The sequence below is a fragment of the Hibiscus syriacus genome, unplaced genomic scaffold (assembly GCF_006381635.1).
Source record: "Hibiscus syriacus cultivar Baekdansim isolate YM2019G1 unplaced genomic scaffold, ASM638163v2 tig00110548_pilon, whole genome shotgun sequence".
In the NCBI taxonomy this organism is placed as follows: Eukaryota; Viridiplantae; Streptophyta; class Magnoliopsida; order Malvales; family Malvaceae; genus Hibiscus; species Hibiscus syriacus.
In genome coordinates, this window is record NW_024062775.1 from 5,605,540 (window position 1) to 5,666,487 (window position 60,948).

The 60,948-nt window shown below is 34.2% G+C and overlaps 3 protein-coding genes and 6 pseudogenes across 3 annotated transcripts; 4 read left to right on the forward strand and 5 right to left on the reverse strand.

Moving 5' to 3' along the window:
* The first annotated feature begins 9,597 nt into the window (after nt 1–9,597).
* Nucleotides 9,598–10,161, forward strand: LOC120130670. The gene has a single exon (XM_039147862.1). It carries the CDS (start codon nt 9,598–9,600, stop codon nt 10,159–10,161), a length of 564 nt encoding a protein of 187 aa, XP_039003793.1.
* Nucleotides 10,162–17,822: 7,661 nt separating this feature from the next.
* On the reverse strand, nt 17,823–19,500 carry LOC120130503 (annotated as a pseudogene).
* A 475-nt stretch (nt 19,501–19,975) lies between these two features.
* On the forward strand, nt 19,976–20,786 carry LOC120130509. Its single transcript, XM_039147738.1, has 3 exons — nt 19,976–20,182; nt 20,302–20,371; nt 20,475–20,786. Exons 1-3 carry the CDS (start codon nt 20,038–20,040, stop codon nt 20,617–20,619), a joined length of 360 nt encoding a protein of 119 aa, XP_039003669.1. The 5' UTR covers nt 19,976–20,037; the 3' UTR covers nt 20,620–20,786.
* Nucleotides 20,787–20,797: 11 nt separating this feature from the next.
* LOC120130505 lies at nt 20,798–21,821 on the reverse strand (annotated as a pseudogene).
* Nucleotides 21,822–39,221: 17,400 nt separating this feature from the next.
* On the forward strand, nt 39,222–40,560 carry LOC120130504 (fasciclin-like arabinogalactan protein 2). The gene is made up of 2 exons (XM_039147737.1): nt 39,222–39,773; nt 39,858–40,560. The coding sequence occupies exons 1-2, from the start codon at nt 39,273–39,275 to the stop codon at nt 40,503–40,505; spliced, it is 1,149 nt and encodes a 382-aa protein (XP_039003668.1). The 5' UTR covers nt 39,222–39,272; the 3' UTR covers nt 40,506–40,560.
* A 537-nt stretch (nt 40,561–41,097) lies between these two features.
* Nucleotides 41,098–42,531, reverse strand: LOC120130507 (annotated as a pseudogene).
* A 215-nt stretch (nt 42,532–42,746) lies between these two features.
* LOC120130672 lies at nt 42,747–44,877 on the forward strand (annotated as a pseudogene).
* A 14-nt stretch (nt 44,878–44,891) lies between these two features.
* On the reverse strand, nt 44,892–46,368 carry LOC120130508 (annotated as a pseudogene).
* A 2,283-nt stretch (nt 46,369–48,651) lies between these two features.
* On the reverse strand, nt 48,652–51,205 carry LOC120130510 (annotated as a pseudogene).
* Nucleotides 51,206–60,948: the final 9,743 nt, after the last annotated feature.

Sequence of the window (60,948 nt, forward strand, 5' to 3'; positions counted from 1 at the left end):
TGATTACCTGAGACATTAAAAAATCCAAGGAAATTTAGTTGCGTTAACTCTTGGGGGATCTCTCCTGAGAGATGGTTCTGAGAAAGGTCCAAAGCTTCCGGTCGTGTCAGATTCGCCAATGACAATGGAATCGGACATGAAAGCAAATTGTTGGAAAGATTGAGGAATTGAACTCCCTTTAGAACCTGAATGTCTTCTGGAATGCCACCTTCAAATCTATTGCTTGAGAGATCAATGGCTACCAATATGTCTTGAATCTTGTTGTATGTTGTTTCCACGCCTGCCTTCGTCATTGTCATTATGGAAAGATATAATTCCAGCTTATTATTGGTTTTTGAAAAGAGAAACTTGTTTGCAAGTAATTTAACTTGCCAAGATCAACAACTTTCATGGCCTTCCATCTTTGGAAATGATGAGATGGCAAATCACCTCCAAATTTATTGAAGGAGAGATCAAGGATTCGCAACTTGGGGAACCCATTGGATTTTGGTTTTCCAATTTGACCATGAAATCCATTATGCCTTAGGATGCGAACTTTCAGCTGTTGAAGGATTCCCAACCAAGAGGGAAACGTATCCTCAAATTGGTTATATCCCAAATTAAGAAGCTCTAGCATGTTGCAGTTGACAAGTGATGTCGGGATATGTCCATTTAGTTGATTTCCGCTAAGGTCAATCTCCCTCAATTAGCTTCCTTTTTCACATGCTTGAGGTATAGATCCACGAAAGTAGTTGTTTTGGAGATTTAGTACGGAGAGCGATTTGCTTAGAATGCCCAAACATGGCGGGAGCGTGCCATCGAAGCTGTTATTTGATATGTCAAGTACACTTACTGAAGACAGACTGCAAATCATCGATGAGATTTCGCCCGTCAGTAAGTTGTCTGAGACAGAGAAATGGTAAATGGAAGCAGGCGGAACTGGAAGAAATCCTTGTAACTTGTTATAACTTAGGTCCAACAATCTTAGATTGGTTCATGGAGGGACAACAGCTGGTTGATGGAAATCTGTCAGCAAGTTTCCACTTAAAGATAAAACTTCAAGAGTTTGAGCTGATAAGCCCCATATCCATTTTGGGATTAACCCATGGATTTTGTTATCAGAAAGATCCAGAAACTCTAATTCGTCTTGACCCAAAAGAAAATCTGGGAACTCAATTAAGTTGCATGAACTCAATGCTAAAACTGCTACCTTGGGAACAGTCGCATTCATAACAGGTGTGGTGACCAATGAGAACTTATTGCGAGACCGTAGGAAATACTTGAGATATCGATTCTGGTACCGAACCCCAGAAGTTGTTATAAGCAAGATCCAAATAGGCCAGCCGAGTAAGTTTTCCCAACCAAGATGGGATTTGACTGGAAAATTGATTTCCATGAAGTCGCAGAGCGGTAAGACTAGTAAGGTTTTTGAGAGAAGGTAAGATGTCTCCATATGAGTTTGTGGAATGTACATCCAAAATTGAGTTTGGATAGCTTACCAAGCCAAGACAAACTTGCAGGGGTAAACTCATAGAAAGATAGTGCGAGGATTGTGAGCTGGGTAAAGTTAGACAAGGACTTGGGGATTTGTCCGGAAAAGGAACAATTTCTAACATCTAAGAGTGATAACGACTTAAGATTCCCAATTGATTCTGGTAGCTGACCAGAGAAACCTGTAGAGTCGAGATTCAATCCTTGAAGAGAGCCATTTTTACGAAATTCTGGTAACCGTCCCGTGAGACACGTATTGTATGATGCACGGAGAAATCGAAGATTGGGCGGTTGAAAACCGCATCAGGAAATGCACCACGCAACTCACAGGACCTGAGCGAGAGATATGTCAAAGAAGACAAATTTGCCAAGCATTCAGGTACCACTGAAGATGCGTTTACTTCTTCAATATCAAGATGCTCCATATTGACCAACCTCTCGGCTAAGCTTTTCAGGTTTGGGTTTCGGAGCTCTAGATTATGATTCCTGGAGAGATCAAGTATCACCAACTTCGACAACTGTAGAATAAGCCAAAGCTGATTGATTGACAACCAAGCTTTTCTTTAGCTGCAATAAGGCAGAGCGTTCAGAATACAAACAAGGTCGCTGCAGAGAGGAACCGCGTTGAGTGAAAATAGGGAAGGAACAAGAAGAGCAAGCATTTTAGCGCAGTGTGTTGTAATAACACCCCCATATTAGCTGAACAAATATATTTTGCACTATTTAAATATTGCAGATGGCAACAGGTTTTATAGGCAATTATGATCGCTCCATGCACCGAAATCAAGTTGCGTTTTAAGTCCAAATAAGTTTGGTGAACCAAGGGTTACTGGAATCTTTCAGTAGAGTCGTCTCAAATTTCCAGTCCTATAGCTTCAGGCACATGACAAGAACACATGTAAGCCCTTAATGCTAGAAAGTCAAGTCAGTTTCGTAAATGAAGGTCTTTGAAATATTTAGTCGAGTGGTCCTACGTCGCATGACCGATCCTGGAACTTATTAATTTACTTGGTTTTCTTTTTACTACTCATTGATACATGTTTCTGTCATGATCCCCAAACTGTAAATACATGGATGTAGAACACTGCTGTAATTCTTGTTCTCAAGAACATTGCTGTACTGTTGCCAATTCTGGAAGTTTTAATCCAGATTCATTAGCAGTACTTCAGCAGTTCACTTGTTTGGAAGGTTAATCACTCGACGTTGCCGAAGCAGATCACTGATGAATGCACTGACATTGATCAGTATATGATGTAATATTTTATGTAAGGGATTGTTAACAACCTACTAATTTTTTGTATTTCCTTTTCTTTTAATGATGATATTTTCAAATCAAATAAATTTTTATTAATTAATAGTTTAACTGGTTCAAACTTTATTTTTTATCAATTGATATTTCAAATTCATATCTTTTTAGGTTTTCTTTTTCCTAACTTAAAATTAATTTAGTTGTTCATTTAGTTTAACTCGATTATTAATGTTGTTGATATATTACATAGAATGATGTAAATTCAAACATATCTAAATCCCAATATAGTTAAGTTCTAAATTGGTCCCTGAATTTATAAATGTTTCAATTTTATCTGTAAACTATTGCTATCATTTTAAATTAGTCTTCAAACTTTTGAACATTTTAATTTCATCCCCAAACTGTACCCTTCATTCTTGTCACACCCCGAAGTTTTCGGTTTAATTTTTTTAATTATTAATTATCAATTATCAATTGAGGGACTTAATTACTAGATTTTGGAAGTTGAAATCCTTTTTGTTGAGTCTTTGATTAGTTCAGGGGTTAAAAATATAATTTGTCCATCACCTTTTGGCTATTAAAATTAAAACAATAGTTGGTGGTTAGAAGGAATTGAACCAACGTCTTCTAGAACCATCCACCCCGAGTTGCTACTACCCTATTATTCACCAGCCTCCGGTTAGCGGTGATTGTCACCGTCGCTGCCAACATCCTCACCGTCACCTTACGATGTCAACCTTGTCAACCAGCCACCCAAACTTGCCATTGTTCATCGTAAAATAGGAAAAAAAATTGTCTTTTGCAATCTTCAACTCTGATCTCGGTCATCGCCTAGCGGTGTCGTGCACCGTCTGCACCAGTGTATTTGCCAGCACCTCCTGACCAAAACCCCATAAGCCACTCGTCGTTTGCTGCCGTCGTTCACCGCATGGAAGCCTTTGAAGGTTCTTCGGAGTTAGTAGCGTCGCCTCTATTTTTTTTACGATTAGGGGCGATTTCGACGACCGTTGGTCTCACCGCTATCGTTTTTGAACTCTCTGCGTCGTTCCGATCAAAACCCAACTAGGTTCATCGCCTCATCGTCGTTCTTTCGTTGGCCGTCGTGGTAAGCCCTCGGGTTTCTTTCACCGTTAATTTTGTGTTGTTTTTGGCTGGATATAAGGTTTGTTTTGGGTTGATAATTGCGAGATGAGATTGTTGGAGTAATCAGACCGTTGAACCCAACTCCGTTGTCGCCACACGCACCACCTTGGCGCGTGGGTTTCTCCATCGACCAAATTTTCTGAAAATCGAGTCAACTCAGCCGACTCAACCCGTTGATTATTAACCAGTGCCGTTAACTTTGACTTTGAACTGTTAATCGTTGACCTTGACCAAAAAGTTAAAATTTTCGAAAAGTCATATTTTATATTTTTCAAAGTCCTAAGTCCGAATCTGAAGCCCATTTCGCAAAATTCTAACCCAAAAGTTTCCAAATTGTTCTTCGAACCCAAACTTGCATAGTTACCTTATTTAAATTGGTTAAGAAAAAATAAGGAAAGGACAAAGACTGATTTGTGACTATGGTTATAGTAGGTACTCCCATTCTCCCGACCCGTCGACTGCTCAGCCCAGCTCCTCACGTTCCGTCCGGCCGCGTGAACCGTGATTACTTGTGTAATTCAGTAACCCTGTTAAATACTTTGTTCAATATATTATTCCGATAATAACACTATTCTGATCTGGTTTAGGACTGTGTACTATTTTTGTTCGTAGTGAGACCAGTGTTCAGTAGATTTCTCAGATCGGCCCGTTTTGCGAGGTGCGTTCTTGTGTGCTACATATATGTTTTTAAATATCTGTTTGAATTACTATGTGCAAATAAATGTTTTATTTGATTTGAAACAAAACTAATTTAAATGATTGAAAAACTTGATTATAGTTTACTGATTTATTGGATTCCATGGTATCTGTTTTACCAGTTTTAAATTCATATTTGACTTATACATGTTCTCTGGTTACTGTTTACTGAAAAATGGATGTCATATGATCTTCTTGATTTACTCGTACTGTCTAAGACTATTTTCACTAAGGAAATTATGGGATATACTCTGGAAGCTCTAGTGGTTCAGCCCCGATCAAGCTGATAATTATTTATGGACCTAAGAAGATAATTGGGTGGGCTTATAGACCCAATGTGCCTAGTGGTAAGACCTTATGAACCTAATGGCACTCCCATAGGGTGGTTTCTTTGCTTTGTGCATTGTGGTAAGTCCTTATGGACCTAAGGGCACTCCCCTCAGGTGGCTCCTACACTTCGGCTAGGGTAAGTCCTTATTGTTAGAGTATGCCTAAAGATCATTCATATGATGATTGTATGGACACATTTTATTTACCAATTTTATTAAATAAAGGCATTGCCACTATTATTTTCAGTTATATATTTGTGTCTAACATAAACTGAAAGATAATAAAGTCCATATAATAATATGATTATTATTAAATATCCTTAGTCGAATATTATTATGGGTATGGACAATAATAATATGTTTACAACTAATGTGTTATTGATTGAAGACAATGAATTGTCATTGACATAGAGATGTCAGAATCGATGCATGAATATGTTGTTAGAGAATGGCATATTGGATTAACCCACTATGAACATATGTCTTGGATTATTATGTGATGGTCACAACATTGCTCACGATGATGACAATATGTATGATTCTCAAACTTGAGATCATTACTATCTTAACATATATTGTTATACGTTTTGATATAGTTAAACATGCTTCGTAACTGGTTACATTATAAAGACTAATATTGAACATATCTCGATATATGGAGTGGGATGTGAATGATTAAGAAAAGATTTGTCCTTCATACATAATAGAAAATATATCATAGGCCACTTGATTGAGTGAGACTAGAAATGCATGGTCATGCTCAAATAAGTTGATATGAGATATCACAATTTATTTGTTAATTATAGTATACTCTAGATATCAAGAAATAATAAATAGGCCACATAAGTGTGACTATTCCAAGACTTATGCCTATAATATATATAAAGGACAAAAGGATGTAACACATAAAAGAGTCAATCACCACGAAGATGATATGTCGAATCATGATTTCTTGTAACTTAGATGACAATGATATATTGCTAGATGTCACTCATTGTTTGTAATATTAGAATGATTATAATAATTACTACTAATGTTATAATAACGTACAGGGTCACACCCTAAGGTTAAAATGAGCAAATATTAAATGGATTTTATTGTACAATATAATCAGAGTTAATATATGCATATTTGATATGCATATAATTTCATTGTCCCGAATAAAATAAATGGACATTAAAAGAATGTAATTCTGATTAAAACTCTTTTAATGAATATTTAATTCAGAATAATCAAATAAGATGTTATTTAATTTGGAATAATTAAATTAGATTTTAATTAATTCATAATTACAAACCAAAATGTTAGGGTAACTCGTGTATATAAAGATAAACAAGGGTCTAGCAACTTTTTGATCTTTTTAGCTGTTTTTCTCAAAAATGTTTTGGGAAAAAAGTGAAAAATATTTGCTCTCAACCGGGTGAACTAAGTAGAGGTCGATAAGTTTTTGTGGAGTCTGGCGATTCAAATCGTTCGTACACTATAACCATTTATGCAATCTTGCTATTTTTCGAGGAACCCAATGTAAGTAATCTTATCCCTTTCATTCCGTTTTTGATTTTTTCGTACATGGATCACTGATGAGACCGTCGAGTTTATTTTCGCTGCATCATGGGGTTCGTCGATGGTCCAAACAATGGTATCAAAGCCACTTGTACGATCCAAATTCGGGTTAAAATTCTTGGTCGATGTGATATGTATAAGATGCATGTTTGTTTTATCTTTTTCGGTTAGTATATATGATATAATTGTTCAATTCGATAAAAGGCACGATTAATCTGTTTAATGAACTTTACAATCAATGGTTAAGAGTTAATCATGTATTTGTTGTTACAAGGGTTTATAATATTCATATGACATGATGTTCGATGAATACGTGATAGTTGATCGCGTTTGGCCGATGAGCAATGGTCGTTTCGATGCGGAAAACATTTGGGATTGAAAAATCCAAAAACACAATTATGTTGATAAATGTTATCAAATTACCCCTTGACCCCTTCATAGGCAACTTAAATTGTAGGCCTATATTGGTAATTTTAACAAATGTGTAGCGACATATATATAATATGTTTGATTTGTATGGTGTTTGACATGAATGGTTATAACCTTTTAATATGCAATTGTTGTAATTTTATAAATACGACCTCTGTGTCGTGTCTTTCTATAATTCAATTATATTTCTCTTCTCACCTTACTCCCTCGTATGTAAAACGAGTTTATGAAATTGTAATCCTATGAAGATTCAAAGGATAAGAAGAATGGGCAGACCTGAAAGCGAGAAGATGCTTGAGAAACAGTCTTAGGTTTTAGGATTCTTGGTTCTTCCATTGGCTTGGGATGAGCCACTTTAGTTATTTTTATTTTGGGCTATAACCATTGCATCTTATTCACTGCTTATGTTTATCTTGTATTCGATGTAAAGTATGATATATTAGCATGCTAATATAAGTATGAACATTAACGAGATCAATAAGGAACTAATATTAACATAAAAAATAATGAGATAATTACACAAAACCTTCTAAATAATCTAAATTAATTTTAACAGTCCAATATTTACACTCGTTAAGGCTTCGATTGACATTATGTGGTTTTGCCAAAGTAATGGTACATGAGTTTATCTTAGTTAAACGCGAAGAATAGGCAAATGATATTCACCGGTTGAAATATTAGTAATAACTTAGTTAGATTATTTTAATATGATTAGAAACCTAAAGGTTAATAATTTGGACGAATCGTGAGATGGTTTGAACAAGAGTTGTTCACCAAATGGAAGAGTTACATGGGATGTAATTAATAGGGTGTTACTTACTTAAATAACCATTCTCCAAAAAGAAAAGCAAAACTGATTTAGGAAGAAGGTAAAATATGAATTCTCACTCACTAGAAAAACTCTCGATATGTTTTTCCAAAATTAAAATGATAGGATGTCATGCTTATGTCTTTTCAACCATTCTCCATGGAATAATAATTACTCTGCAACTGAACCTAAAACAAACCCATAAATTTAATTAAAAATGTAATTATTTTAATATTTTAATTAAAATTCATTTACTTTCCTACTGTTATCGTTAATAACTAAGAGCATTTTATTGGATAGGATGGGCTTTGCTCAAAAAGTTTATCCGGAAAAAACAACCAAATGCATAAGTGTAAGAACGGATTGTCTAATTTTAAATCTAGAATTTCATTTTAGCTGAAACGAAGGGATTGTCTAATATCATTAATAAATTAATGTTAAATTTTTATGTACTAAAATGAAAAAAAATAAAATTTAGGTATTAAAATAAATCAAAATCGATAGTTTAGATATTAAACGCGTAATTTATTCTTTATTTTATAAGTTTAGGGTAATTATAAGTTAGTATATGTTTTAAATACTTTCAACTATTTGACAATGAACATTCAAACATTTTTACAGATGTCATGCTCGAACTCAAAACTTTTAAGATAATAACATCCTTTAGCTATTGTGGTTGCTTGATTCATGATTTTTTTTAAATGTAATTTTCGTATAAAAATAAAAATAGCTAAAATATTTCATATTCTTTTTAAGTTGGTATCGGTTGACAACCGTGAAAATTAATTTTGTTAACCAACCATATTAAAGAATGGTGGTTAAAGTAATTTAAGCTTTGCAAGTAGTTCTATAGTAGAAGACATTAAAATCATGAAGTCCTTGGAGCTAATGGCGTTACATAGAGACCTACCCCCAGGAAGGCCAAATTTAAAGACCTACCCTCCATAGAAAATGTCGTTTTAGCTAAAACAATTGCCAATTAAATGAACTACTCTTTCTGGCTATTAATATCATCGCTGATCATAACTTGTATGCAACTCAACATCTTTTATTTTCTTATTAAATACCCTATATGTACTTATTATATATGTATGAACTAGTTGATATTATCAAGCTTGGAGTTTAATATAAGTTGTATTTAGATAGGTCCTTTATCATTTTTTTAACTAATCACGGGTATCCGATCCATTGATCGACTAATCCAGATCGGGTACTGTAGAGCCGAGGGTGACCCTATTAACCCATTTTGCTCCATTCGTAAATGCCGGGATTCGAACCCCTGACCTTGCTTAAGGGACCTAGTGCCTCATCCCACTAGACCAACTATTTTAAGTTTTTATTGATGGCATTGGTTTAAATGGTAAACAATTTGATATTTTTTAAGTAAAGTATTGAGTTTAATTCTTTGTATATGTAGAAAATCATTATTGAGAAACTCGACCATCAAAATTAGGTGTGCGACACAAAATGATTCGACTTAATCAGAATGAAGTCTTGAAACCCTAAGGGCAACCATAAAAAAACACAAATCTTTATGGATTATTATTATTATTTTCTCTCTTAAACTTCACAGGTAAAGTTAGGATTCCACCACATGTACTTGTACTAAATTAAAATAACACTAACTAAAAAGGACATGTATTTTTAAAACATATGCTAATATTTAAAAAAAAAACATTTTGGTTAGTATTGAGTTGATATAAAGTTTGGAACACAACACTTTCGAGGGTAAAAAAGTCAACAAAATTTATTTTATTTTTAAAGACCCTATTTTTATATAAAGCAATTGCATCATCTCCCTCGAGCCATGTCATAGTCTAATATCCGAAAGCTACCTCTCAGTCTCTCACTACTTTTTATATAAAGCTCTTCAAATCCTTTCTCATAGCTGAATTGATAAGAAGGAAGCCATGGTGGTTATGAACAAAAGCCAAAGAATTCAAACACCAATTCAATCGATCAGCCTGAAGCTTGTCACCAAAATTCTGCTCCCTTTTTCACTTCTTTCTGCAATATTATCATGCCCTTTGTTATGCAACTTCCAAGCTTTGGCATATAGTTTACAGCTCTTCAGTTTCAGTGTCGGCAAGACTTACATGTTTGTGCTTTGCAATGGACTTATTTTTTTCATTGCCACTGGCTCTGGTTTGATCGGTAGTTTTGGGGTGGAGTCAGATGTTAAAGCCGACAGGACGGCGAGGATCAAATTAGAGGTTGAATCATCAGAGCCAAAAGGGTCCATTTTGAAATCAGAAGTTGATCATAGAGAAGAACTGCCACCCTCGGTTGTAGAAGATGAAGGCGAAGAAGAAAGATGGAATGAGCTTGTTTCAGTCGATGAAGATGAAGATGAAGATGAAGCACTTGGGTTGATGAGTAATGAAGAGTTAAACAAGAAGTGTGAAGATTTTATTAGGAGAATGAAAGAAGGGATTCAATTTGAAGCTCGCAACCGATTATGTTTCAAAAAGTAAAATCTGACACAACATAGAAGGCATCAACTCTGCTTATAGTTATAGATTTCTTGTAACTTGTTTTTCTTTCTTTTTGCTCGTCTCCCCTAACTGGGACTATAATTCGGCTCCCCTGTTTTCTTTGTTCTTCAGAAAATTTGATTTCTGGGTTTTAGTTTGAAACTGTTGGTTTCTGTAAATTAAATCCTGTTTTGAAGTGATTTCTGATGCAAATAATAATAATGTGATGCCATTTGATGATAATCATATAATTTAGTTTTTGTAAATTAAATGTTAAACTTTAAAATCGAAGGAAGCGACCAAGCAATTGCTCCATTGACTTCAAGTCATCCAAAAGAGGACAATATAAAGTTGATCAACTGTAAAACACTGTCCAAGATTTTGTCAGCAATCACTTCCATGAAAGTTCAAAGTTTGATTTTTTCCCCTGTTATAATCACTATCGAAGAGATTATTCCACAAACAAGGACAAGCTCCAGGTAGATTAGAAGATTCATGATACCTTGAGAGATTATTTGAACCTATCTCCACCATAATAAGTATTTGTCTTCTTGCTCATATTTCTGATATTCCTCCATATCTCATAGAGGATTAATGCTTTATTTCACAGTTCGCAATGAGCTGTCCAGCATTGTTGCATCTGAAAATGGAACAAAAAGAAAAAGACCATTCAACTTTACCCCCTCTCAAACAGCTTTTCTCCTTCATAATATCTACTTGCAAGGATGGATAGAGGGGTTGGCGGTACGATCGATACATCAAAATTTTAAATTCTTATATAATTTATTTATTTTTTATACTTTTTAATAATAATTTATTTATACCCCTAAATATTTATCAATTCGTCTCCTAAAATTCTATAGATTTCACTAGTATAAAATTTTGTGTTAATCCATAGTTTCAAAGGGTCCCACTGAGAGCTGCAGATAACACGGCATCTATTTGTCAATAAAGAAAAAGTCAATCCTTTTTTGCCTTCTGCACATGCACACACACTAATTAGAAGAATAAATGTGAACAATGAAACCAGTACTGATTCTCAATTGGCTTGGGTTCCCTTGAACCCCAACAGTTACGAATATGGTAAATTAACAGTAAGGAGAGTGGCAGACAGGAGCTTCGCCGGGCTTGACCTGTTCCATTCTTAAGACCCCACGACTAGATTTGGTCCTCACGATGTGAAATCAAATGGTTTATTTGACTACTCACTTCAGACAAGTCCATGTTGACCTATGTTACCATGAACCAAAGTGCACGTCAGATAAACGTATGCATCCAACACCAGCATGCTATAGAGGATCATACTCTTTTTCTTATGTTTTAATATGTGTCGGATAGGCATACTGTAGTCTGTAGACAGTGTTAACAACTTTTATGACAGCATTTAGCATGCTCATGACGAAATGGAAACTCCTTATCTATATGTTCAAAGTGGATTACTGTTTCTTTCTTCTGTAGAGATAAATAAAAACAAACTATATTAAATTTGTTTTTTGTATGTATCTTTTTTAATGTTAATACTGGCTATTAGTTCTTACTCTTTCAAATTCCTTAACATTTAAGATCATACAAGGTTGGATCTATATGAACCAAGTGACTTCGTTGGTTAAATAATTTTTGTTATTCCTTGAGGTCTGAGTTCATGCACCAGAAATGTCAGGGTGGGAGCGTTCAATGTCAAATGACTGAGAGTTATCTTTGAACATGTATTACCTTGTACTTGCTTTAGATTAATTAAAAAAAAGGTTGGATTGGTTTTTAAATGCTGTGTTTTTTCATGGACATGAGGCCTCTAATGTTGATGCTTTTATCCACGAAATGAGTGTGTTGTTCCAGCGAAGCAACTTTCAATAAAATAACTAGCAGCAAAACAACTTTGTTAAATATTCAGGATTACTTTTGATATGCATGCTGCAGCATTCAAGGCAGCGGCTTCAGAAATACTTTGAAGAGAGAAACATTGGTCCAACATTAAGAAGATGACAACATATTTAACGAATAACTGGTAAGCATTTGGCTCAATCCATTGGTCCACAATCTCCTCCTCATATACCACCATCCCAAATCAAGTAAAAAAGAACTACCAGTTCAATTATTTCCTTATTTTTCTTCCACTTTTAGTTTCAGAAATCTATACGGGGATGGAACAAAAATATAGACATTACCTCCTCTTGCTTTCCTTCTCATATTCTACTTTCTGTAACCAGTTTCTTGTTCTTTATAATCCAACACCATCCAATTCTCACCAGAACCGACAAAAAATCTGCAAAATTCAGGCAAAAACGACACCAGGAACTGTTTTTGCAGACTGATTCCCAGGTAAATCTGGAGTAAGAAAAAAATGATATTCAACCCGAGCAAGTTATTTCCTCCACTGTGAATTCAAATACAGCGAAGAAAAGAGCTACCATATCTAAATTCAGCAGGACTTGCTGATACTTTTAAGATATCAATCATGCAGAAGAAAGAAGAGACAAGAAAAGAAGGGAAACATACCCTGTTGCCCTAGGAAAAAGGTGTTTTAGTTCGGCTTTCCAAACTAAAACAGTGCATTCATCTCTGGAACATAAATGAATGAAACAGACATATTGTACTAGGTTTTCTTCAATCCTCTCGTCAAATACAACGTTCTCAGTCTGCAACCATTCCAACTCCTAACTAAATAGTCCATAGTAAGTGGATAACCATTATTCATTCTAACAAGTCATTTCTTTCTCATCCACTGAAAAAAAGTTCAGTAGCCTATTCAGAGGTCAGAGATGCGAAAAAAAGTGCACGACACAGAAACTAAAACAGCTTGAACATTAAAATGCAGGCAATCATCAACATTATATGGGATTAATATCATGCCCTAGTTCCTCTTTCGGCTTGTAATTGTGAAGCCTCTCAACAAAATTCTAAGCACCTTGCACAGCAGAAGCTGTTGCAATTCCTAATGGGTCTTAATGATACATACTCTGCTATTCGCAGTCAAGTCCTCCTTATGCAGCCCCTGCTGAGCGTGAATCAAGCGTACTCCATGATCGTGCAAGAAGAGGCACAACGAGCTCAGTTGTCTGTTGCCTCGGGAGTTACTGCTATGTACTCCAATACGTCTGGAAATTCTGATCGACGACGGTTTAACGGTGTCTGTGATTTCTGCAAAATTAAAGGCCACAAGCGTGACAATTGTTATCGGTTAGTCGGATTTCCTACTGATTTTAAGTTCACAAAAAAGAAGAATTCACAAGCTGCTCTTGCCACCAATCCCTCGCTGCCTGAGTCTGTTCTTGACTCACAATCTGGTGATCTCAGTGCAGTTAAGTCTGCTCCAGTTTTCACAACAGCTCAGTATCACCAAATCCTTGAGCTTTTGAACAAGACTCCATCTATTGATGCAACAACTAACCTAGCAGGTACTGCTTTCAAATGCTCACCTACTTCTGCTGATTCTTTTTCTTGGATACTTGATACAGGGGCTACTGACCATATGGTGAGTGACATCCACTGTTTACAATCTCTTCATTCATGTGAGCCTAATTCTGTCCATTTGCCTAATGGTAAAACAGCTCCTATTACACACATTGGTAGTTTTCGTTTTAACTCTACTGATATTCTTCCAAATGTACTGTGTGTTCCTGATTTCCGTCATAATCTGCTGTCCGTATCAAAAATCACAAAAGATCTCAACTGCAGTGTCATTTTTTACCCTCATTTTTGTATTTTGCAGGATCTCTTCACTGGGAAGATGAGGGGGATTGGTAGGCAGGTTCGTGGTCTCTATGTGTTCAATTCCAAGGATCTTGTTTCTGGTTTGTCATCTCAAAATTTTAATTCTGATTTGTCTTCATCAGAATGCAAAACTGATTCTGGTTGTATGTCTGTTTCTTCTCATAATAATACAATGCTTTGGCATGCACGTTTAGGGCATGATACTACTGTTAAAATGCAGAAGACTCCTTTTTTGAGTTCTTTTTCTTTAAATGATAACTCTGTTAAACAGTGTTCTGTTTGTCCTCTTGCAAAACAGTCAAGACTACCTTTTCCTATTATCTCATCTAGGTCACTTAAACCATTTGATCTAATTCACATTGACTTGTGGGGTCCCTATAGAATCTCAACACATAGTGGTCATAGATCTTTTTTGACTATTGTAGATGATCATACTAGACTATCTTGGGTTTACTTGTTGAGGCTTAAGAGTGATGCTCTTCTATTTCTTAAACAATTCTTTACTCTTGTCAAAAATCATCATTCCACTTCAGTTAAGTACGTTCGTAGTGACAATGGTGGTGAGTTTTTTAGTGATAATTGTTCTGAACTTTTCTCGTCTCTTGGTATTACTCACCAAAGCTCCTGTGTTCATACACCCCAACAAAATGGAGTTGCTGAGCGCAAACACAAACATTTTTTAGAGGTAGCTCGTGCTCTTCGATTTCATTCTCATGCGCCTATCAAATTTTGGGGTGAGTGCGTTTTAACTGTCTGTTATATCATTAACAGGCTTCCTACTCCTGTTCTTGACTGGAAAAGTCCTTTTGAAATCTTCTATCACAAGCCACCTACTCTTTCTCATATGAAAGTATTTGGATGTCTTTGTTATGCGACCAAAGTTAACTATAAGGACAAATTTTCCCCAAAGGCTTCTCCTTCTGTTTTCATGGGTTACTCATTAACTCAAAAGGGCTATATCCTTTTTGATCTTCAAACAAGATCTTTCTTTGTCAATCGTGATGTGGTTTTTCATGAAACTATATTTCCTTTCTCGTTTCCATCAAACAAGCCTTCTCCTTTTTTTCCTGCTCAGCCCTTTATTGATGATTCTGATTTTCTCAATATTGAAATTTCTGCACCATCTTTTCCAATAAATTCTGTTTCACCTACTATTTCAACTTCCGTTCCTCTTGCATCACCTCAAGTCTCAACTAGTTCACCAATTTGTTCTCCAAGTCCATGTTTTAGTTCACTTGATCCACCTGAAAATCAGTGTCTGCCTCAGAGAAGGTCTACTAGGACTGTTAAACCTCCTAATTGGCTACATGATTATGTTCAATCCTACCAGTCCTCATCTCTTCCAAGTAAGTATCCTATCTCTAGTTTCATTTCTTATTCTCACTTACCTTCTAAAACTCAAAGTTTCTTATCTTCTACTTCTCGTTTGAGTGAACCAAAAACTTATTCTGAAGCCATTACCAACCCTCTTTGGATCCAAGCCATGAAGGAAGAGATTGAAGCTTTGGAGTCAAACAATACTTGGTCTATAGTTACCTTGCCTTCAGGGAAAGTTCCAATAGGCTGCAAGTGGGTTTATAGAATCAAGTACAAGGCTAATGGAGATGTTGAGCGTTTCAAAGCTCGCCTTGTTGCTAAAGGATTTAATCAAAGAGAAGGAGTTGACTTTGTGGATACCTTCTCTCCAGTTGCTAAAATGGTCACTGTTCGAACTGTACTTGCTATTGCGTCAATCTTTTCTTGGACTCTTTATCAAATGGATGTCTACAATGCATTCTTGCAAGGTGACCTAGTTGAGGAAGTCTATATGTCACTACCTGATGGTTTTTGCAGCCAGGGGGAGTCTAAGGTTTGTAGGCTGCATAAATCACTTTATGGACTAAAACAAGCCTCTAGGCAATGGAATCTGAAGCTAACTGAGGCTTTACTTACAGCTGGTTACATGCAGAGCAAGTATGATTATTCAATGTTCACAAAACAACAAGGTATTGATATAGTTGTTTTGTTGGTGTATGTTGATGATCTCTTAATCACTGGCAGTAGTGAAGTACTGATAGCAGAACTAAAGCATATCTTGAATAAGAACTTCAAAATGAAGGATCTTGGAGAGTTGAAATACTTTCTAGGATTAGAGGTTCTAAGGTCAAAAGCTGGGATTGTATTGAATCAAAGAAAGTATGCTTTAGAGCTGATTGAAGAAACTGGAGCAGGGGGAGCTAAACCAGCTATTACTCCTCTATAGCAAAATAAAAAACTTACAACAGCAGAGTATGATGAAGCTGTGTGTAGTAATGAACAGCTCCTGCAAGATAAATCTGTTTTTCAGAGACTTATAGGCAGATTAATATATCAGACTCATACAAGGCCGGACATTGTTTATGCAGTACATTTCTTGAGTCAATTTATGCACAAACCAAAACAATCGCACCTTGAGGCTGCATTGAGAGTGGTTAAATACATCAAGAAAAATCCAGGGTAGGGGATTTTACTAAGTGCAGCAAGTGACTGCAAGATATTTGCCTATTGTGATTCCGATTGGGCTGCTTGTCCTATGACCAGAAGGTCTGTTACTGGTTTTTGTCTTAAGCTTGGAATGTCTCTGATTTCTTGGAAGTCTAAGAAACAGAATACTGTTGCGCGCTCTTCTGCAGAAGCAGAGTACAGAAGCATGGCTGGAACGGCTGCAGAAATAATATGGTTGAGGGGTTTATTGGCGGAGCTGGGATTGAATAACATGGCACCAACAAAGCTGATGTGTGACAGTAAAGCGGCTTTACAAATAGCAGCTAACCCAGTGTTTCATGAGAGAACTAAACACATTGAGATAGACTGCCACTTCGTCAGAGAAAATATTCAAGAAGACTTGATACAGACCGAACATATCAAGACAGGGGAGCAACAAGCTGATCTAATGACCAAGGCCATCAACATGAATACCTAGTTTCCAAGTTGGGGTTTAAAGATGTCTTTGCAACCACCAACTTGAGGGGGAGTGTAGAAACTGTTAGCTAATTTTACTTCAGTTATTTAGTTTGTTAAGTTTGTTATAATTCTGTTATTAAGTTGGTTATAGGAGTCATTTGTATATAAGTAGGACTGGTTTGATGTATCTTGAATATAGATGGAATAAAAGCATTATTCAACCAAAAATATTTTTACAAAGACATCATCTGAAGTTCTTTGAAGCGAGTAATTTTTCCAGTCAATTCCATTGATCACACTAGATTGAGTCAATTCCACTTACCTCATTTCATCATTGTAATATCATATCTACATGGAAGTCATATATCCTGTCAACCACCAATATGTACCTTAGGTGACTAAATCATCGACGAAAAGATCGGCTTATGGAAAACACATGTTAAACATCAATTATGTTTTATTAAGAATTTGGTTTATATAGGTCTGTATGACTGTATCTTAACAGGTGCAGGAAGGACAACTTAACATACGGACCAATAATCTTGAAAAGATATCGATTGATTAATATCATAGGGCAATGCAACAATTTACAGTCCATGGGAAAACGTAAATAAGACGGTTTATTTTCTTTGAGCATCACAAAAGCAGGTGCCATGCAGACTCATCCAGACAAAGGTATCAACAAAATAACATAGAAGTAGCCAGAAAATTCTGCATGTCGACTTACAATTTACAAAGCAATCTAAGCTCAAAAGGGATTCACTACTGTCAGCATAAAATATTGCTCAAAAGTAGCCAGAAAGCTATCTACCAACTCCCAGCATAAAAATATGGTTTCTTTACAGCAAAATTGGAGAAATAATAAAAAATGTTATCAATGGTACAAAATTATAGCAACTTCTTATACATGTATTTCCCCTAAACATTGAAGAAAAAAAAATAATCCACCTCTCACCTGTTACAACAGTGGGAAAAATGAGATGCTGAAGTCTCAACTCGTGACAGCTGAATGAGAAGTGTTACACTAGCTAGTGGTACATTTGAGCAAAATTCAAGCACAATTGATGATCTCTATTATCTCCCCAGCCGCCCCAACCCTTAAACCCAGCTTTGTACCCCTGCTGGTTCTCATATACTTCTACATCCCTTTCTGATCTGATATTAGCAACCTTATCAATGTCTTCTACTTGAATGTTCACTGATCCATTATCAATGCAGGCATTACTGTTCCCTTGGCCCTGATGCAAACCACACTTCCCAAAGTGAACTGCACTAGTCCTTGGACCTCGTAAGGTGTACACTGGACTGCCGAACGAAGGATAGACGGTTGCCTACATTGTTTTATCCCAATTGTAATCGTCAAAGAAGCAGAATTCTTTAGCTTTCATATGGATTTTTCTCCAAACAGCCCGGTTGAAGGCATAGCCCACATTTCCCATTCTCTCTGCAATCAAACTATCCCATCCTTCTCCTCTTAAATTCACAATCACAAGGTGCCAGATTAGCAGCATAGCAATCTGGGCATTTGTCAGGCTTCAGTGATACAAGAAACTGCAAGTTGCGATATGCATTGGGGAAAATAAAGTGGTCCTCCTCAATGAAAAGAATATGCCCATGACGCCCTCTGGTCTCCTTCAATCTATCCCACACGGTGTTCATCATCCACCACCAGTGATGCTTCAAAGAAACTACTTTGGAGACCGGTGGTTTCCATACTGATCTGGATTCCCAATACAATGTTTTCCCCCTGCACCATCTTTTTCTTTGCAGTCATTCGGTGATACACCGGGAAAACTGCCGGTAAATACATGGGGCGAATAAGGAGAAAAGATTTGCTTCACTTGTCAAAATTTGATCCCTTCCACAATCTTATTCATTTCTTCAAAGTATCCATCATGACTGACTATTAATAAAGTTTCACTTATCCCCACAACCTTGGACAAGCTCTTAACAACTACTTTAAGATATTGAGGCCGGCTATGAACGTATAAAACAATAGTAATATGATCTTTGGCTAACTTTGGATTTCGATCTATATTCCTAGGGGGCAACCGGTTTCGTTCCTCCAATCGAATTGAAAATGCATTCCGTTTGGGAAGGTTGAGTTTTTCAACAAACCTCTGGATATCAACACTTCCACTTAAACCAGGCGTTGTATCGGTCCTAGGAGAGACTATCAAAAGTGAAACAACTATTAAAGTAACTAAAACTACAGACGGGAAACGTTTGAAAGCTGCATTTTTGAGACGAGGATTCTTGTAATTGGCCATAGAAAAAAAAAACACAGCCAACATCAACCAACTTGCAAGTCAAAAGTTTGCTCTCCCCAGAAACAAGTACCAGAAATGCGAAAATAAAAATTCACATTCATAGACAATCGAAGAGAAAAGAGTAACAGCAACCCATTTTAGAAGAAGCTGGACAAGTAAAAGGGTAAGTGCCAAAAAGCTCCCCCCTTGCCGCCACTGGAATCAATGGTTTTAGCGGTTAAAAAGAAACCGCAAAACCCATAAAAATGGAGATCAAAGTATGGATATGAGGGAAGTGAAGGGATCAATAAATATAAAACGAGAGAAAATTAAATAAAGTAGGAGATGGGTAGCAGCCAAAATCAGAGAGATGAACGTCGTGTATTGCTTTATTGACGGGTTTAAATAAAGGAAAATATTTTTGGAAGAGGGAAATTGACTTGGTTAAGAAGGGAAGTTGTTAGAAGAAGTTACAATTGTGGCTTTATGGTCAAATGATGCTTTCAGTCCCTCTTCTATATTAGTACTTTAATATATAAACTTTAATTTGTTGTGACAAACAAAAAAGTAAAATATCATTTTAAAATTTATTTATTTGCATAAATTCTTTTTTGGAAAATCATTAATTAATCTTAACTTAGGCTTATTATTTTAGGAAGTTTATCTTCTCACTGCTCTATTAATAAATTGAATTGATTTACGTTATTTGTTAAAAACAATTGATATACGTTATTTAAACCCTATAGTTGGATGGTCATTCAAATAGTTTACCCTTATTTTTTAGAATAATGAGATACTGTCCAAATTTACAACAGAAAATTATTCGAAATTGCATATAACATTGGGCCACGTTTGCACGAGTCATAGCTCGAGGAAGATAAGGTTAGTATCCGAGCTTAGCAAATCCAAATAACAGCTGCCACCACATCCATATCCAAAACCATTGAGATATAGGTGATACTCGAGCACAGATAGCTGAAATTTGTTCACAAAAATGGCAGCCAAAGTGTCAATCTCTTCTTCTCTTACTACTCAGATTCCTCTCTTACCCAAGTCTTCATCATCCCCATCAGCTTTCCCTTGTGCTCTCACTTCTAATACCACCAGGCTCCATCGATTCAAAATTCATGCAAATTCAGGTCATTTACATTTTCCATTGAATCTTCTTTTGTTTGGATGATTTATATGTTGAACAGTTTTTAGAGCTTGGGTTTCTTCTTTTAACTTCGACAATGAAGAAAGTGGTTTGATTTGTTAGGGGAAGGAGAAGGAGAACTCAAGCCAAAAGGAAAGAAGAAATTTATCACTAGAGATGAAGAACCAGAGCAGTGAGTAGTGTTCTTCACCCATTTTATGAACTTAGTTTTACATGATTTGGCAATTCAAGTTCCAAGTGATTGAATAACAGAGGTGGTTTAAAAATGAGTGCAGGTATTGGCAAACTGCAGGAGAAAGGGAAGGAGAGAATCCCATGATGACCCCTCTTCCTTACATTATCATATTTGGAATGTCAACACCCTTTGTAATCTTAGCCATTGCCTTTGCCAATGGCTGGATTAAGGTACCTGTTCGGTGATCTTCAGGCTCGGATCTTTGTCGTTGAAATGCATCTTAAATTCAGCCTTGTAAGCACTTGTTCATGTTACCACTCTCTTCTTTTGAGTATTTATGTTGTAAATTTCTCATGCTAAAGAGTTGAAAAACCAAATCTTTTCCGAGGAATAAAGGTTTTGTTATCAGTTTGTGGCAAATTACCCAACTTTTTCCAAGGCTAAATCTTTTCCTTCTCATTATGTCAACAATATCAAACAGAGATGATAAGCAGTAATGAAATTTCATAATAGATACAACAGGTTCATTTACCTATGCACAGACTTGTATAGTACTACAGTTACATATTTTTGAAGAAATCTTGTGTTGAGCAAACTGCCAAAGACTAACCATCATCACCATCTTTCTTGTAAAGATGGTTCATCAATGTATGAGAAGGCCTTTGTGAGGACTTTGGCTTCCTACTTACAAATGATCGTTCATCTAATATCTTTGTCGGCAACAGCGGAGGCAGTTCAGGAGGAGGCTTGTTGAAATCGCCATCGTTTAGTGGTCGACTATCATAGCTCGATATCGGGGAAGGAGGAGGTTCGAACTCTGAGAGGCTTTCGGGAGTTTCCGGAACAAACTCCTGTTATAACACATTAAGAGACTCTCTTTTTTAATGTTGGTACTCAAGCAATGAATAAAGTACTGCATCATTAGGTCCCATAGCTACTTAAACATGTGAATAGCTTTATATGAATCTGCAATTTAAAAGTAAAAAGAAGCTTGAAAATACCTGCAAATCCAAAATGTTATAAGCATTCCCGGACGCATTGAATTCAGTCGGTAAGTTAGGGGCATATCTCCTTAGCTCATCAACAACAATGTGGTAGTGGTAAACACCACATGGGAGAACCATCATGATAATGAAATCTTTATGGAATGCGTGCAAGGGTTCTCTGAAAGGAGAAGAATTGAAAGTTACTGTAATTTAGATTAAAGAAAACTGCTCAAACAAAAGAATGAAACTTCAAACATAGACACCACAAAGGAGACTCCGATACATGGTCTTCCAATCGTTCCACGATCCGGTAATAGCTACTTGCTCTCGACCAAAACACCATGTTATCATCACAGCTCTCTTCTCCTCTTGGTCGAAATCCTCGTCGCACATAGTGTTTTGCAGTAGTTCGTCATTCCGAGCTTGGATCATTTCAGCTGATCTTAGCCAGGGAAACATAGGGATCTAAATATACAAATTCAAATCAGATGTTTATGGATTTCTTTCAGTTATGCATACATTCCATATTATGAACAAAACTCTACCCCTCATGAGCAAAGTACTTCAAATGTCAATTTCTGGGCATGCCTATGCAAAGGCACTAAATCTCTATATGCTTTTCATCCCTTTGGAGATCAATCTAATCCAAAATCAAATTTATATCTGTTGTGTTCGATGAAGCTCGTTCAATCAATCGAAATATGCCAAGAGGGGGTGAATTGACTTTTTGAAGTTTAGGGAGTAAGGAGTATGAAGATAGGAAAATTTGCATTATGATTTATAATGATTCAACTCCCTCAATGAAGTTTACATCCACTGCCTAAGTTTCTCACTTACGATTTTCCAACAAATCCACTAATTTGTTATTTCTTTTTCAAGGATCAAGAGTAACCTTTACAACTCCTTAGTTTTTCAAAAGGCTAAACTAGAACCAAAACCCCTTTACAAAGGATAAGAATTGTAAACAAGAAAACATCTAATAAATGTAAAGGATAAGAATTGTAAACAAGAAAATATCTAAAAAAGAATGTGTTTACAAATTAAAGCTCACAAAAACAAAAATATTTACAAGAGAAAGAGAAATAAAGAATGAAAATATTTTCTCTTATGTTTGATTACTTGGATAGGTGTTGTTCAACCTTCTTCAAGTGTCTTGAACTTATTTTTATATGTTGGAATGAGTTACTAGTCGTTTCTAGCCGTTTGGGAAGGTTTGGAGCCATTGGAAGACTTTATGCACACAAAGTTTCGAAACTCTTCGAAAGTGTCGTTGGAAAAATTTGACTGTTGGACACAAAGTATCGAAACTTTAGGTAAAGTTTCGAAACTCTTGAGATAATTTCGAAACTTTTTGGGAAACTGTCTTAGAAAGTTTCGAAACTCTTGTAGAAGTTTCAAAACTTCTGTCAAAATACTTATTTTAAGGTTTCGATTGGACTTTGAATTATTTTGATGAAAACTTTGAATAAATTCAATTTAGTCCAAAAATATTTTGCCCTTATTTGTTATATCAAAATATTGGTTTTATAGTCTCATACTTTTTTATATAACAAAACATTTGAAAAACAGTTTTTGGCAAAAACCCCCTCTTATCAAAACATTTAATGAAAAAGAGAAATATTTTAGAAAATATTTATGAGTAAGTAGAGAATCTTAACATTAAAATCATTTCAACTTTAGAAAATGTTCATCACAACACTTTTTAACTTACATGAGATAGAAAACATAAAATTATTTAAAATCAAAATTCATGTAAGCTAAAACTAAATGAGCAACCAATTATGCAAGATAATTAAAATAAGCTTAGAGGTTACCATTTCATATCAAGTGTGGCTAGAGCATTTCAGTATCTTCACTTTCATCACCATTGATCTCACACGCCTACAAGAGACATTTATTTGAATTTTGGTATCCAAATTGCTTTGGATATTTGAACATTAGTTTCAATTCCTAGGAACCCATACTTGTCTAATTTTAAAATGTTTTTATTTCTTTAAAGGACAAGTATGTAACACCCCAAACTATGGGTTAGTGACTAAATGGTAAACTTTCAGAATTTGATGATTAAAGTAGAAGAATGGATTAGTTCAATGATTTATCTGGAAATAAATCCTAAAAGATGTTAGTAATTATAAAAGGTATTAAAGGGCAAAAGGGTCATTTGACCAAGAGATGAATTAAATAATGATATATATATATATATATATATATATGGATAAGGATAAGAGATTTTCCAGAAATCTCTTCTCTCTTTTCTTCTTCATCTTCTTCCTCCTCCCGTGAAAGCTCCAAGGCAAAGGTAAGATTCCTTGTTAGCTGATGATTTGTTGATTTTAAGAGTGGGTTTTGATCCTTAGGTAATACTTAAGATTATGGAAAGCTTAGGTTGTCCTAAAATCAAAAGATAAAGGAGGTAGAGAAGATTAAATATTAGTGGTTCTTGAATGAAATCTTGAAATAGAGTTTATAATAAGAATTGAAAGTTGGATTTGACTTGTCATCAATCTAAGTAAGAGATATGAAGTAATATAATTGGATTTGAAACATGTTGCAAAATTGATGTAATTATTGAATTACATATGGAAGATAGGATTTTTAGGTTTAAGATGAAATAAATGAGTATAGATTGGTTTAAGTATGTGTACTAGAGTTAAGAATGAAAAAGGGGATGAAACATGAAGGATTTAAGCCAAAATGAATGAATTTTCGGGTTCAAAAAGAGGATTCTGGGCAGAGTGCATCGATGCACATTCATAGTGCATCGATGCATCAAGGTTAAAACCCATAAATTGTTTGAAGGTGTATCGATGCATTGGTAGTGCATCGATGCACTCTTTTAAAATAAAAACATCGAATGCAATTCATGCATCGATGCATAAGTAGTGCATCGATGCATCCCATTAATAATGAAACATCGAATGCAATTGGTGCATCGATGCATAAGGAGTGCATTGATGCATCCCAGCAATAATAATACATCGAATACCTTTTATGCACCGATGCATTAATAGTGCATCGATGCATACCTTCATTAAAAGATGAAATTTACTTTTCTCTTAGTCTAAAGAATGAACCATTAGAATATATTAGTTATAATACTGATATAGATCCATGTGCGATTATGTAGATACTAAAAGTAAGCTTATTCCGGAACGATCAAAGGATTAGAATCGAATCAAAGCAAAGCTAAGGTGAGTGCATACTATATTTATATTATAATGGAATAAGACTTGTGATAAGTCTAATCCCTATATTGATTTTTATAATACAGTAGTTGTGAACATGCATACATGATAATTATTGTGATACATGCATAAGATATATATATGTTCATGTGATATGATATGTGGTATGTGACAGAAGAGAAATAACAAGTGATATGAAATGTTATAAATGATAATGCCCATGTTATGTGATATGAGAGCTAGGGGTAGTCGGCATGCCAAGAGTCGAGGGTATACCTATGTTCTACGGAACATATGGATAGAATTACCTATGTCTTTCGAGACATATGGACAGTATACCTATGTTCTACGGAACATATGGACAGAATTACCTATGTCTTTCGAGACATATGGACAGTATACCTATGTTCTAAGGAACATATAGACAGTTTACCTAGGTTCTTCGGAACCTATGGATAGTTGCCGAGGATCTTTATGGCCTCTGGATAGTTACCGAGGATCTTTATGACCTCTGGATAGGTCCTTCGGGACATTGATAGAGCTGTGGTGACAACATATGTGTGCACAACCTCAATGTACTCATATACCTTAAGTTCTCACTAGTATACATGGGCTAATAAAAAGATTAAACAAACATATTGAATGTGATATATATACGATGGGTTTATAAATGGTTATCAAAAGTAAGTGGTTTGAAATGTGTTACACGAACCATATGATGTTATATGTGTTTCTTAATGATAATGATAGAGATTATGATAATGATGGTATATGTTTATGTATGCTTTATGTTATATGAAATATTATATGTTTTATATTTCTCACTAAGTCATCGACTTAGCGTGTGATTGTTTCACACGTAGGTTTGGAAATTGAAAAGAGAAGTAAAGAGGAACAAGACATGTCAATTCTCCTCACCGAATGTCAGATCAGAAGAGAGATGAATAATATGTATTTTTGTATATAAAGTTCTAGTTGGCATGTAATCAAAAGAATATATTGTATAAGCTCTAAATAGTTTTGTAAATGTTTTGAATAAGTTAAATGTTATAAAAGTTTTTAAAATTACTCACTATTTTATACGAATAAATGTTTGAAAAGTCAATGTGACACTTCAGACTCGTATCCGGGTCGGATACGGGTTGGGGGTGTTACATTTAATGGTATCAGAGCTACGGTTTAGCCGATTCTAGGCTAAAAATGAAGTCAAAATTGTTTTAAAAAGTATACATGCCGACATAAAGTAGAAAATTTTCTGATCTGGTAGGGTAAGGAGTGTACTGTCTTGTTAATAGAGTTGTAACATCCTCAATACCGGGTTAGTGACTAAATTGGAAAGTTTCAGATTTTGGTGATTAAAATAGAATGAATGAATAGTATAAAGATTTATATGTAAATGATTGTGTAGGATTTAATTGAAAGAAAGAAGGAATGGAAGGGCCAAAGAGTCATTTGCAAGGAAAATTTATTAAAGAAGGGATAAGGATATATATGAGTTTATGCGATATAAAAGGGTATATGTGTCATATGTTATTATAGGTGATATGAGATACATGATCACAAGAGAAATGATATGAGCACATGAAAATATGAGAGTTTCCATAGTGAAACACAAGGCTATAGACATGAAGGTAATAGCATTCACCTGCCCTGGCCAGGCAGGGAGAAGAGTGAAAACCTCAGGGAATGCCTGTATAAGATTAGAGAATGATTCATGATGTTGAATGATATTTTGATGTGTTTACAATGTTATATTTTGTTAACTCATAGAATGAATGTATTAAGATAGTTAAAAGATTTAGGAGCACCTAAGTTCAAAGGTAAATTTGAGAAATGTTCTGTTGTTACAGACATTTGGTTAAAGGATATGAAGAAAATGTTAAACGGTTTTCATTTCTCCAAAATGGAGAAGTTAAATTGAAAAGTTTCGTTACTACATGTGCAAGTTAGAGTATGGTGAACCAATGTCACCATAAGAATGTTAAAAGATCAAGTGACGTGGTTATTATTTGTAAAAAGGGTTCAAGAATAAATGCATCAGTGATACGTTTATAAGATGAATGAAATCAGAATTATGAATTCGAAACCAAGGGATAGTACTGTGTATAAGCAAGAGTGTGGATATGATAAGAGTTTGTATTCTAGATGGAAAGAGTTAGCATTGGCTAACAAGAGTATGTGATGAAAATGTAATAGAATTATAATATATTGACAGGTTATGATAACCAAATATGAAGAGGATTTGGATACAGTTGATCATAATAAGGCGTTGTGGTGAAGAAGATAAAGATTTGTATGTTTGAAGGAAATACAAGTACAATAGATGATAAGAATGAGGTTCTGTACAAGTAAAGTTGATTATCAAAGTTATGAAAAGATATAGTTTAGTTATGTTATAAGAAGATTTTGATAATGGAAGGATTAAATATGATAAAGGATTATAAGGATGTGCAGATTATAAGTTTGATTAGAAGTAAGAAAAGTATGTAAGGTTATATGAAGAGATTATGTGTATCGTAATATAGACAATGATGAAAGAATGAGTAAAAGTTTGGATTGTGGCGCATTAATTAGAAAATTAGGAAAGGAATCAATTGATTGATTTTTTTTGATTTAAGTGATAAGAATTGATGTTAATGTCTATAGGATGAGTAACATTATGTGGATTTTAGAAAGGTCAAAGGAAAAATGCATAATCGAATGAGAAAAAAAAATAGAAATGGATTGATGTTATTGGTTATTGTTTATATGATAAGCAACAAAAGATGAACGTATAAACGAAAAAGATAGTTAGAAACTAAAGGATTGAAAAGTAAGTTTCTGATGATGACAAGAAAGAATAAGTCAAGGAAGCAACATAAGAACATTAGAAGGTATGTTCTTATTATGATGTGTAGTGAAAATTCGAGGACGAATTTTCTTATAAGGAGGGGAGAGTTGTAACACCCCAAACTATGGGTTAGTGACTAAATGGTAAACTTTCAGAATTTGATAATTAAAGTAGAAGAATAGATTAGTTCAATGATTTATCTGGAAATAAATTCTAAAAGATGTTAGTAATTATAAAAGGTATTAAAGGGCAAAAGGGTCATTTGACCAAGAGATGAATTAAATAATGATATATATATATGGATAAGGATGAGAGATTTTCCAGAAATATCTTCTCTCTTTTCTTCTTCATCTTCTTTTTCCTCCCGTGAAAGCTCCAAGGCAAAGGTAAGATTCCTTGTTAGCTGGTGATTTGTTGATTTTAAGAGTGGGTTTTGATCCTTAGGTAATACTTAAGATTATGGAAAGCTTAGGTTGTCCTAAAATCAAATGATAAAGGAGATAGAGAAGATTAAAGATTAGTGGTTCTTGAATGAAATCTTGAAATAGAGTTTATAATAAGAATTGAAAGTTGGATTTGACTTGTCATCAATCTAAGTAAGAGATATGAAGTAATATAATTGGATTTGAAACATGTTGCAAAATTGATGTAATTATTGAATTATATATGGAATATAGGATTTTTAGGTTTAAGATGAAATAAATGAGTATAGATTGGTTTAAGCATGTGTACTAGATTTAAGAATGAAAAAGGAGATGAAACATGAAGGATTTAAGCCAAAATGAATGAATTTTCGGGTTCAAAAAGAGGATTCTGGGCAGAGTGCATCGATGCACATTCATAGTGCATTGATGCATCAAGGTTAAAACCCAAAAATTGTTTGAAGGTGTATCGATGCATTGGTAGTGCATCGATGCACTCTTTTAAAATAAAAATATTGAATGCAATTCATGCATCGATGCATAAGTAGTGCATCGATGCATCCCATTAATAATGAAACATCGAATGTAATTGGTGCATCGATGCATAAGGAGTGCATCGATGCATCCCAGCAATAATAATACATCGAATACCTTTTATGCACCGATGCATCAGTAGTGAATCGATGCATACCTTCATTAAAAGATGAAATTTACTTTTCTCTTAGTCTAAAGAATGAACCATTAGAATATATTAGTTATAATACTGATATAGATCCATGTGCGATTATGTAGATACTAAAAGTAAGCTTATTCCGGAACGATCAAAGGATTAGAATCGAATCAAAGCAAAGCTAAGGTGAGTGCATACTATATGTATATTATAATGGAATAAGACTTCTGATAAGTCTAATCCCTATATTGATTTTTATAATACATTAGTTGTGAACATGCATACATGATAATTATTGTGATACATGCATAAGATATATATATGTTCATGTGATATGATATGTGGTATGTGACAGAAGAGAAATAACAAGTGATATGAAATGTTATAAATGATAATGCCCATGTTATGTGATATGAGAGCTAGGGGTATAGTTGGCATGCCAAGAGTCGAGGGTATACCTATGTTCTACGGAACATATGGACAGAATTACCTATGTCTTTCGAGACATATGGACAGTATACCTATGTTCTACGGAACATATGGACAGAATTACCTATGTCTTTCAAGACATATGGACAGTATACCTATGTTCTAAGGAACATATGGACAGTTTACCTAGGTTCTTCGGAACCTATGGATAGTTGCCGAGGATCTTTATGACCTCTGGATAGTTACCGAGGATCTTTATAACCTCTGGATAGGTCCTTCGGGAAATTGATCGAGCTGTGGTGACAGCATATGTGTGCACAACCTCAATGTACTCATATACCTTAAGTTCTCACTAGTGTACATAGGCTAATAAAGAGATTAAACAAACATACTGAATGTGATATGTATACGATGGGGTTATAAATGGTTATCAAAAGTAAGTGGTTTGAATGTGTTACACGAACCATATGATGTTATATGTGTTTCTTAATGATAATGATAGAGATTATGATAATGATGGTATATGTTTATGTATGCTTTATGTTATATGAAATATTATATGTTTTATATGTCTCACTAAGTCATCGACTTAGCGTGTGATTGTTTCACACGTAGGTTTGGAAAGCGAAAAGAGAAGTAAAGAGGAACAAGACAGGTCAGTTCTCCTTACCGAATGTCAGATCAGAAGAGAGGTGAATAATATGTATTTTTGTATATAAAGTTCTAGTTGGCATGTAATCAAAAGAATATATTGTATAAGCTCTGAATAGTTTTGTAAATGTTTTGAATAAGTTAAATGTTATAAAAGTTTTTAAAATTACTCACTATTTTATACGAATAATTGTTTGAAAAGTTAATGTGACACTTCGGACTCGTATCCGGGTCGGATAGGGGTTGGGGGTATTACAAAGTATGTTCCAAATAACCATGAAAATGACAATTATCAAAGTCTTCTAATCTATTACCATTATCATCAAGCAGGAGTCTGATAGTACCCATATTCCTTTTTCCCCAAAACAGTTGAATGAAGAAACCTAGTACATTTATTCCCTCATTCAACTAATGGACCTTGGTTTTCTACTTATAAAAAGAAGCCTTAGCAGTCTTAAGATTCCTAAGTTCAACCTACAACTTAATCTCTTCCTCAAAATTCCTTTAATCAATATGAAATAGATTAAACAATTGAACTTGCTCTAACTGATCTCTTTTGGCAACAACTCTTCCAGAAATATTAACAAAATGATTTGCACTAAGCTCCTTAAATTTAGGCTTCAATCTTCTTAACTTACCAAATAACCTCTCCATGGCTTAGCACTCATATCTTCTTGTCAAGAGCAACAAATACCCTCATGATAATAAGCATGCATAGTATAACAATTAAAAAACTTTAAAGGTTTAGGTCTACTAGCAACCTTATCCCCCCGAAACTTCACGAACCAAGGAGAATGAATTAAAACCCCCTGCGCCAAAAACTCTACACTTGACTCAGGCCACTCAAGCAACCACTAAGCATTAATCAGAACTCGATCAAGTTTATGAGCTAAAAATGTATCATCTTGCCTGTTGGACCATGTGAAGATAGGTCATATGAAAGGATGATTCATAAGATGTAACTCAGCTAAGCATTCCTTAAAGTCCACAATGTCAGCGGATTCATAAGGCCCACTAATCCCATAATTTGAGCTCTATTCAACACAAGTAACAAAGTTAGAATCTCCCCCTATCAACCAAGAAGAATTCCCCACCAGATCTTTAACATTCTTTAACTGTCTCCACAAATTTCTTCTAATTACACCAGAATTACTACCATACACACCAGAAATAACAACTCTATGTCCACCATCATCCCCAACAATGGACATAGTTTGATCAACCTCATGCAACTTGACAAGCTTCGTAATTTGTCAAATAAATAAGTCTTTTCCTAATATAAATAAGCTATAGATGCAATATAGAGAAGAAAGGGTCGATCAATAGGGACTTAGAAATTTCCAATGTCAGTTTGAATTGATCTTTAACCAAGAAATCTGTAAGAGAAAAATAAAAGAGGGTTTAATATAAATTGAATAAAGTAAAAATAATAAAGCAATAAAGAAAATAAATTAATAATTGAAAGTAATTATAATAAGAGATAGCCTCCAGCTTCGCTTCGCCTCAGTTCGTCTCGATCACTAAAATAGATTTTACCTAGGATACTTGTCGGTTACATTCTATAAGGCTCAACCTTTGTAACTTAATTTTCTCTTTGGTGAACTAATCTTCCAAAGTCAACCCTTAGAATTTAGCCCTTGTTTGGATTAACCACGGCTATTGAAGCTAATGTTAATGTTATCTTTAGTGTTGGAAAAGTCTGTGCTAGGATTATGGTATCTCGATGAGAATTAAACCCGATCTTGATTTCCCTTAGCGGATCACCGCTAAGTGTGTTCTAAGGGAGTTGAATTTGCTACAAGCCAACTCTTCTCCCCAACGGTAGATCAAAATGTCGATCAAACCAATTTGTGCTCTTTGGATTGAAATGTTGAGATGTTTAAAGGAAAAATCGATTGTCAATCCTAGATTGTCAAAAATCAAGAAAGAATTATGAAGGTGTGAAATGCTTTTTCAATTCTCACAAAACGGATTGAGTCGTCGCTCAGTTATCGGCTAAATGGAAGTTTAGTTAAGCATGATAGAAATCATGCTTAGCATATAAAAGACGGAAAAAAATAAAAAAGATGAAAAATAAAAATAATCTTTGTAAAAATCCCAAAGCTAATTAAATCCAAAAGCAGAACATTTGTCAAGCTTCACCTTAATGAGTATTTTTAGCTTGAGATAACCTAAAAAAAATAAAATACCTAAAGGAAATAAAACACCTAAATAAACCTAAGCACATTCAAATACTTAAACTTAGCATATAAAAGACGGAAAAAAATAAAAAATGAAAATAAAAATAATCTTTGTAAAAATCCCAAAGCTAATTAAATCCAAAAGCAGAACATTTGTCAAGCTTCACCTTAATGAGTATTTTTAGCTTGAGATAACCTAAAAAAAATAAAATACCTAAAGGAAATAAAACACCTAAAGATAAACCTAAGCACATTCAAATACTTAAATCTTAATTAATTGCAAACTAGAAACATAGTTAATAAGTAGATAGTTCCTAAATAATAAAAAGATAGTTTTCAAACATTTAAATTTAAATAAAATTCTTAAATCTTAAAAGAAAAATTCGTCCATTCAGTCTTTCTCCTTGATTCCGCTGAATGTATCGTCTTCTAGAAATTGATACCGACTAGACTGCATATTCTACCACGTCGACATCGTCATGACCAAGTGTCCAACCTTGATTCCAGAAAATAAAAAATCTACAGAATTCACCATTTAAATATTGTTTTCTAGAAAATAGAGTCCTGCACAAAATTGAACATAAACAACCTAAATTAGTAATATCAAGGAGATAACACTAAGTAATTAACAACAAAATAAAACACTCATGACAACACCATAAAATTTAAGTGTTTCTTCCAAAGTTCCACAATTTACCATTATCAGCAGTAAAATGATTATAACAACATAACCAATCTTCAGAAAACTTAGAGACCACTTACATTGATACTCTAGATTCTAGTCTCCATCAAACATACAACATCCACTTGTCACTTATCCAACCTAAATATCACATTTACTTGCTTAAAAGGGTTATTAAACCCTCTAATATTCTAAAAGTATACTATCATTGAGATAAACATGGCACATTACTTCCTACACCTCTAGTGACAAAATCAACTGCAACAACCTTATTAATGTGATCTTTCTTCTTCGTCTTCATGTCATTAAAAAGTGTTGTAACCCCCAAAGATGCAACATGAATCTTCATGTTTCTCTTTATGTTCCCAACATTATCAAGAATCTCAAACCGATTTAAAGATCACCCAATCAGTTTCTTATCCTTAGCTTTACCTTTAGGCTTTTTCTTCAGGCTTTTTCTTCTAGGACAAATAAGCCTACAAAGAAGGGAAATCATGTTGGTTACTATCGAATTGAACTTTATCCCCATCAACAACTTATTGCTTGTCATCTCTTTAAACACATACATCCCCATCCTTACATAACTTATCACCTTTCACAACAATACTTTCCAAAAAAACATCAACTTGCTCTTGAACCCAAGAGACCTCAACATTGTCCTTAGATTCAGAATCCTTCAAAGCAGAAGCAACACCCTCATTCACAGCAAAAGTTCCCTCATTTTCAACAACAAATTTCACTTTCTAGATCTGAGAGACACTTATAACAAACTTAGGCCTTGCAAAACAAACTTTTTCATTATGTCTAAAAACTTGACACAAACTACAATAGCGAGGCATCTAAGAAATCACAATAGAAATGGAAACAACTAACCCCTCTCCCAATATGACATCTACATACTTAGGTATTCTATCTCCCACACCAACCTCTATACAAATCTTAGTATACTAAGATTTTCTTAGAGGCAATAACAGAGTCCATATAAAGGGGAGTTCCAATAGCACTAGTAATGTAACTCAATTTCATCCTCGAATAAAGCTCTAAAGGTGTATTATACAAATGTAACCAAACATGTATTTTTGAAAAATTGAAGTCCAATTTTCTCAAATTTGGTTCCTACTTCTTAAGGATTAGTGGCTTATTTTGAACATGCCATGGTTTATTTTCCAAAACTCAATCTCGAGTAGCCACAAAACTTAAAGAAAATAAATATAAATTGATCCAACAAGACTAACCTGAATCGGAGTTGTCTTCCCCCACGACTGCTTGACAATTCGCCGTAGAGAATTGAAATTAGGCATCGACCCAATAAATTGACCGGCCAAAGAAAATTTTCATTATGAAATTCCATGCTCCAAGACTTTAAAAAGAGGTTGAACAACCGAAACTCCTTCACAAACAATCGGAAAAAAACTCTAAATTCTACTCAATCGTTCCAGCAAACAAAAACCTTCAATCAAACTTAGAAGAGCCACTCATGAGAAAACAAATTCAAGCACCAAAACCAGCAAAGAAAACCGATCGAAACCCGCCGAAATAGCAACGAAAAATCTCAAGCTCCATCATACCTTCTAATGTGCATCCAGAGAAAATTGTTAGCGTACGCCATTTTAATATATGTTGTAAATTAGATACAATAAAATCAACATTTAGTCAGTTGGTCAAATTGTTTGGTTTTGTTCACTTATATGTACTTAGATAATGAATTCTAGACATACTAGAAGCATTCATCTTTTTTTTCTCTAAAGTCTCTCTTTATCGTCCCTCTAGTAGGTTTATGATTAGATTTAAATTTTTTAAAAATAAAATATAAAAAAATCTTACTAATCTATTAGGTAATGAATATAAAACATTTGCTTGTTTTTCGATCTTTGGGTTCTTATCAATCTTCTTCACATCCACGGTCTTGATCTTCTCAACTGTTCTTTTCCTATTATCCAAGAACAAACCGAAGTTGGCGGTGAAATCAGTCGAAGAAGATAATATTCATGAATCTGTGGAGCAAAGCTCGCCACAAATGGAAGATACTTCGGCATCAAGACAACAGCCTGAAACTGAAATTAGTAGGCAAAACTTTCAAGATAATGTTCTGGAAAAAATTAATTCACGAGAAAAAGCACTCCCAAGATTAATTGCTCAAATAAGGTGAAATCCATAGTGTTGGCCGTAGGTCGCCATGCCTTCCGGGCGACCTACTAGGTCGCCATGTCTTCCCGGCGAGCTACAAGAGATTGCATGTGCCATGCACGTCCCAACACGTTGGGCATCCGAGGCCATCCGACCGAGGCCATCCGAGAGCATCCGAGGCCATCCGACCGATGCCATCCGAACGAGCTATGCGAGGGCATCCGAGGGCAACTGAGCGAGCTATGCGAGGGAATCCGAGGGAAGCCGAGCGAGGGTAGGTCGCTCGGAGTGCACGGCGACCTACAAGGTCGCCCGTAGGGCATGGCGACCTATGTGTTGGGATGTGCATGTGCCATGCAACACGTTCATTCTCACGTTCATTCTCTCTGTTTGAGCAAGGGTAGGTCGCCCGGAGTGCATGGCGACCTACGGCCAACACTGTAGATTTCACCCTATTTGAGTAATTAATCTTGGGAGTGCATTAGCTCGTGAATTAATTTCTTTCAGAACATTATCTCGAAAGTTTTGCCGAAATTAGTAAGGAAAGCGGTTCCCATGATAATTAGATACATGACTACATAGTCAAATCACCAGATATCTTGTCGGAAAACGAATTTTTTGATTATCAGTTATCAACCACCGAAGATTCCGAAGTGGAGTGGCCGTTTCTGGACAACATGGATAGAACGCCGGATTGGTCGGAAGAAGGATCGATATCCGACGAGGATAGTCTCATTGAAATCTCACTTCCTGGGGGACATTACGTTAAGCACAAAGAAGATGATCAGCCAAATAATTACAGTACTATACAGCGGAAATTGCCGGACTTCATGCCGGAATCCATTTTCCAGCAACGGAGCTTAATGGAGCTTCTAGCAGAGTTGAACGACATGCATGAAGAGGAAAACCTGATAGAGATCGACATATCCATGGGATCCATCAAGGGTTCAACCTTTCAAGGTTTGAGAATGAAGCTTAATTAAGATTATAATATTTTACATTTCTATCTCCAAATGTTCCAACTTTTTTTCATTTTTGATCCATCTGGATTTGGTGTAACTTTTTTTTACGAGTTTTGAAATCTAATATCGCTGCAATATTTTACGCTACCATTTCATGTGGCAGTAATATTATTCTAAACTTTGGTTACCCTCCTTGCTACTGCATCATTCTTTTCATTTTCTCTTAATGCTAATTAAAGTAATCAAATGTAATGCAAGCATCAAACGATATAAATGTTAAAAGAATATTGTTATTTCTTGAGGTTTTAGATTCAAGCAGGAATATCACGAGTGTAAGCATTTAATGTTAAATAGTTGAAAACGATATTTAAACAAATATTATTTTGAACTTATCTTGTATTAATAAAAAAATAATCAAAAGTATTATTCTAAACCATTCTATTATTTATGTAGCAGAGTTCATTTTTTATAAGTTGGTCATATTAATATTTTTTTTGTACATATATGTTTTCAGTATTAGTTTTAAATATGTTAATGTAACCATGTGGCAGTAAAATCATTCTAAACTTTGGATACCCTCCCTACAACAGCATCATCCTTTTTCATTTTCTGTTAATGCTAATTAAAGTATTCAAATGTAATGCATTAATGAAAATATCTCAGTGATAAAAAAATTATTGTTATTCTTTAAAGTTTCGAGTTTAAGTATCATGAATATAAAAAAATAAATATTCAATAATTAAAAATATCTTTAAATATATATTGTTTTGTATTCACATCGTATTAATTAAAAAATAATCGAAAGTAATATTATTATAAACCATTCTATGATTTATGTAACAGAGTTCGTTTTTGATAAGTTGGCCATATTAATATTTTTTTGCAGATATATGTTTTTATTATTAATTTTGAATATTTTAATGCAACTATCAATCTGTGGGTGTCTGAGCATTTGCTGAAAAATTATTATTAGATGCTTGAAAAATGAAAAATATAGCAAGAGTAGAATGGGGAAAATTTTAATTATTAATATAAAATTTTTTTAAAAAAAATTCACTAAAAATAGGTGTTTAACATTTTTCCGTTATACTTTTGGGTGTTTGGACGTTAACCGTCTTTAAAAATCTTTGTTAATGATACGTATCATGTTCGGGTATTTTTAAGAATTTTTTTTAAAATAAAAAAAATATAATTAAAAAACTAATTTTTTTCAAATATTAAAAAGAACCCAAAACTTTTAAAATTTTAATTTTAATCCTTTTATCATCGCCATCCGCCACCAACGTCGTCAATCAGTAGAACACCCAACAACGTGTAACCGACCGATCACCAATGATCAAACCCCCATATTTTTGTAACCGATCGACAAAAAACGTTGTAAATGAAACATTTTATTTTAGGATTTTCGAATCCCTAATCATAAACCCTAATTCCTAATTTATAAAATGTGTAATTTATAAATGAAGGGTGGGATAGATTTGATGCAAAAGTGTCGCAATTCCTCGTGAAATTCCATCTTAATTTTCTGGTGGCAATTGCATCCCTATTTTTTGGGAGCAATCAACGGGATGAAGGGTTTGGGAAGAGGGGGAGAAGGGCTTCTGCGATGGGGTGGGGGAGAGAAGGCGACGCAGGGTGGGGTGGAACAGAAGGAATTTTTTTAAAATTCTTTTCATTATTTTATATTTGAATTTAAAGAAATTATAAAAAAATAGAAAAACCAACACGTGCCGCGTTTTAATTGGATACTGATTTTTTAATGGTAATTAGAGCTAGACAATTAAAAGTGTATCGGAATAAATTTTTAACACCTATTTTTAACGATATTTTAAATATTAAAATATTTTTCGAGACAAGATTTACGCACTTATTTTTATATTAAGCTAAAACTTAATAAAGCAATAACCGTGATGAAACAACGGAATGATAGATGGACCATTTTGCATCTTATATTTTAAGATGAATGAGAAATTCATTGTTGGCCTGAAACATGTTTCGAAAGAACATATTTAAAAAAGTTGGTAGAAAATCATAATTTGTTCATTTAGATTTATAGTATATTTTAGTCCCCATACTCGTTCAAAAGAATTAATATTGTCTATAAAAAACTCAATTGAGTTTTAAAATTTCAAAATTTTATCAATATTATTTTAATATACTAAATTTATTATTAATTATTACAATAATGAAATAATAATTAATAAAATAAACAATAATTGAACTGAACAAACTGGTTGAATTTTGAAATACAATCCAACTGACCAAACTTTGTTTAAGAAACCAAAATAATTTATCCGGGTTAATTGACTTGGTTTTGGTTTTCTGAAAGAGTCACTGCCGTTTTGATTCTTTAGAACAACTCGATGAATTTAGTAGATTTTTTTAGGAAGACCCAATGACCATAGATCGAACCTATCCAATTTTTACAGTGCGGTGGTTGGTTGATCACGGACTAGTTGTACATACCGTTTCTTTTTTGGGGTCAATATCAACAATGCAGTTCATCAAACGATAAACCTAATTCGAATTAATTATAGAACTATGACACAATCAAACCCGAACGAACAAAATGTTGAATTGAATCGCATCAGTCTCTACCGGGAGTTATTACTCATTTTTGTACTTGATGTTTTATTTTCCAATTATTTATTCAATTAAGAAAAAAAGAGTAGTAGAATATTAAATAATAGTATAAATTCTATTATCCCATTAGGAAGGATTGTATCTCACATTTATCTATGATTGTTTATGTCTTTAGCACTACCACTTTGTGGAGAGAAGCGGGATCACACATATTATTTTGAGAAAAATGTTAAAGTTAGTTTAATTTGTTAATAAGAATAGAAAAAATAAAAAAATTTACAAACACAATTTTTTTATAATAGAATATTAAAATTTTTGAACCCATATTTTTTAATTTTTAGATCTGTGATTATATATATATATATATTCAATTTCATCAAATAATAGCACAACTTTTATCATCTATGCAAAATTTGTTGCATATGTTTAATGTAGAATCTAACTTAGGATGCATATGTGAGTTCGACTTGTTGTCTAAATAGAATCGACTTTAAGATTTCATGTTAAATCACAGTGAATTTTTTTATTTATAAAAATTATTGAATGAAAGAAGCATCAATAAACAATTTAATTTTAACAAAAAAATATAATAATAAAATCCTCTAATTTAAATTAGTCCCCAAAAAAAACTTCATGAATTACTACTGATTGTCCAAAGAAGTAAACCTCGGAATCAGGAGAGGATCTAACTTAATGAAATGCTGAAATAAAATGAAACAGAAAGAGGCAGATAATGAAGCTGAAAGCAATAACCAAACCGGGGAGAAGTGTCGGTGGAGCTATGTTTTAGCGTGCGTGCCAACGTGGCAAAACAGCGTAGCACGTGCCTTCCGACACGTGTGGCTCCCACAGCTTAACCCACTCATTAATCTCCAACCTTTAGCAAAATTAAAGGAGAAAATACTGTTCAAAAGTGACCTGAGGCCCATGCCATGCATGATTAGATACTATACATTACGGGAGATATTAACCGATGTTCATTTTAGACTGACCAACGGGGTTATGCGAAAAACGGAATAGAATGAGAGTCGTTGAAATGAGGATAAGGGGCCAACTTGTACATGTGGGACCAGTTCCAGCTATTAGTTAGTTGGCAGTGATAAGCCTGCAATGGGTACTACAAAAATCTCCACACCTCACTCTTCTTAAACAACACAGACACGATCACATCTTCCCCAGATCCAACCCACCATGGCACCGGCAACCACCGCCCTCGTCCTCTTCCTCCTCCTTCTCTCCACCACCTCAAATGCTCACAACATCACGCGCATCCTCGCCAAACACCCCGAGTTCTCCACCTTCAACCACTACCTAACTGTCACTCACTTGGCCGCCGAGATCAACCGACGCGAAACCATAACTGTTCTGGCACTCAACAATGCCGCCATGTCATCTCTCTTGTCTAAACAACTCTCCCTCTACACCCTCAAGAATGTCCTCTCTCTCCATGTCCTCGTCGACTACTTCGGTTCCAAGAAGCTTCACCAGATTACCGATGGAACTGCTTTGACCTCCACCATGTTCCAGGCTACCGGTGCTGCTCCTGGTTCCTCCGGCTACATCAACATCACCGATCTCAAAGGCGGAAAAGTCGGCTTCGGAGCCGAAAACAACGATGGAAAACTCGATGCTGTTTACGTTAAATCCGTAGCAGAGCTTCCTTACAACATCTCTGTCCTACAGATCAGTCAGGTATATATACCGACCGTATATATTATACAGTATTACATAGTTTTCTCAATTGATGATTAGCTAATTCTTTTGTTTTTGATTCAGCCTTTGAATTCAGCCGAAGCTGAAGCACCAACCGCAGAGCCAAGCCAGCTTAATCTAACAGCGATAATGTCAAAGCAAGGATGCAAAGCGTTTGCAGATTTACTGATATCTTCAGGAGCCGATGCGACGTTCAACCAAAACGTCGATGGAGGTTTAACAGTGTTTTGCCCTACCGACCCTGTCATCAACGGTTTCATGCCTAAATACAAGAACATGACAGCATCCAAGAAAGTTTCCCTGCTGTTGTACCACGGGATTCCCGTGTACCAGTCCATGCAAATGCTGAAATCCAACAATGGGATCATGAACACACTGGCGACCGATGGAGCGAACAAGTACGATTTCACCATTCAAAATGACGGCGAGGAGGTGACATTGGAGACTAAAGTTATGACTGCAAAGATTACAGGGACTTTGAAAGATGAGGAGCCATTGATTGTTTACAAAATTAGTAAGGTATTGTTGCCCAGAGAGTTGTTCAAGCCAGTGGAAGAAGCGGCCGAGTCACCAAAGCCATCGAAATCCAAGCACAAGGTCGCAGCCGATGCACCGGAATCTGATGCACCAGCGGAGAGTGATCCAGCCGATGATCAGACGGCAGATAACGAAAATGGGGTTGCAGGATTGGATGGTGGGGGAGATTGGTGATGGTGTTGCTAAGCTTGTCCATTGGTGTATTATTAATGTGAATACATTATTGATATAGAAATGTTTATCAGATTGATAGAAAATTTAATTTCTTTTTTTGTTTTCTTTTTCATTTCTTCCGTGGTTTGTGAGCTAAGGAGCATTAAGTGCTGAGTCCCACTTGCATGGGTCGTTTTCTTTCTTCTTTTTCTTTATTGATTCCTGTTTCTCTTTATTTGTCCGTATAGGATAGCTTGTTTGTGCAGTAAATGCAATATTCTTTCTTCTGCCTTATTTAGATGTATGCTGTAAATTTGTTTTCCCCATGTTCTGATACTCTCTTTTTCGAAGTTTTTTTTTTATATATATAGACAACTAACCGTGACATGTTGTATGAACATGAAAGCATTGCAACTTGCTGAATTAAAAACAATGTCTTGTTTGTGAGGAGTATCAGTAGAAACAACACACAATAACTTCCGTTTGTTTCAGAAAACGATGTTTTGTTTCTATTCTTTGGCAGTTTGTTAAAAATTTTGCATTGTGTTGGTTTGTATGAACATAAGGCGCTTGAAAACATCTAGACTTTTATTCATTATCAGTGACCATATCATTGCTGCAGTGCTGCAGTGTTGCTTACAACTTGTTCTGATCTCCGGTATTGAAGTACAAGTAACTAGTTTTCCCATAAGCCGTGGTTCTCGGAATCGGTGAAAATCCGATGTACTTCTTCTCCAACTTTGTTAAGCATATGTCGGCAACACTACTAAAGGCATCATGTTTCTGGACAAAAGCTTGGGCTGCATACTCCTTGAATGCCATCCACTGCAAAAAAAAAGCAGGAAGATAAAACAATAGGAAATATAATCCAAGATGGTTAAACAAAAGGAAGATAAAGCTAGAATATACCTTGGCTGCTTCAATCTCCGTATCTTGCTTCTGGATGTCGAGGCTGAGTGGACGCAACATGCAAACAAAAAAAAAAATCCGATTTCGTGAAGAACGACCTGTGGCTTTGCCTGCATTAGGGGAAGGTCAATACTCGATATGTAAATCACCTCAAGAACTACGTTCATGTAACACAATTAGTGGACAATGGATATACCTAAACGCTAGAATCTCCACGAATTCGCTGTCGATCTGAAGAAAGAAGAAACAGCTTGGTCAGATTCATGTTAGCAAGAAGAATTATTAATCTTTCTGATTTGCCCCTGTTTCTTCTTTAACTTAACTGATTGCTGCCATGCAAATTTCTTCACCCTGTGCACAGAAACTTTCAGTTCAATCCAAAAAGATAAAATGTAAAAAAAAAACAATGTTCATAGTTAACTCACCTCGTTAACAACTCCAGTAGGGAATTTCCAGGCACCTTTGCCTTTGAACTTGCCATTATTCTCTTGCACTACAAGCACCTATTGGAAAAAATCAGAATGATTAGCAAATTCAAATAGCTCCGTAGAAAGAAACTGAAAAGGTTACCTCTCTTTTGTCATTGACGACAAAAGGACCAATCCCCACACGGTGTGAAGCATTTTCAGGAATCGTATTTGTAGAATCACTGATCCAACTCACAAGCATCAGATAATCTGGTTCTGCGTGGTGGTACCTAAACCCTTCCTGGGAAATTAACCAAATTCACTACATTGAAAATACTCAAAGCAGAAGTCTTGAAAATATCCAAATTTCGATGCATTTACCTTAACCGAGGGTTCAACCAGATTAACAAGTTGGATACGCAATTGAATCCAGACAGCTCTCTTTCCCTGCAAAATCTGTTTGCGGTTTACCAATTCAAAATCCCATGAATTCTGCAGCAAAGCTATTAAGAACAAAAAGGCAGATAGATGGAATCACTGACCTGTAGCTTTCATTGCGATATTGAAGCTCTAAGTGAAAAGGCGAATGCCTCGGATTCCATAGGTTTCTCCATGTTTATAATGGTCCCACCATATGAATCCTCGACCCCATTAAGTAATTCGACCTGTTGAACTTCATTCTCAGGAACCATCCTGTTTTCAATAGCTAATGCACTTGCTGAAGTCGACATGTTTGTTTCTTGAAAGAAACCAATGAGGATAAAGTAGTCTAGGACAGGAGCCTTGTACACAGGAAATGAAATGATTTGCACAAGTAGGTATATTTATAGTGTTCCAAGCTTTCTCTTTGGTTACGGTTTGGGGTTAAGATGGACTTTCTGGAGACAGGAAACCACCAAGCAATAAAGCAAAACAACATTGGAGTTAACGCGGATCGATCATAATAATGGATTTGGCAACAGAGAAATACGTCGAGAAAGATTGCAGAAGGTTCAAAGAAGAAAAAGAGCCTTTAAAATGACTAATTTAAAATATTTTTTTTAAAATAAAAGAATTAGATAAATAAAAACAGAAAAAACGATAGGTGAAGTAGCAAGGGTCAAAACATTTAAATCCGATGAATTTTGATCCGATTTGATTTTATCGGCGGCGGCAGAGTCACAGCTTAGTGAGGGTGGGCATATATTCACCCTGAAATCTGAATCAGTTACTTATTTTACTGAAATTTTCTTCGATTAATTATTTATTTTATGGACATTATTCATCTGAAATTTTATTTATAAGTATCCTATTTAAAAAATTTATGTTGGTAATATTTACGTGCCCATCCTAAATAATTTTTCTGGATGCGCTACTGTTTATAGGGATGCCCCGCAGTCTTTTTATTTTACTTTTTTTCCTTTCATGAATTTGCAGAAATTGATTTTGATAGAGTTTTAAACAAAATTTATGGTAAGTTTCGTAGCAAGGCTAGATTGCACGACTACTACGCCATGTAAATTCAATCAGACATTTATAAGTTTTGTTCATTATTCTATTGACTTTTAAAATTCAAGTTTTTTTAAATATATAATTATATTTAGGATAAACTACGCATTAAGTAACTAAATTATCGGTTCTAGTATCTAAACTTTTAATTTTTTCAAAATCATATCTAACGTTTAGTTTTTGTTTCATTTTAATACTCAACCTTAAAAACTTAACGTGCTTAGTACCTAGACTATCAATTTTGGTCTATTTTAGTACTTAAACTCTCATTTTTTTAAATAATAATGTTAATTTAAAAAATAATAATAATAGTTTTAAAAACTTGAAAGTTTAAGTACTAAAATAAACCAAACTTGATAGTTTATGTACTGGATGTGTAATTTATCTTATATTTATAATACAAATGAAAGTAAGAATTTATCACCTTAAAATAAATTATCGGTTCAAGTGGTAAATAGTTTGATATTACTTAAGTAAGTCTCGAGTTTGAATATTTATGTATGTAGAAAATTTATACCAAAAGATTCACTCATTAAAATCAAATGTGCGATATAGATCGATCCGAATTAGTCAAGATAAAATTCTGGAACAGAAAGTACAAAAAAATTGACATTAAAGAAATAATTTATTAGTATAAAGAACAAGCAACTTCCATATATTTTAGCTCCCTGCCTCTGCAAAATTATTCAGCATCCACATGTTTGAAAATTTTCATTTCTACAACAAATACATATTGCATTAATTCCAGCAGAGAGAGAAACGGAAGTCCTCGTCATACGCTCTCAGCCGCTGCACCTAATAAATCAGTCATTGCATCCTCCGGAGCTGCATCCTTTCTGGTTCAAATCCTTAGCTCCGGAAGTGTTCAAGGAAAAGTCGACGCCATCACCGCGTTACACAACTTATCAACCTGCAATGAGAATTCAGTTCCAGTTATTGATACTAAAGCAGTTTCCCCACTTATCAACCTCCTCAAAGAATGCAAGAAATACTCCAAGTTTGCTGAAAAAGCTACAGCCCTGCTCGAAATCCGAAGAAGGGCGAGTCGCGATCACCGGGATTTTAACCTTGATAGAGACAGTTGAAGATGGCTCACTCCTCAGCACACAGCATGCCGTTGGAGCTTTACTTTCTCTGTGCGAAAGCTGCCGAAGAAAAGGTAAAGGGAACACATTCTTGAAGAAGGTGCAATTCCAGGGCTTCTTAGACTCACAGTAGAAGGCACTAACATAGCTCGAGAAAGAGCCCGCACTCTGTTGGATTTACTCAGAGATACTCCTCAAGAAAAGAAATTGGCTCCCTCAGTTCTGGGGAGAATTGTGTATGATATCGCAATTCGCGTAAACGGAACCGATAAAGTTTCTAATGCTGCAGCCACTCATGTAAACCGAACCGATTAAGTTTCGGACACCGCCAAGAGATTACTCGACGAAATGGTTCAAAGAAGCATGGAACTCAAAATGACCAGTACCTGCTGAAGTCCCTTCTGCATGAACCATTTGTGTCCATTCTATACCAGTCAATAGAGTAAAATGTGATGGATTAGGTTTCACTAGGCTTTGTTGTACATCTTGACCTTTGTGTACATATAAAATCACCCTCATTTATCATACGTGTATATTTACATTAATGAACTCATGAAAAATACTACATCCAAGGCCGAAGCTTAAGAAGAAAATGAGCTTGCATATAACACCAGAAACCCTGAAAATTGCACAACACATCACCACATCGAGGCAAACTTGCGGGTAACCGAACACTAAGCCCCATGTTGACAACGTTAAACTATATATATACCTGTACTTGAAGTAAAGAGGCTGTACAATGGAGACTTTTCTCAAACTCATAACCCTTGTAATCTTCTCACCAGTAGTTGGCAAACTCTTCATCGGCCACCATAGGAGTCCGGCAAAGAGGGCAGGTACCCCTCAGATACCCACTTTTCCACGCACTCCTTGTGAAATGTATGGCCGCAGGACAAGAGGTTAATCTCTGATTCAGACTCGAACTCACACCGGCAGACAGGGCAGTCGTACTCAGGTCGCTCGCTGCTGCTTAACGCGTCGAACCAAACAGTCGGGGTCTTACTCCGGAACTCCTCGATGTAAATTTTTGATGCCTTGCGATATGAAGATGGTTCCCCAGGACTTTCGACATAATCAAATGATGGCGTAGAATCCAGGGATGATGTCATTGAATCCAGGGATGTTGACAACGACAATAGATGGATACCGATAATTCGAAGGATGGACCGAAGTATGCCTTTAATTATAGACATGGACAAAGCTGCATTTACCAAGATTACACATAGCATTCCTTCTGATGGAGATGGAAGATTTGAGAGTCCCATTTTTTGTATCAAGTTCGGGATTCCAAAATCGAAAAAGAGATCTGCAATTCAACAAATGATCATATAACAGAGCAAAAGCAGATCATCCACATGCACAGAAACTTGAAGAAAAACAGATGAATGCCCAATAAGCAAACAGTAAAACACCAAAGACAAAAGAGAAGGATGATCACTATAAATGATATTGAAAATTACCCAGGTAAGCTGCAACAAAACCAGAATTCAATTGGGGGAATGATGTTAATGAAACAATTCAGGGAGAAAAAACCAAAGAAATCTGGTTTTTCTTCAGCTTTTTTCATTATCAAGATATAGCCATGCTCAAACCCTTGCTTGATGCAATAAATATGGTCAAAAAAAGGAAAGTAAAAAAGATATCAACTTTCCAATTTGGAAACCATTAAATAAACAAAGCAATTTGAGATTTAACATTTCATCTACAATACAAAGAAAGAATATAAAGTATAACCCCAACTTTTCCTTAACAATCCAAATCCATAAGAGCAAGCTTTAAAGAGGTGCAAGATTTGAGTTGTTTTAAAAAAGACACCAAGAACAAAGAACTAAACATGATTTCTTTTCATGGGATCAATGAAACATGAAGAAAGGAGATTTGGGTTTACCAGAAATGAAGCTTTTTGAAGCCTGGCTATGGCTGCTGCAGCTGGCAGGCTGTGCCGATCTCTACTTATATACAGCAACCACCCCAACTCTGAAAGCAAACTGTAGTTACTTTATATCATAAATCTCATTACTCCAGTTTAGTGTTTGATGTCCGTAAGCTTAGAGAAACTTTCTTTAGCAGTTTTACAAGGAACTGACTCTCTTTTCTAGCTAAAATTGCCAGTTATAGCTAAACAGTTTCCAGCTACAATTTGCAATTTAAGTCAAATGTTTTTAAAACCCAATTATTTGAGTCATGAGTTTTCTTCTCCATGAATTTTTAATTACTAATTATCCCTTGATATTTGTGCACTAAATATATTCAAATATAGATATAAAAATATTATTCTTCAATTTAGTTTTTTTTCTTTCATTTTAGTATTTTGACCTTAAAAATTTTAGGACATTTTTATGTGTAAATTATATTATTTATTATTCAACTATTTTTTCACTCCTATTTTAATATTAAAGTTTTAAAAAAATTTAATTTAATTATTCAACTTTCAAATTGCTTCTATTTCAACCACTCTAATTTATTTTATTAATAATTTCTATGACATGATATTTTTATTATTATTTTATTAATATATAATTAAAAGAAAGAAAGAAATTTAAAAGTTAGAGTTATAAACTAAGAGTAATTTGAAAGTCAAATAATTAAATTAAAAAATTTAAACTTTAGTGACCAAAATAGAAGTAAGAAGATGGTTGAGTGATGAATGATGCAATTTATCAATAAAGAAGATGTCATGTGCAAATCACTCGTTAAATTTTTAATGATAATATACTAAAACGAAACAAAAATTAAACACCAAGTATGGTTTTAAGAAAATTAAAAGTTTAAATAGTAAAACAGATATAAACTGATAATTTATATACTAAATACGTAATTTTTCCTAAAATTTAAATTGAGTATTTTGAAGAATGAAACTATATGTTTCCGGTCACTCTCCTAATTAGAAAAAAATTTTTATAAAATGATAAAATAAATTCATTTGGTATTTGTTAGAATATATTATACTCATTTGTTTGGATAGAGAAAACATTTTAAAGAAATAGAATTTTATAAAAAAAATTATTATTATTATTATTTTTAATAATAAAATATGATATCTATTTAGGTAAAGCCGTCACTTGCTTACCTTTCTATTCATCGTATCTTTCACCTACAACAGTGACAACTGACAAGTGGCATATACCGTGTGATGACCTCTCTACTTCTTGTGACAAATAGACAGTGCCTATTATGAACACTGCCACGTGTCTTAGTTTTTGCAGTTTAAAAACACTAGAGAAAATAACATTTGGGTGGTACGTGGACCCAGCGATGTTCATCAACACCGTTAAGTAATGATATTTTTATTACATGTGTCAAAATCTCAGCACGCAATTAAATCTCAGAGAGTCTTGTCGTTTTCACCTCCAGATGAAGATATATATACTTATCTAATATAGACACTAAAAGAACAAAAGAATTTGAACAGGTAAACTTGCTCTAACCGTCTAACGTAATATGGCAGCAGAGGTGGTCAAGGCGAATGATGCCACCGTAATCCATGGATATTTTATGGTGATGAACAACCAGGCTCGGCCAATTTTATTCATGGTGTTTTCTGAATCCAACTAGCATTCTGCATTTCTTTTTCTTTTTTTTTTTTGATAAATCAGGTATTATTATCCAAGAGCAGAATCTGCTTTAATATACATCAAGGTTCGAAACAAAACAAGCTACAAACAAAAAGATCAATGTTCAACTATACCCTAATGATTGCATAGCAAAATATTAACACTATCGACTCTATTAGTAGTCTTACCGCTTAGTTGTAAGCTTAAAGTATCTTTAATAGCGTTAAGAATCGCTTCTGCAGACCTTGTTCGGTTTTGGAACACCCTTTTGTTTCTCTCTTCCCATAATGTATAAATGAGAGCATTGAGAGCTATCTTCATGATCTTAGTAAGCAATGATTTTCCCTTCCAATTAGAACTAGCTGATGCTATAAGAACCTCCCATGAACAAGCAGTAAAACGTACACCAGAAAGTGAGAAGACTGCTGTCCAAATTGTAACAGCAGTTGGGCATTTTAAAAATAAATGGTCCCTTGTTTCCTGTTCAGATTTGCAGAGTACACATATGCTTTCGTTGATGAGTCCCATTCGTTGAAGTCTGTCCTTTGTTGGAAGTTTATCAAGGACCATATAACAGTTTCTGCCAAGGGATCTTTGCCTTCTTCTCCCGAATAGAATCCCAGATTTTAGTGACTTTTATAGCACCTGAAGACAGAATTTGGTGAACCTCAGGTCTAGTTTCAAAAGTCTCTTGAAACTCCAACTTGCAGTGGAGTTAATTCCCACAGACCAGAAATCTTTCTTGCCTTGTTCTGAGCATGGTTAAAAGGCTGTACTCTCAGCAGCTACGAGTTGGGTTCAGCTGATCATAATCATAGGCATCACCAGCTTTGACAAAGCGTCCTTTCACGCGTGACAAAGCGTCCTTCACGCGCTTTCGCACATCAGCCCTTGCTTTGATGCATTTATTGGCATATACTTAATTACTTCCGTGTCTTCTTCTTTTCCTTGTAACGCATGACAGCATCACTTCGAGTAGCCGATGGGAAGGGACCCTCAGCAGATGGAGGACACCAAGAGGGCTCTCCCCCCTACAATCTTGATAATCTTCTCCGCTACTCTCTCCGGTGAGGCCAGAAAAGGATAAGCTTGGATGGTCCTTCCTTGCCGTAAAATACAAAATCGAATCCGTTTTACTGCTCAACATGGAATCGGTGGCAGACATGTCCTTTGCCCCAAATAAACTATCAATTCCACCATTCTCAAAAAGTTCTTCTGAATGATTGAGAGTTGCCCCAAAGAGTTCTTCATATTTTTCAAGGTTCAAATCAATTTCATCCATACTGAAGTCATCATACAGATCGTCTTCACAAACTCCATGATACTTTGTTTGAGGGCAAGAGAACAGCAAATTAACAAGGTAAGAATTACCCAAAGTTCTCAAAAACGGAGCATGGTGTCTCTACTAACAGTAAAACGTGCAGAAATTTTAAACGATGAAGTTTTCACCAACACGCCAAAAATTATCTTGGACCATCCAACGCAAAAGCTCTAGAGAATTACTAAAAATGGGTGGTTATTCTAATCACTCTTATATTAAAATAAAATGTTGATAACTTTCAACGACCTCAGCCAACTTTGAGTTTATTGTTTCCTATCATCTTCACACTTCCCTTTTCACTCTCAATTAAAAACGAAGTGTAAAAACTTCAATGATACAGATAGATGACATGAGTTCAGGTAGTAATTCACGCGAGTAAAATAGGAGAGATCTACATCTCGAGTTTATGAACCCATAGCAAAAACAGGCACAAGATTAAAAAATATAATCGAGGAAGAGGTTACTGGCTTAGTGATTATACGGTAATGACTAAAATGAGTAGTTATCTACAATATTACCCTCACATTTAAGTTGCTTTTGGGCCAAGAAACAGAAATATCGGAATAGACCAATAAAAATAAGAACTGAACATCGGTCTACTGAAAGAATAAAATCATTACATATAGTTCTCCCAGAAGAAAGCAATAAGAAAAGCAACGACTAGAAATTGGCATATAGTCCCTCCCCAGAGGAAAGTCGACACCTTAAGTCCTTAACCTCAAGCTGGTTTTCCAGACACAGAACAGTTAGCAATTAGTACTCAACAGTCACTGCTAATGTGTTTTTCGGCATATAATGCAGATTTTAGAGTGCATTAGCATGAAACCCATTTTCACCAAATGCTCATTGTAGTTGTTTACTATTATGGTATTACCCCATGGGAGTAAGATAGCAAGGGCCTGGAAATACATCAAAAACAGTTTATCTGAATTCTTTGAAGACATATTACAAATTCATCATTTACCTTGGTTAACAATGCATCTGTTGTTCGATCTGGCTGATCTAGAAATTGGTGCAGATCCGAATTCAGGAATTGATGAGCCACCCCAAGTTCTTTCTCTATCCACATTGTGATCATGATTAGTTTCAGCAACACCAGTATCATTCTGGCTGATGGTATTTTCAATAAGGCACCATGAAGTCCTCTCTATGTTCTCAGTGATGCTCATTTGCCCTAATTCCTGCTCACAGGTAGATTCAACTGCTGAAGGTGGTTGTGAGAAAAACGACAGTTCGGCAGATGACGGGCAACCAGAATAAGAATTGACTTTTTGCCTCTTATGTGTCGAATTTGAGGTAGAGGTACCGTGACCAATCAAATCACAATTCTGACAAAGGGATACCCTTTCTTCTTCACATTGAACAAAAGCAGGTTGCGAATTGCATCATTCACACAACAATGTTCTCGAATGGCGTTTCGACAGTGCATTAGCAGAATGGACATTTCGATCGCAAGACAAGCATAAACAGGCGGCATCGGACCGGCAATATACTATCGGTGGTTGTTCCCCATAGAAATCACAAATGTAACCCATTTCAATCACACTACTACTAACAAGAGCTAAAAACTTGTAAACAAACAATATATCAACCGGGGCAAGTCCTTCAGAGATGATCATAGACTCCGCTATTTCTCCTCGCACTTCAATAGCTGTCAAAGGATAACAAAAAAGGTTAGCTGTTACAAGAGAATTCATCACATGTATGAAGTAAAAGCAAGCTAATCAGTGAGAAAACTGGAATTATCAGTTGGGTTGCTTAATTCCTACTGCTCACACAATAATGATACAGCTCGGGGTCAAAATTCCAGAAGACAATTTAGTCATAAAAGACTAAGACTTCACGTGATCAGCACTATTCAAGGGTAGAAGTCTCGATAATGTTATGATCATAACCAAAAAAGTAAGCAGTTTTAAGCACCACGAAGTCAATTTCAACAAGAGAATTAGTAAATGTCAAAAACTTTTACATACGTCGCAGTGTTTTCGCATGGTACACAACACTGAGACCAGACCTCCCTTGTTTGCAATTAGATTATTTTCATAAACTTTACCTCTAGAAATTCCATTTGCTACTCTTTGATATTTTAAACACAATAGACATTTTTTTTCTCTCCATTATTTTTAATTAATTGATTTAAATTCAAATTAAATATAAATTTGTTATGTAATAGTGGATCCAAAGATTATTTTGAGAGTGAACACGTGTATTATTAACATAAAATTAATTCCTCCATTATCGATTTGGAGAGATTAAGCATTTTTCAGTGAAATGAATATCGGATTCGCGTTCAGGGGTCAAAAAAGTATGGACTAAAAAGTACTTTGGACTTCATCGGCCGACAGATGCGACGGTTGGCGAATGTAGACGCGACGAACGACAAATCAATCCGTTAAGTTTTTAACGACGAAGTACTAAAATGAAACAAAAACTAAACCTTAGATATGATTAAGAAATAAATGAAAATTTAGGTATTAAACGGATTAAAATTGATAGTTTAAATATTAAACGCATAATTTACTTTAAATGTTAATTCTTTTATCAGTATATCACATATTTAGTTGACGTAATAATATCTTACCCATTGTTATAGCATAAAATATTTATTAAGATATGATAATATTAATAGAATAAATTAATTGCATAACATTGCACCCTAGGCCGTTATTATGTGCACGGGGAAAGGGTTTCCGGCTGGAGGATTTAGATTTGATCAGACTCCGAACTGCCAACGATGAGGCTTTGAGGCCATCACCGGGCTATCCTTCTTGACCGGTCATTAATTTAGATTTTTTGGATACTTCTTTAGAACTAGTGGAATTAAATTAAAAAATTTATCATTTTTTTTTTGGAGTTTGAAAACTTTTTTGGATTCGAAGTATTTGTTTAAAAATATGAACCGCGAGGAATATTATTTTAAGAACCCGGACAACATAATACAAAATTAATTTTATCGAACGACTATAAGATAAGATCAAAATATTATCATGTTAAACTTTTAAATTAATTTTCATCGATTGTGAATGTCTTTCGTAAAACATCAATATAAGGAGAAGACTTAGGAATGAAATGCAAATATTTTGATATCAATTTCCACAAATGATAACCGTTGATCGGACTCTGACTTAGGGATTATGCTGCTTTGTTGGGCCTCGCGTTGGGATACCATTGTTGGCCGGAGGATCTCCTTTCCGCAGACTCCGACGTGTCGAACTTAAACGGACTAGACTTTCTGTCGGTGGGTCTTTAAAGAATTATTATCATATATGCTAGCTGTATTTCTCAATAATAACGAATTAAGAGAAAAAGGAATAGTAAATCTAACCTTGAATAGTTGAGAAGTTGGGAATTCTTGCTTCAGCCAACAGAGAACCCGAAGTCGCCATTGATAAAAGTATCCAGGCCAGAAGCAGCGAATACACAATTGCATTACTATTCTTCTTCTTCATCATCTTCATTGTTGAGTTCCAGATTCATGATTTCATCAATGCCAGACTGAGTTTTATATATATACAAATGCATATATGGAGACAAATAAACGTGAACCTCATTTTGGGTCTTCTGTAGTATAGCAACGGTCTTCCTTTAGCTTCTTCACTTTCAATTTCTGATTCCTTGAAGTATTCCCCAGTCCAAGAACAGAAAAAAAAAACAAATTTCTACCAACCAAAAACTTCAAACCTCTTATTTTTTTCTTCCAAATTGACTTTTATACATACATGTGTAGAGAGAGAAAGAGAGATGAAGCGAGAAACCTCTCATTTTTCCAGTGGGAATGAATAAATTTAAAACGCCTGGGATGGAAGGCATGTTTCCGCAGGGTTGGATCGAGGGTTGTAGGGCCGAGTCTGGTTAGGGTGTCGGTTAAGGGCCAACAAATAAAAATAAAAATTAACATAATACTTTTTTATAAATTTATTAAAATGTTAATTGTTATCATTAAATTTTTATATTAACGTTAATAAACTATTTAATTTCTCATAAAAATCTAATTCAATATTTCTTTTCTATTTAAAAAAAAATCTAATTCAATTTAAAACACTTGTATTAATTTGAAAATAATTAGAAAATATGATTGTGATAACTATTATGAGATGTTAAATTTATTCTATTTATAATGTTAAAATTTTAATTTTAAACGTTGTTTAAAAAATTTAACATTTTATATTACTAAATCAACTTATAGTTAGTACAATATCATAATTATAATTACTTAACAAATATTCATAGAACAAAGACATCAAAATTTAAAATTGCACTAGTCAGCGTTAACAAACCGATATCGATATGAACCAAATAATTTCAGTGATTAAAACATAATTATTATTTTTAAAGATTAACAACAACAATGTAGAATATTTCAACGTTTATTATAGATAACAAAAAATGGATGTCTCTTGTTCCCATATGTAATGGGGTAAGGGGGAGGTAAGATAGTAGGTTGCCCCCAACACTAGGTTGAGAGCAGCTTCCGTAGGATACCTCCGAATTATAGATAACAATAATTATAATTCACGAGAATAAAAGAATTGTACAAACATGAAGAGTTGAAACCCCTCACTTGGAGAAATTATTATTTGAACAATTTCCACCACCTCATCTATGATCCTTAACCAATTAAATGAGTACAAATCACATTTATTTTCCACATCATATTTCATTAAAAATTAAAAAATTTAAATCAACATCTTCTTTATCTATCCTCTCCTTCCCCAATCTTAAAGCATCAAATCTCCATGTTGTGCTCTACTCTTTCTTTAATCCACCCTTATAATCTAAATTAAAAACCACCACTTCTTTATCTCATCATTTTCTTCCACAATCTTAAGTATTAAATCTATATGTTTTGCTATGCTATTTCTTTGGTTCACCGTTATAATCAATATTTAAAATCAATACAAAATTTAAATTTCTTTCAAATTTATTATTTTCTTATTATATATTTTATATTTATTGTTCTTTTCCTTAACCAACAAAATCTCATTAAAAATATATATATGAGAATTTCTAGATTAATGTATGATATATGAGAATTTCCTTCTATATGGCACGATTGAAAATGATTAATACTTAAGATGGATTATAATGGTAAACCAAAGAAAGAATATAGCAAAAACATAGAGATTTAATGTTTAAGATTGGAAAATAAAAGGATGAGATAAAGAAAAAGTGATGATTTTTAATTTAGATTATAATGGTGAATTAAAGAAATTGTAGAGCAAAAACATGGAGATTTGATGTTTTAAGATTGGAGAAGGAGAGGATGGGATAAAGCAGAAGATGATGAGTTGGAATTTTTTTTTTAAAGAAATATGATGTTGAAAATATATGTGATGTGTACTCATTTAATTAGTTAAGGACTAGGGATGAGGTGGTGGAAAGAGTTCATGTAATAATTTTTTAAGGTTTTGGGGTTTTTTATTTTAAAGAAATTTGAAATTCTTTTAAAATATGGTAAAACATATAAATAGTCCCTAAATTTTTAGAGCGCTTGCATTTTGGTCATCTAACTTTTTAAACTTGTAATACAGTCATCAAACTTTTAGTTTGTTTTCATTTTGGTCCCTGCCATTAGCTCCCGTTAGTTTTTACTGACATGACACTTAACCCCGTCAACTTTCTGACAGGGAAGCTTATTCTTCTTCACTTTACCCTATTAACTTTCTGACGTAGCAGCTTCTTCTTCTTCTTCTTCTTTGATGGGTCATTCTCCATTTCTTATCTTCTACTACAAGATTGTTTATATTATTGTTCCTTTTGAAATCGAAGTTTGATTCTTGATGTTTTAATTTACAGGTCAAAGAACAAAACGAGTTTGAGTGTGAGAGTGAAGTCACGTTTGAGCAATGTTTAGAGAGGTGAAGTCTCCTTTGAACACTGTGAGAGTTATATTTCAAGGTGGTGGTTAAATAAATATATGACTTATTGGTTGAAGAAGAAGAAGAAGTTACCATGTCAGAAAGTTAATAGAGTTAAGTGTCACGTCAGCAAAAATTATTGGAGCTAACGATAGGGACCAAAATGAAAACGAACTAAAAGTTCGATGATTATATTGCAAGTTTTAAAAGTTAGGTGACCAAAATGCAAGCACCCTAAAAGTTCAAGGACTAGTACCTTTATTGCTTAATATTTTCGAGGGTTGCTCCTATTATCATGAGTGTTATTGTTTGGTCTCTCTATTTATTGTTAATACGATTTAGTCCTCCTGGTTACTATATAGATATTTAGTTTCCTTATTTCTATTCTGGCTTTAAGGATTACTAGTTTTTATTTTGGCCATTTACATACTTATATACTATATTTGACACTTATACATTCATACGTTTTGTTTCGAATCAATTTCATTTGATAATATATTTTAATACGTTACTCGGATTTACTTTCAAGAACACTCGATGTAGAATGGGCGTGAAAAACACCGCTCGACAGGAGTACCACAGTTCGACGACATTCAAATGAATGGAGGACTTGAAATAAATCGAACATTTTATTTATTAAACGATGGTAACATTTTTATTTAATTTAATTTCTCATGTTATTTCATCTTATTTTTATTTTGTTTTATTTTTATCATTGACATTTATGTTTTTTTATAAAAGGTGACATATTATTTCATACGAGTTCTAATATTAATTTCTTATTCAATTTAATATTTTAAGAGTACAATATTCTTTTACGGATATGAAATAGACGGGATAGCATTCCCGATGGAGGATTGCAAACCTCGAGATTTCTTTCGAAGAATTTTCTCTAAAAAATATTTCGGAGCAAATTAATTAAACTTTAATAAATGGATCGTATTTTAAATATTGATTCTAATTTTATTTTCCATCATTACTATAACGTGTAAGCGATTAAGTACTAATTTTCGGGTGTTGTGGGGGTGCTTATCCTTCCTCACATGTAATCGACTCTCAGACTCATTAAATTGAATCTTTGATAAAGTATACGATTTTTGTCTAAAAAATAATTTTTTTAAAAAGTGTTTTAAAATCCTTTTTTAGGTATTCGGCCTTCCTAACCTAAAGGACGATGGTGACTCCCATCCAAATTAATTCAAAATCGTCAAATTTTCAAATAAAAGTCATAATTATTTTTTTAAATAATTGTTTTTAGAAAAAAATGATTATGACAAATACATATAAACATGAACCTCATTTTGGGTCTTCTGTAGTATAGCATCAGTCTTCCTTTAGCTTCTTAACTTTCAATTTCTGATTCCTTGCAGTGTTCCCCAGTTCTAGAAGAGAAAAAAAAAACAAATTTCTACCAACCAAAAACTTCAAACCACTTATTTTTTTCTTCCAATTTGACTTTTATACATACATGTGTAGAGAGAGAAAGAGAGATGAAGTGAGAAACCTCTCATTTTTCCAGTGGGAATGAGTAAATTTAAAACGTCTGGGATTGAAGGCATGTTTCTGCATGGATGGATTGAGGGTTGTAGGGCCGACCCTGGTAGGGTGTCGGGATTAACGTTAATAAATTGTTCAATTTCTCGTAAAAATCTAATTCAATATTTCTTTTCTATTTTTTTAAAAAAATCGATTGAATCTCTTTAATTTTGATCTTTCGAAATTGTTATCATAAGTTCACCAAATCTCTTTTCCGATTTTTAATATCAATGAAACATTTTATTAACGTTGTTTTTTTCTCTTCAAAACTCAAGAGGGAGAATTTAAATATAATTAGCATTCTTATTCTCTTCCATATTTTCACAAAACCTCTGAAAATTAATTATTACTCTCACTTTTTAATTTCCCATATTTCTCACAAACACAAAGTCGTAATTGTTTATTACGGATTGTAGTATTTGAATCATATTGAAGATTGTTTTTAAAATACTAGGTAGATCATGTTTTCAAATTCTTTCTTTTGATTTTTACATATGTTCAAATTATAGATAAGATCGTTCTTTTATTTCCAAATGCTATGTTATGTATTAAGAAAAATATGTTGGGAAGCATTGATGTTGACACTATCATCAATGATTTTGCATCAAGAAATACTTGAAGACAATATTTTTTATAGGTATTTGTGTGCTTAAATATTTTTTTTTGACATTTGTGATATTGTAATGAATTACTATTTGTTTAATTTAATAAAAAAATTCTAATAGAAATTTTATATTACACATTTCTTAATTTTTTTTTAAATTAACGGTCTATTTTTTTATTTTCGTCTCGAAAAAAAATAATCAGGATCAGTTTTGGAGGGTTGCTGGCTAAAATTTTTATTTTTTTCTTATATTTTAAATAATTTTTATGGTTTTATAATTCATAATTTTAAAAATTTGGCCTTGATAGCTTTCGATTTCTGCTTCCTTGAAGTTTTCCCCAGTTCAAGAACAGAAATAAAACAAATTCTACCAATCAAAAACTTCAAACCACTTATTTTTTTTCTTCCAAATTGACTTGTATACATACATGGAGAGGGGAAGTGAGAAAACTCTCATTTTCCCAGTGGGAATGAATACATTTAAAACGCCTGCGATGGAAGTATAAAGTTCGAATAAACGTTCAAAATTTGATAACGTTCCTACAGATGTAACTGTTCAAATCTAAAATTATTAAATAAAACATAATTTTATTATCTATTGAGGTCATTTAATAGGCTCATTATTTAAAAATTAAATAATTTTTGCATCAATTAAACATTAATTCTTTATTAATATATCACAAACTTACTTGACATACTAATATCTTACACGTGATTATAAAATATAACGTAAAGTTTTTTATTATGAGATGATAATATTAATAGAATAAATTAATTGCATAACATTGCACACTTGGCCGTTATTATGTGCTCGGGGAAAGGGTTTCTGGCCGGAGGATTTGGATTTGATCAGACTTTGATATGAGGCGGTGGGGCTTTCGCCGGGCTATCCTTACTGGCCGGAGGATCTCCTCGCCCCAGACTTCGACGTGCGGAACTTAAACGGACTAGATCTTCTGTCATTGGGTATTTAAAGAATAAGGATTATATATATCAACTGATGCCAAAATAAAAGGGACAATAATATATGTTGAAATATTTGACTCACATTGAAGTCGCCGTAGTTGGTCTGAACTTATACACTTGAATAATAACAAATTAAAGAATAGAGAAAAAGGAAAAGCAAACCTTGGATAGCTGTGAAGTTGGGAATTCTTGCTTCAACAAACAGAAATCCTGAACCCGCCATTGATAAAAGTATAGAGACCAGAAGCAGCGAATACACAATTGCATTACCATTCTTCTTCTCCATCGTCTTCCTTGTTGAGTTTCAGATTCATGGTTTCATCAATCCCAGGCTGAGCTTTATATATACTAATGCATATACGGAAACAGATAAACGTAAACCTCTCAAGTCTCGACTTTTTCCAACGAGAATTTTATTTTTTGAAAACGCTGGCAGGGTAGACCAGACCTCCCTCTGGGTCCGCCGTATAGAAAAGGTCTTGCTAAGTTTCATTTGCTGCTTCCTTGAAATGGCCTCAAGTTAAAAAACATAACAAAATTTGGTTAACTTCAATTTTGATATAGATTTTACCACTAAACTTTAAATTAATATGATTACTATTAACCTTTCGATATCAATGTTGTCACGAATGAAATCTTTAATTAACGTATAATCAGAGAGTTCAATGATTAAAAATAAGTTAGTGTCAAATTTTATATAGAAGTTAATAAGTTTATACAATCTTTCAAAACTACATATTTTGGGCACTAATATAGTTGTACCAAAGCACCGTCGTTTATTATTATATAATCACATTAATCGATTTGTCATCCACGTTATATAATTAATAAAATTAAAATTTAATAATATAGTTATATCAATTTAAAACTAACCGATAAAATCAATATAAACATTAATATTCAATAGAATAGTTTATCAAAGAAAATTCTACGAATCCAAAACTACATTCTTCGTATGAAACTATATATGTATATTTTCTACACGAGCAACTTGGCTAGAGTCAAAGTCAACTAACTTGGTGTGTGTTTTCCTCGATTAGATTCCCGCGTATAGAACTTAAACGGACTACAGAAAACTATTTGAGACGCGGATTGTCTGATAATAAAGAAATGGAAAATATAATGCAATTCTTTATTTTTATAAAAAAATATAATGTCTTTATCGATTGGTCTAGTAGGAATAGAATACAATTTATTAAGAAATAAAATATTTTTGAAACTTATATGTATAATGTATTATGTTTATATAAACAAATAATTATAAAATTTATTTTTTGTTTTATAATTTAGTATACAATTTATTAATAAAATTGTTAAATTGGATTATTAATGTTATTAATTTTTGTACAAAGATGAAGACGTGAAATCCCTCGGTTGAATCCAACTGGGGGTAAATGTCTTGGCGGTTTATTGGGTTCTGGGGATTTCCCAGAACCTGGAGGCAACGGCTTCAGATTCCGACGCTGCATGCCGCTCTTCAAGCCGTAATTTTGCAGGCTCTGAAGCATGTTCAAAGGTGTCTGGAAGGACAAAGACGGTACCTATGCACTGCACTAGAACGCGCGTGCAAGAAGATCGCCGATCAGTATCTAGGCGATGGAACCACGGGAAACACCGTCCTATATGAGGCAGCCTCGGCTAGTTTAGGAAATTTCACAAATATACGAGCCGGTCCATCTGGTTTCAGAAGATCGGTCACGACATTGTCGCCGTTTTGTTTCAACCAGCAGAATGCATATCCTAAGTATAACACACCGACATCCCCGGCTAATATCGACCTTCGACAGCCACCTTTTGGTTATCAGCGGCAAGCTTCTTTTCACGCTGCACCTCAAGGCAATTTCTCAACTTCTCCTGCCTATTCCGGAAGTTCATCATATCAGAAAACTTCGCCTGCAGTTGCTAGCAATGTGGACGTTTCTGATGATGAAGACCCAATAAGAGCCTTACTGAATTGGACCGATGTCGAACCGAAGAACCTTGATACTGCCTTTTAACTTATATACTGTCTAAGGTTTTTCTATGGAATAAAAGCAATAGTAAACACAATAGCCACCATTTTTGAAGGTGACAACAAACTACTTTCATCCTAGTATAAGACTAGTAAATGTCTGTAACCTTCTTGTCTGTCCTGTTTGTAAATATCCATGAAAAATAAATAATATATGCTTTTCATCCATTAAAGAACAGTTGATTCAACAAGAAAAAGTCGCAATTGTTTATTACTTATTGTAGTGCTTGAATCATATTGGAGATTGTTTTTAAAATACTAGGTAGATCATGTTTTTAAATTCTTTCTTTTTGATTTTTTACACATGTTCAAATTATAGATAAGATCGTTCTTTTATTTCCAAATGTTATGTTATGTATTAAGAAAAATATATTGGGAAGCATTGATGTTGGCACTATCATAAATGATTTTGAATCAAGAAATACTCGAAGACAATATTTTTTATAGGTATTTGTGTGCTTAAATATATTTTTTTGACATTTATGATATTGTAATGAATTACTATTTGTTTAATTTAATAAAAAAATCTAATAGAAATTTTATATTACACATTTTTTAATTTTTTTTAAATTAAGGGTCTATTTTTTTTATTTTCGTCTCGAAAAAAAGTAATCAGGATCAGTTTGGAGGGTTGCTGGCTAAAACTTCTTATATTTTAAATAAATTTTATAGTTTTATTAATTATTTTAATTCATAATTTTAAAATTTTAATATAACTTCTATAG

Coding starts and splice junctions, on each gene's coding strand:
- LOC120130670 (XM_039147862.1), top strand. CDS start 9,598: ATGGTGGTTATGAACAAAAGCCAAAGAATTCAAACACCAATTCAATCG.
- LOC120130509 (XM_039147738.1), top strand. CDS start 20,038: ATGGCAGCCAAAGTGTCAATCTCTTCTTCTCTTACTACTCAGATTCCT. Junction 20,183..20,301: donor CAAAATTCATGCAAATTCAG/GTCATTTACATT, acceptor TTGATTTGTTAG/GGGAAGGAGAAGGAGAACTC. Junction 20,372..20,474: donor AGAGATGAAGAACCAGAGCA/GTGAGTAGTGTT, acceptor AAATGAGTGCAG/GTATTGGCAAACTGCAGGAG.
- LOC120130504 (XM_039147737.1), top strand. CDS start 39,273: ATGGCACCGGCAACCACCGCCCTCGTCCTCTTCCTCCTCCTTCTCTCC. Junction 39,774..39,857: donor CTGTCCTACAGATCAGTCAG/GTATATATACCG, acceptor TTTTTGATTCAG/CCTTTGAATTCAGCCGAAGC.